General features: G+C 44.7%; 1 protein-coding gene and 1 pseudogene across 1 annotated transcript; both read left to right on the top strand.

Moving 5' to 3' along the window:
* The first annotated feature begins 39123 nt into the window (after window positions 1-39123).
* LOC132401368 (uncharacterized) lies at window positions 39124-41960 on the top strand (annotated as a pseudogene).
* A 3928-nt stretch (window positions 41961-45888) lies between these two features.
* Window positions 45889-51135, top strand: LOC132401367 (uncharacterized). The gene is made up of 2 exons (XM_059983496.1): window positions 45889-45916; window positions 50423-51135. The coding sequence occupies exons 1-2, from the start codon at window positions 45889-45891 to the stop codon at window positions 51133-51135; spliced, it is 741 nt and encodes a 246-aa protein (XP_059839479.1).
* The last annotated feature ends 20954 nt before the right edge of the window (window positions 51136-72089 follow it).

Here is a 72089-nt window from a genome sequence, read left to right as displayed (position 1 = left end):
GCCGATCTCAGCCACCTTTAAACGAAAACGTTCCACGACAGAACAGGAGATAGTTACAGAGCAGGAGGCATTCGTAATGCACTCAGATGGTCCAGGGCTAATTCCCCTGAACGAGTGATTTTAAAGCTTAACGGGATGCCCATTTCCTTTGAACTTGATACTGGATGTGTTTCTACTCTATTCAATCCAAAACCATGGGTAGACGTTCGTCCCTGACTCTTTATAAATCACATGAAAGGTGACTCTTTGAAGACACCTACGCCATCCCATTACAGAGTGAAGAATTAGAAGAGGGAGCAGTTGGTTGTGGCAGGAATCTTCTTCAGCATGAATATCAATCGCGCCAGCTGTGAGTGCAAATTGCTAAGGGAGAAGTGAACTTGCGTGGGAGCGATTGGCTACAACAAGGTGCCCGTCCTAGGTGTGCATCAGATGAGAAGCGACATGTCGGTCGAGAGCTCAAACGGTATGAACTTCTTTTCAGCTATCGCGATGAAGGTAAGCTCAGGGGTATTAAACTTACGTCTTCCAGAATCAGGCATAGCCAAATCATAGTTCTTCAAGAAACGTTTCCTGCCATGCAAGCTTCGTTTCAAGCTTAAGGCGAGGCTTATGCGATTAGAAGAAAATGGGATAATTGAACGTGCAAGATTTTCACACTGGACAATCCCTATTGTGCCAGCGGTCAAGTGTGATGTGAGTGTAAGAATATGTAGAGATTTCAAGGTCACAGTATGCCTTCCAACCAAGACATACCCGATTCCAAAGACAGGCGACACCTACGCAACACTAGGAGGCGGAAGATTATTCAGGAAACATGACCTTGCACATGCACACCAACAGCTCGAGCTGACAGAGTAGTCTAAGAGCCTCAGTACTATTGCGAACTATAAAGGCTTGTTCGAGTATGCGAAGCTCCCGTTCGGCATAAATTCATCTCCACCAATATTCCAACGGACCATCGAATCCTGCATTGAAGACCTGTCGAATATAATAACTTACTTAGATGATATTCTGATTACTGAGTCGACCCTAGAAAAGTATCTGAATAATCTTTACCAAACCTGCTCCCGACTGATGTAAATTGATCTGCGACTAAATCGCAAGGAATGCATCCTTCTGGCAGATTATGTGGAATACCTGGGTTTTCGCTTGGATTCCAAAGGCATGCATTCAACCCAAGAAGACTTTCGCTCCATCCTTGAAGTCTTGAAGCACTGAATCCGGACCAACACTCGATTCTGCGGCATCCGGAGCCTCGAGCAGAAAGGACCAGAACACCGGTGGAATATTATCAAACTGGTTTCGCCTAAAAACTTACGGGTGGAAAGATGTCCTATCCACATGTGACTGTTTTATCGGTATGTTATGTATCATCACGTGATCGGTGGATTCCGCAGGCTTGTCCATCTATCGATTAATGTTTGAACTACCGACTCTTTGCATGTGGACGTGTTCATTGTTTCCGGGTGATTGCGAGTCAAGAAGACCTGTTAGGCTGCACTGTATATGAATAACTATCTGTTCCAATCTCCGAGTTATGCTGTAATTGTAGACTAAAGTCACCCCTAGATTGAAGGAGACTAGTAACTTTGTGACTGTCCAGCGATGGAAGATAAATCTACCGGCACTGTAGAGTACACCTGTGGCCGTTCCCCAAAATAATAAGTAAACAATTTTAGATACTGTTGAGGCGGACGACCTACCAGATGTGAGCCAGAGTGACCGGGTCTCTGCTGCTGAGTGCGGTGATGTTGCTCAGAAGAGCAGAGCCGTGAGGAGGACTGCAGTGTTAAAAGGAGATTCCACAGTCAGAGGAACAAAGACGAGATTCGGTGGGTGTGATAGAGACACACGGGTAGTATATTTCCTTCCAGGTACCAAGACCAAGATTGTCTCGAATCTCGTTCAAGGCATTGTAAGTGGCGTGACGGAGCTGGCAGAAGTCTTGGTGTATATTGGAACCAATGACATAGGTACGGTGAGGAGGTGCTGAAGAGAGATTTCAGGCAGCTCGCTAGAAAGGCGATAAACAGGACCTCCACGGTAGCAATCTCTGAATTAATGAATGTGCAAATGGTTTCACCCGACTGAAAAAATGCAAATGTCTCTCCACCATTCAAGATGGGAGAGAGGCAGAAGAAAGGACATTCAAGGCCAGTTAGTCTGATCACAGTGGTTGGAGAGATGCAGGTATCGATTGTTAAGGACGTGGTTTCGGGGTATCTCGAGACACATTTTAAAATAGGGTGTAGTCAGCATCGTTTCCTCAAGTGAATATGCTGCCTGACAAATCTGTCGGGATTCTTTAAAGAAATAACAAACAGTATAGACAAAAGAAAATCGATTGATGCGTGCCTGTATTTTCAGAAGGCCTTTGACAAGGCAGATTAACAAATAAAAGTCCATGTTATGTGTTTGTGACACTACCACTGTTGTTGAAGCAGTAAAAAAATTACAACAACAATCTCTTGATATTCACAAGATGGTGTTTTTTACCCTCAAACAGGTTCAAATATTATGGTTGGAAAGACTACTGGTGTGGCCGAAATTCTTGGATAATAAATAGAGCATCTGACTAAGCAGCATCGCATTCTACACAGAGAAGATGGGATGAGAGGATGCATTGGGGAAAGAAATGAATTATACAATACACAGAAACACTACAGTGAGCAGCTTACACAATATTCAGCAGGTCGTCTGTTAAAGAAGGAAAGATTAGAACATGCCAATGTCACAGAATGTGATGTTGTGTCACTTAGTCCACTAAACGAAGTAAGATGGCTGTCCAGACATTATCATGTCACTGCTTTTATGAGTAATTCTGAAGATTTGATCGAGTATTGCAAAGAGCAAGTTAATGAATATAATCATCCAGTCAGCAACTGGATTTTGGCCAGTCCACGACATCGAGTATCATTAGTGATGTTTATAATACCTGGCATCTCTTTGCAAATTCCTTCAGTAAAGCTGTTTGAATACAATTGAAGGACTGCAAAATGCAGAGCAAAAAATGAACACGTTATGGTAGGTCACAGTGCCTTGGCGATACCGTTTATTGAAGTGACAAAGTGAAGAATTTGCCTGCATCTATGAACTCTGAAGTGGATACTGCGCCTATTTGATTCATTCAACGTGTCAATTAGATAACAAATATCCTGACAACAAGAGAATCCGAAGCTTTTCACCATGTTGCTATTGCAAACGGAACCACACTTACATTTGGAAAGGAGTATGATGTGTGACTGATACAAAATTACTCAGCCACTCTAAAGAACTACGACGATATTAATACGCAGTAGCCTCTCCGGACTCTGGATTGGGGATTGCCAAACGTTATGCGGATTTTCTGGTGTAGTCTGTTTTGTCATATGCTTTTGTGATATTATTCTGGAGGAACGTTGTCTCATTTTTTAACTGCATTGCATTTGTGGTTTCTAAATGACAATAAACTGAGTCTGAATCTGAATCTGAAAACATGGCCTCAAAAGCATAGCAGAAATATTATGATTTGAAATCTGTCATTTTTCAGAAAGTTAAGCCTGATTCAATTAAGACGTTCAGTGACATGTCGAATTACGTTCATAGAAACGAAGAATTTGAGGAAATGTCAATTCTTGTTGACGTCGCTGCAATATATCAAGCTTTTAACGCTGATTGCAAACGTGGATTCAATCTTATGACTGCAGTCAAATGTAATTCCAGAAAAAGACTACGTAGTACATTTGGATGATCTAATGAGGATTAAGGCATATCTTAATAGAAAAGGAAAGGCATATCTTTCATTTGATTGTTCAATTCATCTAGCAGTAATTCCCAACGGGGGCCGTTACGTGTCCTTGGGGTGCTTTGGGGTAAATAGAAGTTGTCGAGGGCATTCAGGTTTCTTGGGGGTGGGATGGGGGTGGTGGGTTTGGCGGTAGGTGCCACCCTACATGAGGCACAAGACCTGACCAACCATTTGTACAGCAGGCACTTCAAAAACAGAGGACGAAGCACTGGAACAAAGGAAGAACTTTACCTCTGCAGTCGGAATGCACTCTCCGTCACAACATTTCTAAAACTGGGCAATCTCATTCGACCTAACCAACCGAATAGACATTATTGGGGATGCATAAATTAGTAGCCAGGGTGCCGAACAGTTCCCTTTGAGTCGGGGTGTGAAACGAGGTCAGTTAAGTACACCGTCTCAACTTTTCTCTGCAGATCCACGGAAAACGCGCGTGCAACGATACAGCACTGGCCGGAAATATACGGTAAAATTGAGCCAATCAGTGAACCTGCAGCCTCCGTGCATTTCCCTTAAGGTGTTGAAATCGAACATGACTTCCTTGTTGATTATGAAAAGCTAACCGGGATAGTATAAAGATAGATTGCCGAACACCCGCTCTACCTCGATTAACATTTATATTCCAGTGACTCCTTGTCAATGGAATTTTCGCTGCTCTGATCGTCTTAATCTTCGTCTCGCCGTTCCTTTGCGTGCCACTCCCATCCTTCCATCCTTGTCAACTCGCTGCCGTCGTCAACATCCGATAGGCATTCCAGTTTGTGTTTTTTTTTAACTTTTAATCTAACCGCGTTAACGATGGATAAATACGCCCTTAATGAGTCTGAAGGCGGTGAAGCCTGGAAATCTAATCCTACTAAGAAACAGAAACTGCAGAAACTGCGTCAATACAATGTTACCTAACTGGAGTATGCTTTTATTCCGTTCCCGTTTGACCACCAACACGCTATATATCTTATTTGTAATGCTGTGCTGTCTAATGAAATCATGAAACCATCAAGATTGAAGGAACACTTCCGGAAAAGACACCCTGAAAAGGCTACTTACGGTATTATTTAGTCCTAGAAGAGGAAAGAAGCTTTTGAAAAGCATTGGACACGTCGAGTCATTTGCCAAGAAGCCTAAAAGTGACCTTGAAGCCTAAAAGAAGCCTAAAAGTGACTCACTGCTTCTTATGACACTACCGAAATGACAGGTAAATGTGGGGAATCCCATACAATTGGTGAAAGTTTAATAATGCCTGAAGTATCAGAAGTGATCACCACTGTTCTTAAAATGGATGCCAGTATTTTCAAATCAGAATCTCTGAGTAACTCTGCAGTTCCTCGTATTGACGAAATGAATGAAGACATTGAGTGTCAGCTAGGCACAAAGGTACAAAAATATAATTTGGGATACAAATGGATGAGTCAACTATGCGAGACAACACTGCATGACTAATGGTACCTGTACGGTTTATCAGAACGGAAAAGTTTATGAAGCGATACTCTTTTTGTATAAAGTTAAAAACAAGTATCAACGGAGAGTCAATCCACGACGATGAGGATTGAGGATTCTGATTAGGAGCATGATTTCTTGTACACCAGATGGGGAAGTATATATGACAGTTCGCCATGCTGGTTTTGTAGCATTTATGAGAAAAGTAATTCTGAGTTCGTTTGCAATTCATTGTGTAATTTATTGTCAACACCTCGCAACCAATAATCTCAGCTAACGACTTTTTTCAAGCATAACTCTTGCAATATCTGCTATCAACAAAATTAAAGCTAATCCATTAAACAGCAGAATATTTCACCAATTATGCCAAGATAATTAATAGGAATTTGTATTCTTGCTTCTTTACATTGATTTGCGTTAGCTGTCAAAAGGCGGCCGCTTAAAACGTTTCTTTGATCTTTTTGACACTTTTTGATTGTTTGTTGCTCGAAGTCGACAAGAGCTTGGGAAACAAGATTGAACTTGTAGCTGGAGTTGTAGCATAGTTAGCCAATCTGAATGACAAAATGAACATTCTAAATATGAAAGAGCAGGGTGGGAATTTCCATTTAATCCAGGCAAAAAAGTGCAATGTCCACTTTTATCGGAAAATTGGAAATATATATGCAAAGGTTTGGCAGAGGGATGCTCTCACAGTTTCCCTGCACAGACAGTGAATTGCAGGAGTTCTGGTTACACCTACAGTAATCGAAGTATTTTCATTTATCATTCTGAAGTTCGATCATTTTCTCTCGCAAGCTCTCTTCCTGTTCTTCCTCCTTGTAAAGAAGTTGGTTAGTTACCCAGTGCGGAGTTTCATTCAGATCCTTGAACAAATATCCGGCAAAACAACATATCACATAATAATTAACAAAGCAGTAATTATTAAACAGCAATAAAGCAGCAAAGGGATGTGAGAGAACTGATTCCTCTCGCTCAATATACTGCACAGAACAATCGACCTGATGATGTTCAAAAAAAGTTGCTTTAAAAAACCCATGAGTCATAGATTCATGTAGCACGAAATACAGCCCTTCGGCTCATCTGGTCTGTACCGACAAGAGTCCTATCTAAGACGGTCCTAATTGTCCGCATTTGTCTCAAGTACCTCTGAGCATTTCCTATCCATGCCGAAGTTTCTTCTAAATGCTGTTAATCTATCTGCCCCAAACATTTCTCTGGGTGATCGTTCCATATACTAACCACCATCTGCGTGAGAAGATTCCCCTCTGACTCCTATTAAATCTCTCTCCTCTATTTCTTTCTTCCCCAACGGAGGGAAAGGACTGTTCAGATTCACATTGTTAAAGCCACTCCTATTGTTAATTACCTCTATAAACCACAGTACCCATTGTCGTACGCTACAACTTATAACCTTGTAGCCTGCATAACCTATCTCCATAGCGCAGCATCCCGGCATTGTCTTCGTATGAAAATCAAATGTTCGCGTGGTAGTATTCCCAAAGAGTGGCATGTTTTAAGCTCCATGAATTGGAATTACTCTGTGCTCGTCTTCTTTTTAAGAAAACTCGCAACTTCATCTCAATTGGAGACAATTATGAGAATTTCATGTCGCAAGATAAGACATGAAGACGATAAGACATGGGAGTTGAATTAAGCTATTCGGCCTATCGTGTCTGATCGGCCATTCCATTATGGCTGATTTATTATTCCTCTCAACCCCATTCTCCTGCATCTTCCATTTAACATTTGAGACCCTTACCAATACTGAAACTAACTACTTCCGATTTAAACATGCCTAAAGACTGGTCCTCTACAGCCATCTGAGCGAATGAATTCCACGGGTTCTTTGCACTCTGGCTAAAGAAATTCCTCCGTATCCCTGTTCTAAATCTGGGACAAAATCCGCGAATGCAGGGCATGCTCAGCAAGTCACATAGCATCTGTAGTTGTCAGGGGAAAATAGAGCCTAACATTTCAACTGAATGGTTTTTAATAAGTAGAATTCTTTGTTTGCATTTCTTGGTGTTCTGCGTAAAGACCTGTATTACTTCCATAGGCTCTTTCTTATGGAGAAACAAAATGAAAGGAAGATGTAGTGCACCAGTAGTAGGCAGCCGTCGATCCCAGTGGATCATGGGGTTGCGCCTCTGGTGGACTGTTTCCTCTCCAGGGTGCAAGCCTGGGCAGGGAGATTTGTAGAACGGACTGTTGCCCACGCCGCAGGTTCCCCTCTCCACGTCACTGACGTATCCAAGGGGAGGACAAGTGCCAATACAGCTTGGCACCAGCGTCGTCAGAGAGGTTGCTAGAGTGAAGATATAAACAGCATCAAACGGCTTCAGGGACCCCGGCTCCGGGTTTCTTCCTCGGGGTTTACTCCCGAAGCCTTTCCCATGAGTGGGTATGGCCACAAGGCAGCGGAGGTTTAAAATCAGAGACTTCCTTCTCCTAGGCGGTCTGCCGTCCAAGTCTGACGTCCTGCCCGAAGCAACTGGTTTTTAGGCATCAGTGGTCCGCCTTTTCCCCTTCTCTTGTCAGTAAAAGCAGTTCCACTAGGCCTGGTAGCTAAGCCACACGTGAAGGCCAAGAGGTGGACTTGGTTTTCAGGGGCTGTTAGATTTGCACGCCATTTGGAGCACTTTATAGGTAGTGGGAGCTTAGGCCCACTGCTACCCTCGGCTATGACAACTTTAGGAAACAAGTGCACTAATGCAGTATTAAACTACGATGTCACTATGGACTGAGACTGAAAACATTTATAAGGTAATGGTCAATGAAAAAAATATCAAGATTATGTGCAATGTTATTGCAACGTAAAATATTGTTGAACACGTTTATGTACTTATCCAGCTTGAAAGTATATTTTCTTTTGTTGAATCAGATTTATTATGAGGATGGCACGTTGAAAATTAATTAAAATAGTAACTAGGATTCCGTTTGCTAAAATTTAACAAATGTTTTTGCATGTTCTCTGAATAGTGGCTTTTAACCCGCAGATCGCCAATCAATCACTGCCAAGTTAACTCTAACGAGATGGCTTCTGTGAGTTCCCCCGCTCCTCAGAGTGGCAGCAACTAGGGTCAATGAATTCAAAAACAGGAACCGAAATAAGAAGCATTCCCAGATGTCAGTAATTTCTCATTTCGGTATAATTTATGAGTTTTCTTTAACAGTTTTACCCAGTCAAATTCAATGGCCATTCTATCCTTGTCAATACATACACAGGAGAGACGCAGACGTTCGCGCTTGAACATAGCGGGAACCATACACGCACACATGGCCACACTCAAATAAACGCACGGGTTACTTCAGTTATACATTTGTCCGATTTTCTAATGACAGGTGGAAATTTCTCAGTCAGTAATCCCTTCTCTCCAGAATGCCTAAATAATCTCACTACTGCACTAGTTAATCAAGTTTGGAAAATCCCGATTATTCCAGAGCCATCTACCAGAAAAGAGGAACAATTGGCGCAATAATCCAAATGGCAGATGATTACTCTGGGTCTTTTAGTAAATCACGTCGGACCTCCAATTCATACCGGAATTCGCAATCTTCTCGTGAAAACACACACTTCTGATTCGACAGATTCTTCTCAAAAAAAGATATAAATTGGAATATAAACATTAACAGATTCGAAGTATAACTCCTATCAAAGGTATAAATTATACATCCTTGAGGTTTGACTGTTTACCGGCAGCCACAGAGCAAGAAACTCGAAAGAAACCAATTAAGAAAAATAAAGACCAACAGACAATGCGGAGAGAAAAAGAAAAAAAAACACAAATCATGGAAAAAAATAGAAGCGCGTATCAACTTTCTGAATCAAATTGAGTGCTTAGATCCGCATCCCCGGAGCAGCCGGTGGAAATAAGATATGGTGATAAGAACTACAGAGCAGTGAAGTAGATCCTTGAGTTAGGCTATAGCAAGATGCTGTAATCGTTGCCTGAAGCGTGGTTGACTGAGTCTCGTGTTTCACCACAACGGAGCATTGTCCGCTATGGTCCCTGTCTAAGGCTGACAGAGACAGGTTACTGCTCGTACTGGAAGTGTTGTCCGGCTCCTGCTGTACCAAGCTCGTCTCAACACCATCCCTTCTCGTACTGCCGTTCACCTTCCATACGACGTTGACAGTTTCCGAATGAAACTTGTTCACCAAACATACCAGGCGATGTTCTTTTACACGATTTCTTCCTCTGAAGGCAGGAACATGGTTACCGCCGGGGGTCGAGAAACTGAAAATAGAAAAAAAAGCATAGGTACGGATGAGTTCATTTTTAGTGACTTTGTTGTTAGGAGGTGACAATTGTGGCAGTCGGCACTTGGTGCCCTCACTCCTGCTCCGTCAATCATAAGGTCATATAATCATGTGACATTGGTGCGAAAGCCATTCGGGCCGGTTTCGCTATTCCATCATGGCTGAGTTATTATGCCACAGAACCCCATTCTTTGACTTCGCCCGTAACCTTTGTGGCCCTGTGACCTTCGACTGATCAAGAGTTTATCAACCTCTGCTTTTAATTTATCAAATGACTTGGTCTCCGCAGCCGTCTTCACACAGATTTACCACGTTCTGCAGAAAGATATTCTTCCTCCCGTCTGTTCTAAAGGGACGCCCTTGTATTCCGAGACTGTATCCTCTGGTCCAAGATTCTCCCACTATTGAAAACGTTCTCTTTACGTCTCCTGCGTCTAGGTCTTTCAATATTCGGCAGCTTCCAATGAGATACCCCTTACAACCACTCATTCATTTCAACTACAACAAGCAGGGGCCCAAACTCACAAACGCTCTTCATACGTTAACCCTTTCATTTCCGAGATCGTTCTCGAAAACCTCCTCTGGACCCTCTCCAATGTCAGCATGCCCTTTCTTAAGTACTGCTCACAATAACTCACATCTGGACTGATCTATGCATATTAGAGCGTGGTCGTTACGCCCTTGTTGCTATATTGCAGTCCTCTCGAAACAAATGCTGTCGTTGCATTGCCCCCTTACTACTGACTCAACCGGCAAGTTACCTTTCGTGAATTCTGCAATAGGACTCCCGAATGCCTTTGCGTCTCTCAATTCTGAATTTGGACCCCAGTTAGAAAGTAGACTACACCTTCATTCCCTTTAACAGACTACATAACCTCAGACTTTCTTAGACTCTGTTCCAGCTGCCGTTTTTCCTCATCTGTCCTTGTGGTCCCTCAAACTCCCTACTTCACTCGACACTGCCTGCTTCTCCAGCTATCTTAGCATCATCCGCAAATTTGGCAAGGAATTCTGTCCTCCGCATCAGTTACGTATAATGTGAGAATTGCTGGAGCACACATGGACCCCTGCTGATTATCACTATTATCAGGCAGCCAACCAGAAAAGCCAAAGTTTTATTCCTACTATTTGCCTTCTGCGAGTTATCCAACCGTCTGTGTATGTTTCTGTCTTTTCTATCATACCATGGACTCTTATCCTGTTTAGCAGCCTTATGTGCGAAAAGTTTCAAAGAGCTTTTGAAATTCCAAGTAAACAACTTTCATTGCAACACACACAAAATGCCGGAGGAACTCAGCAGGCCAGGCAGCATCTAAGAAAAAGAGTACACTCGACGTTTCGGGCCGAAACCCATCGGCAGGACACCATCCATTAAATCGCCGTTCCCTCTCCTGCCCTTGCTTCCTCAAATAATTCTAACAGATTTGTCAGGCGAGATTTTCCCTGAAGGGAACAATGTTGGCCGGCGTATTTTGTCGTGGACTTCAAAAGGCCCAGACACCCCATTTTTAATAATAGACACTCACATCTAGCAAACCACTGAATTCTTGGCAACTGGCCAATAATTGCCCGTATTCTGCCTTCCTCACTGATGATAGAGTGGGGTGACATTTGCAAATTTCATTTCCTGATGTCCCAAAAAGAACCACAGTGGCCTCACAGGATGTAGATGTCGGCAATGCTAAACCTATTGAACAACATCCATATCGCAAGACTGATGAAAAATGTAAACTTGCCGAAAGGAAATTGAGTATATGTTGGAAATGGTGTTATTAAGCATCCTACTTCCGATTGTTTTCCTTGTGTTATGGTTTCTAAACCAGACGTTAGTATCCGATTTTGCACTGATTACAGAAAGGTGAATGCTATAATAAAAAAAGATGCGTATCCCATCCTCAGAGTGGATGACTGTGTGGATAAGGGCTAAGTTTCATACAAAGATTGATCTGTTAAAAGGTGTGTTCCATTGACGGATAGAGGTAGAGAAATTCCTGCATTTGTAAAGTCTTCTGGATTGTATGAATACAATGTTCTGCCATTTAGAATGAAAAATGCTCCAGGAACATTCCAGAGAATGATTAATTCTGTAATTCAAGGGTCAAAGCACACAGATGCCTATATTGATGATTTGGTCAAAGAAAATGACACATGGGAAGCCCATATATCTGTGGAAAAGTTGTTCGACAGGGTCAGTGGAAAAGCTGTTTGACAGGCTCTCAAAGACCAATCTTACAGTTAATTTAGCTAAGAGTGAATTTGGCCATGCCACTATAACGTATTTTGGTTATGTTGTAGGTCAGGGCGGGTTTGCTCCTGTTCAGGCAAAAGTTCAGGCAATTTCTGAGGTTCCCATTCCATCCGGCAAAAAAGCTCTCAGAAGATTCCTGGGAATGTTCGGATATTATTGCAAGTTCCGTAAGAACTTTGCTGATGTTGGTCTCCCACTGGCTAAACTCATGAGGAATGGTGAAAAGATTGTTTGGACAGAGCCGTGTTAGGAAGCATTTGCTAAATTAAAAGCCATCTTATATCACCAACCTGTGCTCAGGTCACCTGACTTTGCATAGTTGTGGATGTTAGTGATGAAGCTGCAGGAGCAGTGCTACTACAAAGGGACGATGGTGATGGTGTTGACCATCCAGTGGCTTACTTTTCAAAGAAATTCAATGAGCATCAAAGAAATTATTCCGCTATAGAAAAGGAATTATTATCACATATTTTGGCTTTGCAGCATTTTGATGTGTATGTTTGCTCAGCTCAGAAACCACTTGTGGTTTATACAGATCATAATCCACTGGTGTTCTTGAGTAAAGTGAAAAACAAAAATAGAAGGTTGTTAAATTGGAGTCTGATTTTGCAGGAGTATGATCTTGTGATAACTCGCATTAAAGGCGAGGATACTATAATTGCCGATTGTCTTTCCAGCTGTTAAGGCCGTAATGTATTTTTAATAGTGGAGTGGAATTTGTCATTTTTATAAGCTTCTGCAATATGTTATTTTATTCTATAGTATGCTCTATGGTGACATGTATGGTTTGCAGTTAAAACTTTGCTCTTCCAGATCAAAATTTTCCTTTTTGTGGGGAGGTGTTACATGCCCACCGGTTTCGTTTACTGTGAGTGTCGCTTTAATGCGTCGGGACTATGATATCAGTATAAAAAGCTGCGACAGACCGCTGAGATATTCGGTATTAAGGACAGAGAGAGAGAGAAGAAGGACTTTGAATTGCAAATTGCCAGTAGGAGTTTGCTGTAAAATGTTGAAAGTCTGATACTTTCCCATGCCCAAAAGATTGGGTTGTTTAATAGATTGGATATGTGGCTATCACATCGTATGATCCATACGTGGATTTCTGTTGGAATATCCCGTGGGACCACTGTTGTTAACGCCTACCTGGAGTCGGGTGTGTTATGTGGTAATCACTTGGAAGAAAGGATATTTTGTGACTGTCACCTGGTGATATTTCGATGTGGCTATCGGACCGACTTGACGGATAAGATCTTCGGCGACTGTGATGTTGTTTGCCTAGCGTGGAATCTGTGGAATTCTTTGGGCCTCCTCTCTACATTTTAACGTGGATTTACAAATCTATCCCATCATTTATTCCATGGATTACTGGACTTTTCTACTTTGCCATCTGAATCTTATGACTTAAATAATTGTTCCTAAGTTTGACTGCTTGGGAGCCACACACACACATTTGTATGCATAACGCTGTTAACTTCTGCTTATTTCTTTAAAGTCTATATTTTGAGTAAATACTAATAAAGTTACTGCGTTTAACATCAAAACCTGACTCAGTTTGTGATCTATTGCTGCTACGTAACATAGGGATGACTTGCAGCCGACTGAAAAGCTTGAGCATGTAGATTTTAGGGAAGAGGATGTGCTGGAGCTTTTGGAAAGCATAAAGTTGGACAAGTCACTGGGGCCGGACGGGATGTACCCCAGCTACTCTGGGAGGCAAAGGAGGAGATTGCTGAGCCTCTGGTCATGATCTTGGCATCATCAATGAGGACGGGAGAGGTTCCAGAGGATTGGAGGGTTGCCGATGTTGTTCTCTTATTCAAGAAAGGCAGTTCTGAGAGCCCAGGATATTATAGACTGGTGAGTCTTACTTCAGAGGTTGGTAAATTCATGGAGAATATCCTGAGGGGCAGGATTTATGAATATTTGGAAAGGCATAGTATGATTAGGAATAGTCAGCAGGGCTCTGTCAAAGGCAGGTCGTGCCTTACGAGCCTGATTGAATTTTTTGAGGATGTGCCAGTGTGGGTAAGAACAGATTTCAGGATCATTGGGACCTCTTCTGTACAAGAGAAACGGGTTACACCTGAAGGGGACTACCATCATTGCAGGGAGGATTGTTAGCGCTATTGATGAGGGTTTAAACTAGATTTTTATGGGGGGTGGGAACCAGAGTGCCAGAGCAGAGTGGAGCGGGGGTGAAAATAAATTATGTTAACAATTCATGCAAAGTCACAAATAGAAGGTTTGTGTGTGGTGGTAATAATCTCCGTAAGTGTGTCTATTTCAATGCAAGGAGTATTCTGGTGAAGGCAGACGAGCTGAGGGCATGGATCGTCGCGTGGAATTACGACATTATAGCCATTAGTGAAACTAGGCTACCGGAGGGGCAGGACTAGCAGCTTAATGTTCCAGGGTTCCGAAGTTTCAGACGTGATAGAGGCAGAGAAATGAAGGGTGGGGAGGGGTGGCATTGCTACCGAGGGAAAATATGACGGCAGTGCTCAGGCAGGACAGATTAGAGGGCTTGTCTACCGAGGCCATATGGATGGAGCTGAGAAATAGGAAGAGTATGATCACATTAATGAGGTTGTGTTATAGACCGCCTAATAGTCAGTGAGAATTGGAGGAGCAAATCTGCAGAGAGATAGTAGACAACTACAGGAAACATGAAGTTGTGAGAATAGGGGATTTTAATTTTCCACTTATTGATTGGGACTCCCATACTGTTAAAGGTCTAGACGGGTTAGAATTTGTAAAATGTGTTCAGGGAAGTTTACAAAATCAACATATAGAGGTAACAACCAGAGAGGATGCAATATTAACTCTCCTATTAGGAAACGAGTTAGGACAAGTGACAGAGGTGTGTGTACGGAAACACTTTGATTCTAGTGCTTATAACGCCATTAGTTTCAACTTGATCATGGATAAAGATAGATCTGGTCCTCGGGTTGAGGATCTAAACGGGAAAAAGGTCAGATTTGAAGAAATGAGAAAGGATCTAAAAAGCATGGACTGGGACAGGTTGTTCTCTAGCAAGGATGTGATTGGTAAGTGGGAGGCCTGGAGAAAATTTTAGAGTGCAGAGTTTGTATGTTCCTGTTAGGATTAAATGCAAAGTGAATAAGAATAAGGAAGCTTGGTTCTCGAGGGATATTGGAACTCTGATAAAGAAGAAGAGAGAGCTGTATGAAATGTAAACGAAACAGGGAGCAAATGAAGTGCTTGAGGAGTATAAAAATGCAAAAAAACTTAAGAAAGAAATCAGGAGGGCGAAACGAAGACATGAGGTTGCTTTGGTAGTCAAGGTGAAGGATAATCCGAAGAGTTTGAACAGGTATATTAAGAGCAAAAGGGTAGTAAGGGATAAAATTGGTCCTCTTGAAGATCAGAGTGGTCGGCTATGTATTGAACCAAAAGAAATGGGGAGATCTTAAATGGTTTTTTTTTTTGCGTCTGTATTTACTAAGGAAACTGCCATGGAGTCTATGGAAATAAGGCAAACAAGTAGTGAGGTCATGGAACCAATATAGATTGAAGAGGAGGAGGTGCTTGCTATCTGGAGGCAAATCAGAGTAGATAAATCCCAAGGACCTTTCTGGGTATTCCCTCGGACCTTGAATGAGACTAGTGTTGAAATTTCAGGGGCCCTGGCAGATATATTTAAAATGTCGGTATCTACGGGTGAGGTGCTGGAGGATTGGAGGATAGCTCCTGTTGTTCACTTGATTAAAAAAGGTTCTAAAAGTATTCCGGGAAATTATAGGCCGGTAGGTTTGACGTCGGTCGCAGGTAAATTATTGGAAGGAGTATTAAGAGACAGGATCTATAAGTATTTGGATAGACAGGGACTTATTAGGGAGAGTCAACATGGCTTTGTGCGTAGTAGGTCATGTTTAACAAATCTGTTAGAGTTTTTCGAGGAGGTTACCAGGAAAGTGGATGAATGGAAGGCAGTGGATGTTGTCGACATTGACTTCTGTAAGGCCTTTGACAAGGTCCCGCATGAAAGGTTAGTTAGGAAGATTCAGTCGCTAGGTATACATGGTCAGATAGTAAATTGGATTTGACATTGGCTCAGTGCGAGAAGTCAGAGAGTGATAGTGGAGGATTGCTTCTCTGAGTGGATGCCTGTGCCTAGTGTTGTGCCACAGGGATCAGTTTTGGGTCTATTGTTATTTGTCATCTATATCAATGATCTGGAAGATACTGTGCTAAATTGGATCAGCAAATTTTTGGAAGTATAGTGGAAAGTGGGTAAGGTTTTCAATACTTGCAGAGGGATTTGGACCAGCTGGAAAAAAATGGGCTGAAAAATGGCAGATGGAGTTTATTACAGACAAATGTGAGGTATTGCACTTTGGAAGGGCAAACCAAGGTTGAGCATACAAGCTAAATGGTAGGGCTGTTAAGGTCCCTTCTGGCGATCGCTCACCTGGTTATTTTCCTCAGGAATTGGGCCTCAATCACCTCGTTTAGTTCCAATCATGCTCAGGTTCCACTAACCACAAGCACCTGCATTCCATCAGCAAATGCAGTGTAAGAACCCTGTGACCCCAAGAAGGCGCTGCCAAGTTAGAACCATAGAACATTAAAGCACAGAAACAGGCCTTTTGGCCCTTCTTGGCTGTGCTGAACCATTTTTCTGCCTAGTCCCACTCATCTGCACCTGGGCTATATCCCTCCAAACCCCTCTCATCCATATACTCATCCAAGTTTTTCTTAAATGTTTGGTCGACACGTGTATGAGTAACCTCGTTCCACGGTTCTCAGGACTATCAGTTCTACGTCTAGTATTGTTCCTCAATTATCTACTAAGATCAAGACTCCGGTTAAAAACTCCCTTGGAACCAATTCCACGCACGCTCCGACCGTAACGGCTCCCGACTCGGCCTCCGCGCCCGTGTTCAGCACTTGGGTTCTTTCCAACGCCACGTCCTAGCAATGGAACGAACTGGCCACGATGAACACAGTGGACACGGATTCCATACAACAGGCCTTGGCCAGCCTGGGCTTCCCATTCGGCGCCCACGACCAACTACTTTGGGAGATCACGGAAAACCTTCGGATACTAATCACGAATGTGCTGAAGGTAGGTGAACAAGTGGACCGTGTCACCGCTTCTGTTTCTCCGTCCCCTTCAAGAACCCCGGCTGCCCAAACTGCAACGCTCGGGATGGCTTCGCCCTCGAAATCAGCAACACCATCCCCTCGAGAGCCGTATGTACCCGAACCTGAACCCTACGCCGGGGACTTAGGTAGGTGCCGGGCCTTCTTGTTACAATGCTTCCTAGTCTTTGAGCTGCAGCCACGTACCTACACTTCCGATAAATCAAAGAACGCGTACATTATGGCGCTGCTGCGAGGGAATGCCTTAGCCTGGGCAACCGCGATATGGGATAACCGACCAGAGGTTTGTTTCTTCTACTCCTCCCTTAACGCTAAAATGAGGAAAGTCTTCGAACAATCTATTCGCGGTAAGGACGCCGCGTAACGGTTGCTTACTCTTCGTCAGGCTTCGCAAAAGTGTGGCCAGGTATACAGTTGAGTTCCGGACCTTGGCCGCAGACTTCGGGTGGAATAACGAGGCCCTCGGAACAACAGGGCCTCTCGGACCAGATAAAGGATGAGTTGGCCACGAGGGACGACACAGATCTCACTAGCTATTCGATTAGATTAACGACTTCGAGGACGTCTGAGAGAGAAGCCCGGTTACCCCGTTCCTCGGGCCATTCCACGGTTCACCTACCTTCTTCAACCAGCCCTAACCTCTCTCCCCTTCCGTTCCTCGCAGAGCTCCCGCTCCACTATTCTGATGGGTCCGACGACAATCACTTCAACCCCCCCCCCAGACTCGGTTGCAGATCCCGGCGACCGTAAATTACCAACGGCAGTCTGTGTCCCTATACGCTTTAGTGGATTCCGGTGCCGACGGCAATCTGCTGGACGACGACATAGCCTCCCTGGATGGAATAACTCGCGAGCCGCTAACTACATCCCTGGAGGCCCGGGCTCTGGACGGAAAACTGCTGTCTCGTGTGACCCACTGTATGCGTCCCCTGACCTTGATCCTATCACTCATTCACCTCAAGCCCCGGTGGTTCTGGGTTACCCATGGCTGACCCGACACAATCCCTACATCGACTGGTCTACCGGGAGGATAGCCAAATGGAGCCAGTCATGTCACGCCAGCTGTCTGCGATCAGCCCCATCTCCCAGGGAAGCTACCGCGACCCCGCCTGTCCCGGAACCTCTCGATTTGTCCCAAATCCCCACTGAATACCTGACCTGGGATCAGTATTCAGTAAACAACGTGGGATCAGTATTCAGTAAACAACGGGCCCTTTCCCTGCCTCAGCACCGCCCATATGATTGTGCCATCGACCTTCTCCCCGGGGCCTTGCTACCCACCAGTCGCCTTTTTAACCGATCCCCACCGGAGAGAGAGGCCATGCAGAAGTACATCAACGATTCCCTCACGGCGGGCATTACCAGACATTCATCTTTCCCGGTAGGCGCCAGTTTCTTTTTTGTAGTAAAGAAGGACGGAACGCTTCGCCCTTGTATCGACTACCAAGGCCTAAATAATATAACAGTTAAGAGCAAGTACCCGCTACCCCTCATTAGTTCGGTATTTGAACCACTGCATGGAGCCACCACCTTCGCAAAGCTGGACCTTCGCAACGCCTACTATTTAGTCAGGATGAGGGAGTGGGACGAATGGAAGGCGGCCTTTAATACACCTCTGGGCCACTTTGAGTATTTGGTCATGCCGTTTGGCCTCACCAATGCTCCCGCCGTTTTCCAAACCCTGATCAATGACGTACTAAGGGACTTTATCAATCGGTTCGTATTTGTTTACCTTGACGATAACCTGATATTTTCTAGCAGCTCCCAAGAACACATACACCATGTCCGTCAAGTCCTCCAGAGACTGTGGGGAAAACTAGTTATTTGCAAAGGCGGAAAAATTCAAGTTCCACGTCCCTTCGGTCAGCTTCCTAGGCGATATCATTGAAAGCGGGCAGGTAAAAGCAGACACCGAGAAGGTCCGGGCAGTGGAGGAATGGACTAGACCCACGACACGCAAACAACTTCAACAATTCCTGGGGTTTGCAAACTTCTACCGCAGATTCATCAGAGACTACAGTCGACTGGCGGCCCCCCTTACCCGGCTTACCTCGCCTACACACCGTTTTGCTTGGACTCCGAAGCGGACTCAGCATTCACCGACCTAAAGAGGCGTTTCACCCCCACCCCCATCCTGGTCCATCCGGACCCATCCCGTCAATTCATCGTTGAGGCGGACGCCTCTGACTACGGGGTAGGAGCAGTCCGATCCCAACGGGCAAGTTTGGACGAAAAGCTTCACCCCTGCGCCTTCTACTCTCTCCGACTGTGGGGGATCGGGAACTGCTGGCGGTCAGATCAGCACTGGAAAAATGGGGACACTGGTTGGAAGGAGCAGAACACCCGTTTGTGGTGTGGACCTAGTAAGAACCTGGGGTATATTCAGACCGCCAAACGATTGAATTCCTGCCGGGCCCGTTGGGCATTGTTTACCCTCACGTACCTTCCAGGATCCAAGAACGGGAAGCCGGACGTGCTATCCCGCCAGCATGACTCCAAGGATTCCACCTCCAGTCCCGAGACTATCCTCCCTCCAGCCTGCGTGGTGGCCACCCTCACTTGGGAGATCGAGAGAAACGAAGTCCAGCCGGACGACCCGGATCCTGGCAATGGACCCGGCAATCCCCTGTACCTGCCCGTCTCCGTCAGGTGTCAGGTTCTCCAACTGGGGCACGCATCCCGGTTCACGGGCCACTCCGGGAGTGATCGGACCCTGGTTCTCCTGAGGAAGCACTATTGGTGGCTGTCCATGGAGGGGGACACCCGCTCTTATGTCTCGGCTTGTTCCATCTGTGTTCCATCTCTCATCGACCACCTGCGCGTCTACTTCGTCCTCTACCTGTCCCTTGTCATCCCTGGTAGCTCATCGCCCTAGACTTCGTCACCGGTCTACCCCCTTCCTGCAGAAACACCTCTGTCCTCACCGTGGTAGACCGATTCTCCAAGGCGGTGCAGTTTGTTGCCCTCCCTGAACTCCCTTCCTCTTAAGAAACTGCAGATCTTCTCGTCCGCCACGTCTTCCGCCTCGTCTTCCTCCTCCACGGAATCCCCGCGGGCATCGTCTCTGACAGAGGTCCCCAGTTCGTCTCGCAGATATGGAAGGCCTTCTGTCAAGTCTTAGGTGCATCGGTCAGCCTGTCATCCGACTTCCACCCCCAGACGAACGGGCAGACGAAACGAGTCAACCAAGACCTGAAGGCGAAGCTACGTTGTGTAAGGGCAAACAACTCATCGACCTGGAGCGATCACTTCCCGTGGGTTGAGTACGCCCAAAACTCTTTGGTAAGCTCTGCCATTGGGAGGTCTCCGTTCGTGTGCTCCCTTGGGTATCAACCCCCGCTCTTCCCCGCGCAAGAAGCGGAGATTGCGGTACCGTCAGTTCGGGACCCTATTGATCGGTGACTTAAGATTTGGGAGGAAACACGCACGGCCCTACTCAGATCAACAAATCCAAGTAAGAAGACAGCCGACCGTCAACGGACTCCAGCGCCGCAGTACCAACCTGGGCAGACGGTGTGGCTTTCCTCCAAGGACATCCCGCTCAAAAACGAACATAGGAAACTCGCCCCTCGCTTCCTAGGACCATTCAAGGTCGAAAGGGTTATCAATCCCACTGTGGTCTGCCTAAAGCTGCTAGGGTCCACGCGCATCCACCCAACTTTTCATGTGTCTCAGTTAAAGCCAGTTTCGTCAGCTCTTTGTCTCCCCCAGAGGAGACCCCCCCCCCACCTGCCTGTATCATGGACAACCATCTGGCATACACCGTCCGACGACAGCTAGTTGTGGACCGCCAGGGCAGGGGTCTCCAATACCTAGTGGACTGCGAAGGGAACGGTCCAGAAGAGCATTCCTGGGACCCCGCTCCTTCATTCTAGACCCTTCCCTCATCCGGGATTTTCATCGGGACCATCCAGACATGCCTGGAGGATCGCCTGGAGCCTCCCGTTGAGGGAGGAGTACTGTCGTGTTCCCTTCTGGCGATCTCCCACCTGGTTATTTTCCTCCGGAATTGGCTCAACCACTTCGTTTAGTTCCAAACATTCTCAGGTTCCACTAACCACAAACACGTGCTTTCCATCAGCAAATGCTGTATAAGAAGCCCATGACCACAACAAAGAGCCGCCAGTTCGTTTGGTCGACTCGTGTATGGGTAACCTTGTTCCATGGTTCTCAGGACTATCAGTTCTAAATCGAGCATCTTTCCTGAATTCTCTACTAAGACCAAGACTCCGGGTAAAGACACCAATTCCACGCTCGCTACGACCGTAACGCCTCCCGACTCGGCCTCGGCGCCCGTTTTAAGCACTTGGGTTCGTTCCACCGCCACGTTCTTGCAACAAGGGCACTGAGGAGTGTAGTAGAACAGAGGGATCTGGGAATACAGATACAAAATTCCCTGAAATTGGCGTCACAGGTGGATAGGGTCGTAGCGAGAGCTTTTGGTACATTGGCATTTACAAATCAAAGTACTGAGTATAAGAATCGGAATGTTGTGGTGAGGTTGTATAAGGCATTGGTGAGGCCGAATTTGGAGTATTGTGAGCAGTTTTGGTCACCAAATTAAAGGAAGGATATTAATAAGATTGAATGAGTGCAGAGAAGGTTTACAATGATGTTGCCGGGACTTGAGAAACTGAGTTACAGAGAAAGGTTGAATAGGTTATGACTTTATTCCCTGGAGCGTAGAAGAATGAGGGGGAGATTTGATAGAGGTATATAAAATTATGATGATTATAGATAGAGTGAATGCAAGCAGGCTTTTTCCACTGAGCCTCGGGGAGGAAAAAAATACAGAGGACATGGTTTAAGTGTGAAAGGGAAAAAGTTTAAATGGGACATTGGGGGGGGGGGCTTCTTCACACAGAGAGTGGTGGGAGTGTGGAATAAGCTGCCAGATGAAGTGGTAAACGTGGGCTCACTTTTAACATTTAAGAAAAACTCGGACAGGTACATGGATGAGAGGTGTATGGAGGGATATGGTCCAGTTGCAGGTCAGTGGGACTAGGCAGAAAAATGGTTCAGCACAGCCAAGAAGCGCCAAAAGGCCTCTTTCTGTGCTGTAATGTTCTATGGTTCTATGGTTATATGTGACTAAACATAGTGATGGAATTAGAGCCGTAGACGTAGTCTTTATGCATTTCAGCAAGGCATTTGATAAGGTACCCCATGCAAGGCTTATTGTGAAATTAAGGGGGCATGGGATCCAAAAAGAAATTGATTTGCGGATCCTGAACTGGCTTGCCCACAGAAAGCAAAGTATGGTTGTAGCCGGGATTTAGTCTCCATGGAGGCTGGTGGCCAGTGGAGTGCCTCAGGGATCTGTTCTGGGATCCCTACTCTTCGGGATTTTTATAAATGACCTGGATGAGGAAGAGGAGGGATGGGTTAGCAAATTTGCTGATGATACAAAGGTTGGAGGTGTTTTTGATAGTGTGGAGGGCTGTCAGAGGTTACAGCGGGACATTGATAGGATACAAAACTGGGCTAAGAAGTGGCAGATGTAGTTCAACCCAGATAAGTGGGAGGTGGTTCATTTTGGTAGGCCAAAGATGATGGAAGAATATAACATTAATGGCAAGACTCTTGGCAGCGTCGAGGATCAGAGGGTTCTTGGGGCCCGAGTCACTTAAGACACTCAAAGCTGCCACAAAGGTTGACTCCGTGGTTAAGAAGGCATACGGTGCATTAGCCTTCATCAATCGTGGGATTGAGTTTGAGAAGCGAGGGGTAATGTTGCAGCTATATAGGACTCTGATCAGACTCCACTTGGAGTACTGTGCTCAATTCTGGTCCCCTCACTACAGGAAGGACGTGGAAACCATAGAAAGTGTACAGAGGAGAATTACAAGGATGTTGCCTGGATTGGGGAGCATGACATATGAGAATAGTTTGAGGGAACTCGGCCTTTTCTCCTTGGAGCGACGGAGGTCGAGAGGTAACCTGATAGAGGTGCACAAGATAATGAGAGACATTGATCATATAGATAATCGGAGGCTTTTCCCCAGGGCTGAAATAGCTAACACGAGAGGGCATAGTTTTAAGGTGCTTGGAAGTAGGACCAAAGGAGATGTCAGGGGTAAGTTTTTTTACACAGAGAGTGGTGAGTACGTGGAATGGGCTGCAGATGGCGGTGGTAGAGGCGGAAACGATAGGGTCTTTTAAGAGCCTCCTGAATGGATACATGGAGCATAGAAAAATAGAGGGCTATGAGTTAGCCTCGGTAATTCTAAGGTAAAAACATGTTCGGCACAGCTTTGTGGGCCGAAGAGCCTTTATTGTGCTGTAGGTTTTCTGTGATACGTTAAACCACTACTTCAATATGCAGACAAGGTAACTGCGTCAAATGTGACACAGTCTTAAAAAACGAAGCCATACTTTTTGCAGCCATAAACTTATTTTATGGAAAATAGAATTATTTTAACTTTTCCTTTTTTTCTTCTTTTCTCGCTCTTTTTTCTCTCTCTGTCCCTCAAACAATCACTCCTTGCCTGCTCTCCATTTCCCTCTGGTGCTCCCCTTCCCCTTTCTTTCTCCCTAGGCCTCCCGTCCCATGAGCTTTTCCCTTCTCCAGCTCTGTATCCTTTTTGCCAATCAACTTTCCAGCTTTTAGCTTCATCCCACCCCCTCCTGTCTTGTCCTATCATTTCGGATATCCCCCTCCCACTTTCAAATCTCTAACTACTTCTTCTTTCAGTTAGTCCTGACGAAGGGTCTCGGCCCGAAACGTCAACTGTACTTCTCCCTATAGATACTGCTGTGTTCCACCGGCTTTTTGTGTGTGTGTCGCTTGAATTTCCAGCATCTGCAGATTTCCCCGTGTTTGCGTTTTACAAACACTCCATGAAGCTAATGAATCGGGGAATAATAAAATTAGTAATGAATGATTCGGTAGCCAGTGATCTGAGAAAGTGCTGGAAGAGACAAATTCATAACAGCAGAATTAAATTGAATTGAAGCATAGCTCTGGGTTAAATAATTGGCTGAAATATCCTTCATTTACACTTCACACTTCTTAGCCACTTTGCAAGCAAGCCTCGTAGGTAGCAGGAACGTTCTGCACTCCGTGGCGAGAACTTTCGCAGTCGGAGGACGGTGTAAAACAGAGTTGAGGTTTTGTGACCTTTATGTGTGTCTTGCTCTGACGAACAACAAAGCAACACCTTTCGTGAGAACTACAATAAGTAGAAGCATTGCAACAGGACTGTTGCAATTTCACCAGCTTTACTAGACTTCCTTTATTCACACCTTTGAAAGGATACACAGCACCAGTTTCCGTAAATCAAGCAACAACTATTCTGCCGATACGTTGCAGACAATTTTGAGACACATTCCTTGCATTAATCTCCCATCATTTTAACCACATTCTCTATCCGCATAGCATTTGCCCGATTTTTAAACTGTGCTCTCTTTTTCTTTCTCTTACCAACGATCAGATTTAATTGCTGCCCTGATGCGTAAGTTGGACTAGCAGCTCTGCCACCAGCCGGTCGGAAGACAGTCGGGGCAGTGGGATTGCTGGTTAGTTACAGACTCTTTGACCGTCCGGCCTTAGCAGCGAAAATCAATTCCTATTTGTTCCACCGGGAGTTTAAATCGCCGCTTATTTGTTTGCTGCTATTTCTGACATCCACAGTTTTATTTATCCGATAACATCACCGAGGCTGAACTAAAACACAAACTTGCGAAATACGATGTTTCGGGACATGAATTGGGAACGAAATGGGAGAAATTGGTGAATAGGGGGAGGTGGGAAGATTAGGAGCTGAGCGACGAAGTGAGCGGTGGTTGGGATACTTAACGACGACAGGCTCGTTGAGAAGGGGAGATTGCGGACAGGTTGGAAAGTTGGGTGAATGGTTGGGGATTCAGGAGAAGGATGGCGACATCTGGAAATAGACGGGAAGATTTGAGGATGGGTCGATAAAGTTAGAATATGGATTTGGAGGAATGATTGGTAGATTTGGAGACGGAAAATGACACTCTGGACAATGGCTCTGGTGCCGGTTAATGGGGGCATTAGTGAGATCAGCGGATGCTCTTAATGAGCGGGAAAGGTGAGAGAAGATATTGCAGGACTCCTAAAAGATACGATAGGAAACGGAGCACAAATAAAACATCCTGAAAAAAACAAGAAAGGGTAAAGTTCCCGTGATTTTCTTCTGCGTTCTTTTTGCATTCGTAGCCAAATAATTCCCTGAATAAAGAAAATATTAACGTTGTGCAGCCAGTGAAATGAGGAGTTAACTTGCCCCAGAACAGGAAAATAGTTTGCAAAAGAAAAAGCAGTATTTGTCTAATTATAGTACTTCGTTAAGAGTGAAGTTGGACCGGCCGGATATAAACTTCCGCTAAAATACACTTCAATACAGTTTCAATTTCACCAGATACTGCAAATCTCGCACAGACAGCAAGGATCTGAGGTAGATTTAAATTGGTGGGATAACTAAGACTGCTGATTGGGGAGAACAGTTGCATCGAGGAGAGGATAATTTTGAGTAGTGTCTGAACAACGCCGACGATATCCCAGGAGCTAAGTGCTTTATGAGCAAAGTTTTAATCCCTGCCGGACAGACATAGAATGTGGGAAGAGTACTGTGGAAGGGAAACAAGCGAGTAGCTCAACAGATAATGTTTCTGTCTCATCGACTGCCGATTTACAGTAATCCTATAATAATCCCATTTTTATTGTTCTTCTCACATTCACGTTATCTCTCCGCCACCCATCCCCAATTCATCTACGCTTTGAGGAAAATCATAGTGGTAATGGGCTTCACAGGCCGCACGTCTTTGGGATGCAGGAAGAAAAGCAGAGAACCCACGGGGGGAGCTTGCAAACTCCGCAGAGTCAAACTCAGAGGTCAAAGTTCAACTCAGTTCTCTGGCATTTGGAGGAAGAGCCTCTACTCGGTGCGTCAAAATAAAAAATAATAATTAGGTTGGGGTGCTTAACATCCAAGTATTACTATGACTGTGTGTCCCAGAAGGTAATTGGAGGAGTTAGGCCACAGACTGCGGGGGCATTTTAATGTCTGTAATGTATATGGGTAATGTATCCGATCACTGCTGTCTGCACGCAAATACATTGCGAATCTGATTCTGTATTTTAATGATTGGTCTCCAATGTTGCCCTTTCCCGGCGCGCCAGTGTGAAAGCGCCGTGTTTATGTGGAAATGCTGGTCGAGTACCAGTATCTGGCAAGGAAGGAGTTAGAAAGCAGTGATGAGATGTAAATAATTTAAACATTTCGGCAGGGGCTGGAACTACAACAGTTTCGAGGCGAAGGAGGCATCTCTGCAGGCTGGCTTCATCTGAACCAGTAAGTGCCGGGAGATTTCTGTCTCCTAGTTTTGGTTTCGGGGTGTTGCGGTGTGTGGGTGTAGGTTTATCAGCATCTGGTGACTGCGGAGAGCCTGGTAGTGGAAGTCTGCCATTTTGCTTCCCGTTTTTAAACTTAGATGGTGGGGTTAGAACAAATTTCCGGACTGGAGCACAGAAGTAGTCTCTCATAGCTCTGACGAAGGATCGCAGACCCGAAACCGACCGTTTCTCTTGCTATCGAGTTGCCGGACCTATTGGATCCATTCCCCAACCCCCACTGAGCATTCCGTGTTTTTTTAAAACTCAGATCTTCGGCATCGGGAGTTTATCTTGTGATTCCAACTCTCTGTCGGCAACGGAACTCTGGATTCAGGAATTTATATTCTCATTAATCAGTGAGTGTTTATTTCAAATTTCAAAGTAAACTTATTATTAATGTACATATATGTCACAATATACAACCATCAGATTCATTTCCTAAATAATACTAAGTAAATCTATAGAGTAATAACCATAATGAATTAACGAGAGATCCCCTCCCCTCCACAGGGCAACGGCAGAACGGCCTGACTTACCCCACGGCGAGGACAGGACAAGACAAAACAGATCCCCCCCCCCACAGGGCAACGGCAGAACGGCCGGACACCCCCACGGGGGCGAGGACAGGAAGAGGCAAACACCAAGGAACGACAGACAGTTCCACCTCTGCATCGGGGTAGCTCCGAGTAGCCATTACGGCCGGCAGCCTTGGCTGGCTACGGAAGCAACCGGATCCCTGCCTAGCTCGGAGTGACTGACGGCCACCCAGCTGGCCCAGGAAACAGCTGAATCCATACCGCAATGACCGCTCCGACTACGACCAGCAAGGCTCCCAGAACCCATGGTTCTCATACCATACCAAGGATAGCAAGAGTCCGTTCTGGCCTTCCACCAGCCATCTGTGTCATGAGTATCTTGCACACACACACACACACAAAATACCAGGGCCACTTATATTCCCAGTTCCAATATGAGCCTCAGGTGTTTCTAGTTAAGTCCAACCACAGCAAGGGACCACTGGAAAACCCGGAGACCGGACACCGCGGACTGGACCGCGGACTTCGAACTGAACCACCCCACAAGGGAGATAACAGCCAAGCTCTGCTGGTAACACAATCCAGCTAACACACTACACGACTTCAGCGATTTCTGATTTCTTTGCAGATTCCCAGAATCTATTTGCTTTGCTAGTCGAAGTCTTGTCGGAAGTGGTGATGGCGAGTTGCAGTTGCTGGAAGGACGGTGTCAAAACGTCAGCCTAAATCTTATCTTTACGCAGCACTGGAGTAAGCTACAGACATTTCATCCTCATCTCCACTCTGTGCCTTGGGGGCTCCTTCACAGATTTTCAAAGCTGCATATTCTGCCTGTAGGTATAGGAAATAGAGACAGTTTCATTGCCTTTTATCACACACACACACACACACACACACACACACACACACACACACACACACACACACACACACACCATGCCCTACCATTTACCATGTATGTCCTATTTTGATTCACGGGGACAACATCAGTGAACATATTAGGGGAACGGCCATGGAATCTAGCAACGCTGTTATAAACATGGAAGTGATATTGGTCATTAATACAAATAAATTTAAGGGATAACGATATTACTCTTTATTTCCCCAAACTATGCGTGGGGCATTGTTGAGAACATATTACTGGTGATATTCAGTCTCATATGTTACATTTCAAGCATAATCAACAGCTAATTCTTAAAGTCCTGAAGGACATTGCGCAATGTAAAGTAAGCAAATATGAACTGAGTAACCCGAAGCAGAAAACAAAGAAACAAGGAAACTAAAATTAAGATAACAAAACATCCGATCAGTTTAGGACTAGAGGACTTCTTCAGTGTTATTACGAACGTTAGCGACTATTGTATATTTGAGTAAAGCCAAAACGTAGAGTGTGATACAATAAGGAAAAGGTTGATTATTGGAGTGAAGGTATTAAGTACCGACATGAGGATAAATGCAGGAATTGTTTTAATATTCTATCTCGAATCAATAAAAGAAAAGGTGCGACTGATTTATTATACTGATATTTTCTCAGAGTTGATTTTAAAATCACTGCAGTGTTACGCCTTTCCAGACAGTTAATTGCCGTATTTAAACATACTCCAGGACGGATTAAGATGCGCCAAATAGGCTCCTTTGTCCTGTACATTTCTTGGATCCACGATCATTATTTGAAACCGACCCCCAATCGTGTCCATTTTAACGGAGCATTTTGTTAAAAATCTACTACTATAGAAAGTCTATATTGGTTATTTGCAGCGAAAATTGCGCGTGCTTCTAATATTGGTGGCAAAAGCACAATACTCACGTTCCGCATTCCAACGCCTTGCGGTTAAGAGAAATGTAACCAGTAGGAGCATGCCCATCGGCAAATAAATCCATCGACGGTAGTTCGTCTGGATCTCGGATCCTTATCGAGAATTAAGATAATAATGGCTATTATTGCTATAACCATTATAGCAAACTATATTTACTTCAACAAATATAACTAAAACTTAAAAAAAACAACCAAAATTATCATTGCTATTATCGCAGCGAGCTGGCCCACAATGCGTTGAGATCTCTTCACAATACTGTGTAAACTACATCAAATGAATTTATTAGAAGTTTGGTCCTTATTGAGGTGAATTTCTCTTATTAGCGAAGTGCGTTTTATTAAAATACAACAGATGACATCAAGTTTTAAAAGGTTCAGGAGGGAGTTTCCTGAATTCTGAGAAATGATCAATTCGTAACCGCACGTTAGTGTTTCAGGCTCTGTGTGCATTGGCGTCAACACACAGAATCGGCATTTTTACCTGGCACCTGTTATAGAATTAGATAAATAAAATATTAGAGCAGAGATATATTAGAGTAGAGACAGTAACATTCGTTGCTTGACCTGCTGACTGTATTAATTTATTTCGTGTTTTATCTCAGATTTCCTGCGTTTATTTCTTTAAATCACAATATGTCCAGATCTTCCAGTTTATGCTATTGCCTGCTTTTGCAGCTCCGTGGCTATCCTTGAATAAATTGTGCAACGACTTTCAGAAAATTTAAATGTAAAAGTCGACAGTTCGAGTAACAGTAGGACGATTCAAAGCGATTGTGTTTATTTATGGAGAGGATATCCAGTTATCTGATCTGCAATGGTCTTCATTTCCAGGCATAAGAGTACCGCTGACATTCGGTATCCTGAAACCGATCAAAAAAAGATACAAGCTCTGATTGAACTGCAAAAAGAGGAGGAATGGACATGGGGCTAGCAACCCCATTCCATAAAGAAATTGGAGCTAGAAGAAGCCGAAATAAGCTCCGAAGAATTCATCCCTGGGAGAGGAAAGTTCTTCGTTTAGAAGACGTAAGATGGTCTGCACCTGGGGATAACTTCAAAAAGACTCCGGCGAGCTTCTGTCGGCGGTTTATGCCACATAGGGGGTGATGAGCTTAAAAAGAATAAGAAACACTGATTGAATATACCTATGAGAAGAATAAATTACATGTAGGAGAGGTTATTTGCCTATTTTGCATATTGATTTGTCAGCCTTTATGTATAGTTTTTCATAAATTCTAATATATGTCTTTATTTTCCTGGAATTTCCGACAAGAAAGTGAATCTCAAGGCAGCTATAGTGATATATACATACTTTGATAATTAATTTACTTTGACTAACGCTCCCTCTATTTTTGCTTACAGCTGCGCCGATCAGCCATTGCTCTGAGCAGGAAATTTTTAACGCGGCCTGAAATCTGCCTGACACCTGTGAATACTTAAAATGAACATCGAAAAAATCTCATACCATTGATTTTATTTAATAATTGAATTGGTATCATGAAATACGTTACAACAAAGAAAAAACCTTCATGTTTCCTAAGCATTTTTCCGGCTGTCTTTACTCCAGCAGCGCAGCGACGAAAACGCCGTGCGCGGGGGCATTGCTTGTACTGTGCGGCCACGCAGCCGCGCAGTTCAGATGGAACAAAGAGTGGCCTCGACTGGTAAACGTACCGACTAGGTGGCAATGTTTCGGTCAAATAGGTGCGTCCAATTTGACCCAGATCTTCCACACGCATTAATGTTAATTACTAAAATACAGTAGAGCTGAAGCCAGATATTTTAAAGTTATCTACATTGATTCCATAAAACTGTTTGAAAGTGGAACACACCTATACTATGTTCCGTTCGCTTCCGTCTCCCCAGGTGCCTGTTTTGCTTGTGACGGATGACAACGCATTTGGAAATGCTGACCAGTCTTACTATTGCAGAAGGGCCGTGTCTCTCGGCTACTTTGAGAATCTGGCTGTATGGCCGAGCAAGCTGCTGCCTTCACCTCCCTGCATCCTAGCACACCTCAACACCCTTTATTGACAGTCGGGAAAGATCGGGGCGAGTCATTCAGCCGACATCCCTTCACACAAGTCCTCCTGCCCAAATCCCGACCTGGTACTGTTGATCAGCGGCAGCTCCAGCTTTTTTTTTTAAATTTTGAGATCATGAACTCAGTCTACTGTTCAATTGAATCTTTGCGTCGCTGATAAACATGTAATCGTGAATGTAAGTTCAATTTCAATAAATCCGAATACAGTATATTTCCATGTATTTAAACTTAATCATAAATCCTACCTATCACGATCAACCGGCTTCCGTTGCCCACGAAACCTCCAGTGGATGGCGGATTTAGAGTCATCAGTTCACAGTAATATGTGCCGCTGTCTTCTTGCTGAAGATTATTTATTGAAAACTCGCTTCTGATTATGCTTTGCTCTTTGGTAATTTCCACCTCGATAAAAAGGTTTCTTTTGTATGTGTTGTTCATGTAAGCTATGAATGTTTGATTCGTTGACTTTTCTGATCGATGAAGCCAGTTGATTGCAAAGTCGGGAATGTTATCCGCAGAAAAGTTGCAGATCAGATTCGCCCTCCCCCCTTCGGGTACTGTGAGATAACTGGGTGTTTGGTGAACACGAATCCCTTCTGTGACACTTTGTGACCAGCCTGTGCAGAAAGTAGATACATATACTGATATAAATATAACAAGATTCATGCTTACGAGACTGTACCGGAGGCTGTTAGTGTCGGAATAGCCGAGGTGTGATTGAGTTACCAGAGTTTGAAGCACCGATTACTGTTATGCTTCTAATGTGTTGGGGCGGATGCGGTTTCCGCAGATTCCGGCGCACTGCAGAGATCACCGCTGCTAAATAAGTCCATATATGAGGTTCAAAGAGCTGTTGACCTGCTTTTTGAAAGTAGCTTTCACCCATCGAAATAGCAACGTGGGGCGCAAGTTTGCCCGCACCGGGCACTCCAGGGCGGTAGAGCAAGTCGTTCACTCGTTCCGCGCTGCGATTCATACTTATTTGTTTATCAGGGCATTGGAAAAGTTGATATTCTTCAAACACGCCTTCTCTGTATATAAGCGGAGAAAATCAAGTAAGTGACAACCACTACCAATGACATTGAAACCCACATGAGTGCATCGGCTGAAAACGATTGTGAACAACTTTTGCTCAAAAATACTGACAGGAGCCGAGCCCCGAGTTTGAACGTCACAACATTATTACAGAATTAAGTTGGTCCTTTTGCAGTGAAATCCAACATACGCCGATTGTTCAGCATCTACTTTGTCGCCTCCATCCCATCACACAGTGGCGCCTGCCCTCGTGGTTTTTCCGACTCATCGACACCCCCCACCTTTCCCCGCGGCCCTTTCCAACTCTCCTTGCACCGTTTAAATCTATCTGACTCTTCCCCACAGCCCGAAATGTAGTTGCTTTCTTCCTGTAAATCAGGGGTTCCCAACCATTTTTTATACCGTGGACCCTTTCTATTTACCGAGAAATCCGTGGACACCGGATTGAGAAATCTTGCTGTAAGTTATTCGTATACTTTATGCCAGCACTAATCCCTGCGACATCTCATTGGTCATAGGTTGACAACCTGAAATTATCCTTCGTTCGGTAATTACTGTTTCCTGCACATTATTCAATACTGTATCACGCCAATATATTGCCTCTGCTATCAGGTACAGTTACCGTTTTGAGGAGTATTAGAAGTCCAAATACTGTCACTGATCCCTTTCTATGTTGAAGCCTACCGCCTCAATGATATAACGACTTTAATAATTAATTCTGTCCTTTATTCCCTACCACGTGTGTCAGGCTAATTCGCCTTCTCCATGAAGTTTACTTTAATTGAGACAAGAAGTATGAAACAAATCACATAGGCGGAACACTCAATTGAAGATAGCAACGCTTGCTTTATTCACCACAGAAGTTCAGCAGTTTATACTCTTCAATGCCTTATTTAAATCCTCAGATTTATTGAAATGAATACTCAATAAAGCACAAGTTCTGTTGACGAGAATGTATAAGAGAGTAATAATATTTCAAAGCGACTGATATCTGGAAACGTTTCATGTTTAAAGTTCTCATGTATGGATCATCGGCAGCAGTTGCGGCCTATTTGTGCTGTGGGGATGACCGGGGTGTTCAGTAAACAGGACGTGAACCTTTGACAAGTTGTTCATAAAACGGACATAAAACGAGAGGTAAATATTATGGATATATTTGTGGATACGATACATTTTTGTCACATATCTTAATATCGAGCCGTTGGTGGTGTAGTTGCATCAGCGCTGGATTTCGGAGAGGTCCCGAGTTCGAATCCAGCTGGATCCCGTTAAGAGCTGTTGTTCTCTTTAGAAAAAAAAACCTTTAAAAGAATATTGCCATAACTTGCCTGGTAAACGATTTCCAGCGCTGGAAGGAAACCGCCCGCTAACTAGAAAATTCCATATGCAACATACCTTTATCTAACTATCCCATCTTTTCCACCCACTTTATTCAACAAAGGAATAGTTTAAGAATATAGAGGAAAAGTAATTAAATGCATTTTATAATTTTTTGTTTTATCGGGCTTAGTAAAGTGTACGAGTAGAAGGCACAGTTTCAAGAAGTAATAGGAATGATTTGAAGGGGACCCAAGGGGCAGATAATTCATACAAAGTATAGGGGTAAAAGAAAGTTGTCAGAAGGAGTGGCAATGGTGGGTAAAATGACAAAGTTTAAAACACATTTGGACATGTCATATAGGAAGGGTTTAATGGCCGAAGGCAGACAAGTGAGGCAACTTGGTCGGCAGCGATGCGTTGGGCCGAAGGGCCTGCATTCATTCAGTATACCTTTACGACGTTATAATATACTTAACAACAAACTTTACACTTTCGTTATTGTTTGCAGTGGTTTGCACGTTTTCTATTCTTCCCAATCTTTGTCATCTTCTTCTTCAGCATTCCCTCAGGATCGTTGGTGACTGACATTCTAGTTTTGTGGGTTCTATCATGGCGACTGGGGCTAATGTGAATCTGAAGGCTTCCATAGAGGGACAGGAGGTTGAATAGTTTCTTATTCCTTCCGCACCTCCTGCAGTGTTTCTGTATATTCCTGCTTCATTGTCTGGAGGTTCTCAATACCATCCAAATGCCTCTTCTTCACTTTGAATTGTCCCCAGGATATGGATCCGCAGGAATTACTGGAAATGCTGGATTGATTCAGAAAGTGTTTTTGGCTGCCGTCAAGAAGCTTTGAACACATTACTTAATAATTTTACCTATTCCTCCGATAACTTTTTTCTGTGACAGAGCTCAGAATAGAATGAATTTCAAAGTCTGTGGAGAGAGTCAACCGGGCAGGCAGCATCTGTGGAGGTGGGTGAGTTGGTCCATTTTTTACTTGGAGACCATATATCAGCTTCCACTGATGCTGCTAACATGCTGCATTTCTCCTACAGTTACTTTTTGTGCTCCAGACTCCATGCAGTTTTCATATGTTTTCTTAGAAAATAACATCAGTTTAAGGACTCCGATATAGGGCACATACAGTGCTGTTGAGATATTTTCAGTGTTTTGAGATCCCTGCTGTAGCTAGTCCATATTGCAGAAGAATCCTAGAGAGCAAGTACCTTTGTAGTCCTGTAGAACATGACTTTAGCATTAGGTCTGCTGTCAATTGTAAAGGAACACGCCACATGCAGCAGGAACTCAGCAGGTTAGGCAGCATCTAAGATTGTGAATTATTTCCAAATATCCTTTCTCTCAATAAACGAAAGGCTGTGTTCAGAGAATAAAGGCAGCAGTGAATTTATGTTTGCCTTCAAATTTAAGAAGCTTTCTTCCTTCTATAGTAGCCCATTCAATCATGTTACTGTGGAATCACCACCCGAAGGATCTTGGACCGAAATGTCAACTGTTCATTTCCCTCTATAGATGCTGTCTGATTTGTTGAATTCCTTCAGCACTCTGTGTATTCAATTCTGTTCAACTCAGTTGAAGTTTAATTGTCATTTGACCATACACGTATACTCATGGATACAACAAAACAAGACAGCGTTACTCTGGGGTCAAGGGGAAAAACCCAGTACCAACAGCCACACACAGCACAAAGCACACATAACATTTATAAGATGGGAAGATACAGACACTCAGTAAGTGAGTCCAGACTCAGGCCATCCAATGCAACCGAAATCTGCAGAGGGCAACGACATAGCTTCTCTTTTGCTCAGCGAACACTGGTGAGGCAGTGGGAGCACCATCTCCAGCCTGGACGTCACACCACACCGCCTCTGGTGGAGTGCCCCATCTCCGATGCCTGTCCCTGGCAGCTGGAAACAGGCAACAGGATGGCTTGAGGCCTAGTCCTGGCACATGGAAGGCAGCTGCACCTCACCTCCCGTGGTGTAGCACGCTGGCACCAATGCCTCTCTCCTGGCAACTGTAAACATGTGACACCGCAGCTTGAGACCTTGCCCCCATTATGACCAGGGAAACTTAGCTCACCTGCCGACAGTCCTTGCTCTCTAATAAATCAGAGAGTCAAACATGCAGTATTCCACAATAACAATGTCCAAAAGTGTCTTGCCATCACCAGGAAAAGTGACCAAGGCAGTCACTCAGTATTGGACCATAAGTGTCTTTAAATTCAGGCAGTAGCACGATGCACCACTCCTTCACTTTCTCTGCCAATGACCAACTTGCTAATGGGGCAGGCCTGCAGTACCTTAAATTTCTTAATATTCAGCAGCATCTTGCGCTCATTAAAATATACATGACAGTAGCACCTTTGTTGACTCTGTAGAAGCCGCTGCGACCAAACAAGCTGCTATCTTGCCAGAAGTAGTATTTGCTCAAGATTTTGGAATCTGTGGAATCTCTTTTGCCTTAATACATTCTATTTGTCTCTTTGTGATGTTCATCTACACTGCTGCAATTCTTTCCTACAAAACAGCATATATATGTAGCAAATGATTCAACCTAGAGTATTGTGTGCAGTTTTGGTCCCCTAATCTAATGAAAGATATTCTTGCCAAAGAAGGAGTACAACGAAGGTTCACCAGATTGATTCCTGGGATGACAGGACTTTCATATGAAGAAAAACTGGATCGACTAGGAATTCGCTGGAATTTAGAAGACTGAAGGAGGATCTTATTGAAACGTATAAAATTCTAAAGGGATTGGACAGGTTAGATGCAGGAAGATTGTTTCCGATGTTGGAGAAGTCCAGAACGAGGGGTCACAGTTTAAGGATAAAGGGGAAGCCTTTTAGGACCGAGATGAGGAGAAACTTCTTCACACAGAGAGTGGTGAATCTGTGGAATTCTCTGCCACAGGAAACAGTTGAGGCCGGTTCATTGGGTATATTTACGAGGAATTTAGATATGCCCCTTGTGGCTAAAGGGTTTAGGGGGTATGGAGTGAAAGCGGATACAGGGTTCTGAGTTGGATGATCAGCCATGATCATACTGAATGGCGGTGCAGACTTGAAGAGCCGAATGGCCTACTCCTGCACCTATTTTCTATGTTTCTATGCTTCTATGGAACAGGGCAGGAAGATCAATGAGCTAAATGAATCATCATTTTTTCTGGTGGAAATTTGCATTGAATTATCAGCAATTTCTCTCTCCACAGATGCTACCTCATCATTCCATTACTTGCTTGTAGCATTCATGATTACCAGTACCATCAATAACTTGGTTAAAAAAAATTGTGGCCCAGTGTAAACTGGAGTCCTGAGGCTGCATCAATATAGGTGCATTTAGAGAATGTTGGATAGTGTATATGTGATTGTTTTTGCACATTTAGGTTACAATAATATTGTTTTTATAACATATATTACAATGTCACCTGAGAAAACAACAACAGAAACAATGATAAGAGTAGGCCATTCAACTCCTCGTGCTTTCTCTGTAATTCTATAAGTTGATGGCTCCTTCTTTACCACAGTGCATTATGCTATGTAGACTGCATATCCCTTGACTCACCTGATATACATTTATCAGCTCATCGTCAGATTGAATACACCCAATAACGGCCCCTGCACAGCCCCTTAGAGCAGGGACTTCCAAAGATATTTCATGTGTTCTTGTGTTCTCATCACAACCATATTAATTTTCCATCATCCTGCATAATTATTTTAAATGATAATATTGGATAATTAAAGTGGCTTGGCTGACCATATTTTTAAATGATAAGATTTACTACTTATGTATACATGAGAAGTACAACCTTGTGTGTGTGTGTGTGTGTGTGTGTGTGTGTCCTTTGAAACGTCTCTCAAAAGTCTTCAATATATTTGCCTCTACCACTGCCCCAGGCATTGCATTCCAGAAACTCACCATTCTCTATATAAGAAAACTTGACCCTCACACCTCCTTTGAACTTACACCCTCTCACTTTAAATGCATGATGTCTGGTATTAGACATTTCAACGCTGGGAAAAAGATAGCGTCTGTCTACTCTATCTATGCCTCTTATAATCTTATAACCCTCTATCAGATCTCCACGCAGACTCCGCCACTCTAGGGAAAACAACCCAAGTTTTCCCAAACTCTCAATAACGTACATGCCCTCTAATCCAGGCAGTACCCTGCTAAATTCCTTCTATACCCTCTCCAAAGCCTCTACATCCTTCAAATATTTGTACAAGCAGAGCTGTCTGCAATACCCCAGATGTGGAGCTTTATAAAGTTTTTCTTTTTTTCTTTTTCAATATTTTTATTAATTTCTACATGGAAGAATGCAGAGTTCAAAAATACATATTATCAAACAAAAGAAATATATAATACCAAATACATTATATTTGAATCACATTTAAGAACCCTATATTCATGTAGATTAGATTAAATTGTATGTTGAGATATGAATTTTATATATATACACACTATCAAAGCCGAAGCTGTTCAGTAAAGAAAAAATAGGAAAAAACAAAACCTTATCTGATATTGAAATATGCTATTAACCAGCATCTGTACTTTAACGGGAAATCAAAGGTTTTGAAAATAACTCAAAAACGGTCCCCACAAATTTTGAAAATCTTGGTCAGATTCAGAAATTGAACAACGAATCTTTTCTAAATTTAAGCATGCCGTAACATCCCATAACCACTCAGCTTGATTAGGTTGAGCAGCATCCTTCCATTTAAGCAAGAGCACCCTCCTAGCCATAAGAGATATAAAAGCCAGAATATGCAAGTCAGATGTCTTCAAGATGATATCTTTTCCTCAAAGAATGCCAAGTAAGGCGGTCAAAGGATTCGACATAAAATTTACTTCAAAAAGTACAGTAAAAGTTTGGAATACTTCCTTCCAATATTTTTCATGACTTGGACATGTCCAAAACATATGAATGAATGAAGCTTCACCATTGTTACACCTATCACAGTAGGGAGATACATCCATTTAAAAACGAGATAGCTTATCCTTGGTCATATAAGCCCTATGGACCACTTTAAATTGTAAGAGGGAATGACGGGCACATAACGATGAAGTATTAACCAGTTTCAAAATTTCATTATATTTATTTAGTTGACAGTTGTTCGAACGAAGAAAGACTTCCTCCACAAACAAATCCTGGAAACATTTAATACCTAATCTATCCCATTGTTTAAAAACTTAATCAGTCATAGAGGGCTTAAAAATAATTAAGAAAAATGGAACTAGAAAGGGAAAATCTCAATAAAGCAAAGTGTTTTCTAAATTGTATCCAGATTAGGTATGTTTAACTATCACATTTTCAGTTATTTTACTTAAAGATAAAGGAAATGAAGTTCCCAAAAAAGAGATGATAAAAAAAATATTAACAGTTAGCTTCGATAGAAACCCACCCTGGACAGTCCTCCTGATTAATACAATATAACCTAAACGTAAGATTCCATATATTAACTGCCCAATAATAAAACTTACAATTTGGTAAAGCTAAACCTCCATTCTTTTTAACTTTCTGGAGATGAACTTTATTCAGTCGAGGACGTTTATTTCTCCAATGGTTAAGAGGATAAAATAGAGTCAAGAGAATCAAAAAAGGATTTAGGAATAAAGACAGGTAAGGTCTGGAATAGGAATATAATTTTAGGTATTTAATTTTTATAAATTTAGGTATATAATTCATTTTAATAGAATTAATTCAGCCAATCAATGATAATGAAAGAGGTGATAAATTTGTTAATGTTCTTTTTATATAATTTAATAAAGTAAGAAAACTTACTTTAAATAGGTATTTATAATTCTTAATGATTGTTACTCCCAAACAAGTAAATTGGTTTCTTACAATTGTAAAAGGAAGATTAAAAGGCAATGGACAAATGACTATGAGCAAGCAGTGTGCATGTGGCAAAATCTGCAAGAACGATCGTGGCTTGAAGATCCACCAAGCGAGGATGCTGGGAGCAGGAGCAGTACAACGCGCAGGTGCCCAACCCGGTGAGACGAAGGAGGTGCCAGGCCCGGAGTCACCCCATAGTGCCCGGTACGTCCGAGTGTTGCAAACTGATCCATCTGGCATCAATTCTAACAGGAGGCAGATCGAATAGTCTGCAGGTAACTTGATGTCACTATGGAAACAGTTTGACGAAGATGTCAACCAAATTCTGGAGGAAACAGCGAAGGGAGAAGTCGATAGGAAGCTGCAGGCCATAACAACATTCATTGTCAGCTTTGCAGCTGAACGGTTCGGAGAAGAGAAGAATGGGTCCAGAACACCTTACTCAAAGAACCAAAGAGCGTTGAGGATCCACAACATTAGACAGGAGTCGAAAGCACTGAAGTCCCAGTACAAGGGGACAGGAGAAGTGGAGCGCATCGGCTTGGCCCACCTGATGTGCATACTGCGAGAGAAGATCAGGGTTCTCCGCCGGGCAGAGTGGCATCAGAGACGGCATCGTGAAAGGGCCCAGAAACATGCCGCTTTTATCACCAACCCTTTCAAGTTCACTAAGGAGTTGCTGGGGCAGTAGCGCAGTGGGAAATTGGCCTGTTCACAGGAAGACATAGCCCAACATCTGCAGAAGGTATACAGTGATCCTGAAAGAGAGCAAGAGTTGGGAGAGTGCAACATCCTGACAGACGCCCGAACCAGATGAGCAGTTCGACATGTCAGGGCTGCAGCTAACGGAAGTCAGAGAGGTCGTCTGAAAAGCAAGGGCAAGTTCGGCTCCAGGACCAAGCAGCACCTTGTACAAAGCGTACAAGAACTGCCCTAGGCTCCTATTGCGTCTGTGGAAGATTCTGTGAAGATCCCAGAACAGTGGAGAGTCGCTGGAGGGGTATGGATCCCGAAGAAGGAACATGCCACCCAGATAGACCAATTCTGCATCATCTCCCTATGTGCATTTCCGGGATGCCGGGCTGTCTGGAGCACTCCTGTGTGGTGACACAGCTCATCACAGAGGCCAGAGAGAACAAGAGCAACCTGTCAGTGCTGTGACTCGACCTGGCAAATGCATATGGCTCCATTCCACACAAGCTGGTGCAGCTCACACTGACCAAGTATCATGTCCCCAGCAGAATCAGAGACCTTATCACCGATTATTACAGCAACTTCAGGGTGAGGGTATCTTCAGAATGAATTACATCAATCTGGCACAAGGTGGAGATTGGCATCATGACAGGGTGCACAATCTCAGTGACACTGTTCTCCCTAGCCATGAACATGCTCACTAAGTCTGCTGAAACAGAGTGCAGAAGGCCCAGAATGAATTCCGCTCAATGGCAACCACCCATCAGGGCATTCATGGATGACCTCACAGTCACCACAGAATCTGTCCCAGGCTGCCGGTGGATTCTGCAGGGCCTTGACAAGCTGGTGGAGTGGGCCTGGATGCATTTCAAACCAGCCAAATCAATATCAATGATGCTGAGGAAAGGCAAGGTGGAAAACAAGTTCTGGTTCAGCATTGCAGGTACAGCCATCCCAACCATCACAGAAAAGCCAGTCAAGAGCTTAGGTAGGGTTTTTGACAGCTCTCTAAGGGACACAACATCCATTCAGGCGACTTGCATCAAGCTGGCTGAAATCTGTGGACAAGTCTGGCCTACCTGGGACGTTCAAAGCCTGGGTGCATCAGCATGGCATTCTTCCCAGAATCCTGTGGCCCCTCTTCGTCTATGCAGCTCTGATCTCGACAATCGAAACCTTAGAGAGGAGGGTCAGTAAGCCCCTCAGAAGATGGCTGGGGCTGCCAAAGACCCTGAGCAGCATCGCACTCTGGAGGAATTCAACGTTACAAGAGCCAGAGAAGTGGTACAGTACAGGGACTCAAGTGATCCGAAGGTGGCTAGAGCAGGGATCCAAGTGAGGACTGGCAGGAAGTGGAGGGCAGAGGAAGCTGTTCAGGATGCAGAATAAAGGCTGCGTCACAGGAGGCAGGTCGGAGTGTTCACACGAGGCAGAGCTGGGCTAGGATCCTTTCGAACTCCTCAGATGGACACCACCAAAGGGAAGGAGAGGCGCCACCTAGCTCAGGAGGGGGTCAGGAGTCGTGGAGGAGACGAGAACCTGCAAGGCAGTGGGAATGAAGCAACAGCGAGCTTGGACAAGATGGGAGAATGCGGTGGAAAGCAAAGTGACCTGGGCTGAGCTTTGGAAAGCCAAGCCACACCGCATCCAATTTCTCATCCAGGCAGTGTACAATGTGCTTCCAAGCCCATCAAACCTGCACACTTGGGGCAAAGCAGAGTCATCAACGTGCCCACTGTGTTCCAAGCAAGGAACCCTGGAACACATCCTCAGCAGCTGCACAAGGGCACTTGGTGAGGGACGGTAACAATGGAGGCATGACCAGGTCCTGAAGACCATCGCTGAAGCCATCAGTGCAGGAGTGGAGTGAGCGAAGTGGTCCCGACCCTCCAAGCAGACCATTGCCTTTGTAAGAGCTGGGGAGCAACCAATACCCACCAAAAGAACATCTGCAGGTGTCCTGACCTCATCAAGAGACTGGCAGTGGTTGGTGGACCTTGAAAGGCAGCTGAGGTTCCCCGACCTTATCGCAGCCACCACCCTGCAACCAGACATTGTCTGAGTCTACGAAGCAGTGGTGATGCTGGAGCTGACAGTCCCATGGGAAGATCACTTGGAAGAGGCCTTTGAAAGGAAGTTACCTAAGTACGCAGGACTGGTCAGCAACTGCCAGCAGACTGGATGGAGAGCAAGGTGTCTCCCAGTGGAAGTTGGTTGCAGGGGATTCGCAGCCCGTTCCTTAGCCAGACCCTACAGCAATTTGGGCATTGAGGGAGAGAGGAAGAGGAGAGCCAACCGCAGCAGAGAGGGCCTCAAGGTAGCTGTGGCTCAAGAGAGGGGAGCCATGGAGTCATGTGTAGCGAGCCATCTGGACACAAGCTGGGGTCTGAACAGCTCCGGCTGGGTCACCCGGAGAAGGTTGCATGATGTTGAAAGACCCGAAACTCCCAATGATTCCAGAAACATCATTGATGATGTGTCCAGAAGTACCAGTAGATGTATGCACACAACAGTGTTAGTTGATACCAAATTATTCAAAGGAAAATGTTCACTTTTATGTAGGTTCCGTTTATATCCAAAAAAAAAACTGGCTAACGCAAGACAGAAGAGAAAGTGCCGAATGTAACGAAGTCTCAATGGTGGAAATAAAAAGCAATATCATCAGTATAAAGTGAAACTTTGTGGGTAGCAACCTTCCACAAAATACCAGTGATATCACTAGATACCCGAAAGGGTTCAAAGAACAGGTCAAAGAGCAAAGGGTTCAAAGGACAACCTTGTCTGGTTCCACGTTGAAGTTTAGATGGTTTAGAATTCTGAGAATTAGTAAGAACCCGAGCAGAAGGAGATAAATAAAGTAATTTAATCCATTGAGGGAAAATTGGGTCCAAAATTATTTTTTTTTCTAAACTTTTAAATAAATAATGCCATTCCACCTGATCAAAAGCCTTCTCAGCTTCTAAGGATATCACATATTCTGATATCTCCTTAGAAGGAGAATAGATAACATTTTAATAAATGGTGAATATTAAAATGGGAATATTGATTTTTAATAAACTCAGTCTGATCGTCAGAAATGATAAATTGTGAGATATTTTCAATCCTATGAGCCAGAACTTTAGATAGGATTTTAGTATCAACATTAAGTAAGGAGATTGGTCTGTATGAAGGACATTCAGTTGGGTTCTTATTCTTTTTAAGGATAAGCAAAATAGAAGCTTCATAAAAAGATTGTGGCAACCTACCCAACTTAAAATAAACCGAAAAGACTGAACATAAATGAGTTATCAGCAGTGAAGAAAAACCCTTAAAAATTTCTCCAGGAAATCCATCAGGACCTGGATCCTTCCCTGAGTGCAGTGAACGTACAGCTTCGGCAATTTCTTCATGAGAAATCGGTTGATCAAACTGTTTTCGGTTATCCACAGAAAGTGTAGGAATATTTAATCGGTCTAAAAAATTATTCATTACAGTATTATCTTTAGGAGGGTCAGAACTACAAAGTTTAGAATAAAAATTCTCTAAAGGTATCAGTTATTTCTAAAAGAACATTTGTCCTGACACCATTAGCTTTACAAATTTCTTTAGCTGTCGTTTAGCAATAGAAGTTTTAATTTGGTTACCCGATAATTTACTTGTTTTAACTCCATGAATGTAAAAATTACTTTTATCCTTTAGGAGTTGAGTTTCAATAGGATATGTTAATAAAAGATCATATTTAGTTTTAATTTCATCCCGTCTTTTATATAGAACAGGATCTGAAGCCAAGGCATATTCTTGGTCTAATTGTCTCAGCTGATTGGCTAAATTAGTTATCTCTTTATTAGCTTTTGTCTTAACACTTACAGCATAAGAAATTAATTGTCCTCTATTATATGCATTAAAGGCATCCCGTAAAACACGGCCAGAAGGCTCTTCCACCATATTCTCTTCAAGAAAGAGAATAATTTGTCTCTCCAAGAACTTTAAAAAATCCTTGTCAGATAACAAAGTTAGATTAAAACCCCAAGAAACTGTCTGTTTGAGGAAAATCAGGAAGATTTAAAGATAAAAGCACAATCTCTTTATATTTACAAGATCGAACTAGTGGAATCATTTGGCTATCAATAAAAATAGTCAATTCTAGAATACGTACGATGAACATGAGAGAAAAACAAATATTCTCTATCTGCCTGATGTAGAAAGCGCCATATATCAACAATACCACATTTCATTAGAAATGAATGAATAAACATTTATTAAATGTCGCTGGTAAAGTTATAATATAATTTCCTCACTTTTGAGCTTAGTGTCTCGACTAATAGAGGTAAGCAGGACATATGGTATCTTAACCATCCTTTCAATCTGTATAGCCATTTACAGGCAGCTATAAACTTGGACATCAAGATCCTTATGCTCATCAGCAATACTAAGGTAATGAGTTCACAGGGTTCCACAGGTACCTGGAGAGCATTGGGGTCTCCACGGTTTTAAGAGAACGTGCATTGGTTAATTGTTGTTTAATGTGAGTCATTAATCATTTAGCATTCCTTGGTTTTCCTCGAGTGACTTGCTCTTTGCAAAGCGGTCTCCTGGTACCTTCTGTTTCATATTGTTCATTTCATTTTGTTAGGTTCGGAGTTTACAGTATGTAAGTGTATACCTGATCAGTGCTAACCATGGGGTCGCAGTTTTGAGAATGTTATGCATCGCGGTGTCATTTGTCAGAGGCACTGATATTCTGTTGGAATTGTTACAAATAAACTTTGCTCACTGCCTCCACATCCGAGTCTCTCTTTCCTCCACAATGCCAGCGCACTTCGTGACAGAAGGATCCCACCAATTAATGGACCTACGGGATCTTGAACAGTAGCCTTTTGACATTGGTCGGCTTTGAGTCAGAATGTCATCTATCCTGAAGTCCAAGTTTCGAGTTTATGTTTCGAATGCCTCGAGGCTACGTTCTGGGGTACACAAGTGCACGCTCCGAGCTTTCCTTAAGTCTAAATTCAAAGTCATTTCCGCACTCAACGCTTGCCCCAGGTCTCAAGGCTTTCTCTGGGTCTAAGCGTACATGGTTCTCAAGGCCGTAATTGCGCCTGGCCAAAATTAAGAAACGGGAAAGAAAGGCACGAGGGTGCGGCCAACTATCCGCAGAAGATCGCTGAGAGAGACAACTCCGATGCCGACATCGGCTGCATCCACCTCGACAATGAAAGGTCTGGACGTTGCAGCATTGGAGCAGTGGTAAAGCGTCGCTTTAGTTCTGAGAATGCTTAGTCTACTTCGTTTGTCCAATGAAGTCCTGCAGAGCTGATCCAGGTGAGTGAATGTATGTGTGCTGCAACAGAGCTGAAATTTTGGATGAAACCATGATAAAAGCTCGCAAACCCCATGAAGCGTCTCACGTGTTTGACTGTAGATGGTCTGGACCACCCGAACACCACATTTTGAACACTAGACGTAGGAAGTATTTGCTCCAAAAATGGCGCCTGGCCTTTATGGAACTCACGCTTCTCTGGCTTAGAGTACACATTATTCTCGAGGAGCCGTTTGAGAACCCTCCGGACATGCTGGACGTGTTACTGGTGGGAACGGGAAAAGATTAGAGTGTCGTCCAAATTCACCAAAACGCACCGATTCAACATGTCCCTGAGCACGTCGTAGAGTAGGGATTGAGAAGCAGCGATGGCGCCGGCCAGTCCAAAGGGCATCACAATGTAATCATAGCCGTCAGTGGAGGTGCTGAAATCTGTCTTCCACTCAACTATTTCTTTGATACGAACAAGGTAACAAGCGTTGCGCATGTTTATCTTGGAAAATATGATCCTCCCGGCAAGCAGAGGCAAGCAGGTGAAGAGGGCAGCAGTTCTTCATAGTGATATTGTTTGGGGGGCATATCAACGCAGGGATGGAGTCTGCCATCTTTCATGCTCACAAAAAAAGAAGCCCACTTCTGCTGGCGAACTTGACTGACAGATAAACTCCAAGATCAATTCCATGGCCACCGTTTCTGGGCGAGAGAGAATGAGAAAAGAGCCAGCTCCGAGGAGGACTAATACCGAGTAAGATTTCAAAGTTGCAGTCAGGTGACCAGTGTGACGGCAGGGGGGTGGCCTTCTTTTTACTGAAAAACTCAACAAGATCAGCGTATTTGGCCGGAATGCCAGATTGATCCACATCAGTGTTTGACACAGAAGAGGATCCGCGGGCCGGAGCTTGACCTCGACCCATACAGGTAGAGAGTCATGCCAATCTCCACTCTTAGAGTGCTTTAAGGGACCAATCAATCCGAGGGTTATGTTGGAATCACCAAACGAGACCAAGCACCAGTAGCAATTCACGTAAAACTGAGCTGAGGGCGGAGCTTAGGATGATGGCGCCTGACGACGACTCCATTGCTTGTATCTTCGGAAACAACTCCATTTCTATCTTTAATATCTTTTTTTTCCTTTTAGGGGTTCTTTTGGAGTTACACGCTGACTTCGTTCTTGAGGGGAATGGATCCCGCTCTCAAAGCCTCACGTCTAGCCGCTTTTAGATCTGCCAAGGACGTGACCTAGAAGACTAGTGCACTTCCAGGGTGCAGGATTTTCTGGGCTCTGGAGGTGGACAGATTCAAGGTTGGTGCCACCATCGGATGTATTGTGGGAGTACACGATGATCGAAAGCAGCGAGCTGGCTATTGGTTGGGTGCCCAGTGACCCGAGTGCTTTGGGCACAGAGCTCTGAAACAGCGACGTAACAGACTTTTAACACCATAAATCGGCGAGTTGTTTTGTTATGTCTCTCATCCCGCTGTGAAACGGGACATCTCTATTTCCCTTATTAGGAAGAAAGAGAGCCTGTAGTACGTCGAATTACTGGGTGAACGAGAAGTCTTTGGGGTACTGCAAGTCTGTGTATTGATGCTTTGCTGCACACTTGAGTGTTCAGTCGAAGGTGTAAATGCTTTTTTTTGTTGGTGGAGGAGAGGCGATCGTCGCTTTGCTGCTGCTTATGCGTAGGTGGGAGGAGGTGGGGAGTTTGGGGTAGTAATATTTAACTGGCATTCACACTTTGAGGCACTCCTCTGTTTTCATGGATGTTTGCGAAGGAAAACAATTTCAGGATGTATATGGTATACATTTCTTTGACATTAATTTGAACCTATTGAATCAATCATAAAGGTGGATCTGGCCGATGCCCAGATGTCGTCCATCCAGAGCCTTGATGTCGATCTTTTTGCATAATTTCGGAGTCAGAACTCTTCATCTTTGAGCCAAGAGAGAAGTCCACAAGGTTCCCAGCTATCACAGAATTGATAAATGCCGAGATTCATGGGTCTGGAACACCCACGACAAGAAAGCTGGGAGCTTCACACGTTTTGGGGAGTCTAATTGCATAGAGAACTGGCAATTGAATGATCCTGAGTTTCCTGTTGCTGGCCACTCAACTCCATCTGCGAATGGTTTTCTGCATCATTTATAATGAAGCCAGATGGAAGTTAGAGGAACAACACCATGTTTTGCCTCTGAACATGTTGCAACATTCCGGATTCTTAGGGAATTCTCTAACTTGCATAATTTGTTACTTCTTCCCATCGCAGAAATTGCCACATCTTTCATGTAATTCATTTTCTAGTTTATTGAGCTCCTCTCCATTAGAACATTTTGACCTTTTGCAATGAATCTGACTTATTATTCATAACCATACCACTTGACAGTTTGCAGCCCTCCAGCATCCCCAACTTTTTATTTTTGGCTTCTCCTCCTTCATTCTCAGTCCTGATGAGGGGTCCCGCCCAAAACGTCGTCTATTCATTCCTCTCCATAAATGTTGCCTGACTTGTGGAAATCCTCCAGCATTTTGTGCTTGACTCTTCCTTGTCATCTTCCAAATGTACCCTCTCAAACCCTCTGTGATACATGCCTCAGCCTAACACTGCACCTTTTCTTTTGTATCCTATCATTCCAGAATAGTTTACCTTTCTTTCCTTAGTTCTCTCTCACCAAGTTCCGCCTACGTTCCCTGCAGTTAAATGAATTGTGATTCTCAAGACTCTCGGTCAGCAGTAGGGCACTATTTCTGACATTTCGCCTTTAGTGGTCTTTAATCCCTTTGTTCATTTTTACTCTCCCTTTCTTTGCAACATAAATTCAGTTGAAACGTCATTAACTTGAATAAGTAATGCTAGTGATTATTCAGGCTCTTGCATTCACATTTATAATATTCAGAAGTACAACAAACTTGAAAAGTTCAAAGGAATTTTATGTTGGTAGTGATTGTAGAAATTGTAGGTTTCTAATGATTTATCAGTCCCCGAGTCTCTCTAACCACCATATTTGTATTAGTAATGGTGATAGCATTCTACATCTGTTCAGAATCTCCTCTTTGGAAAGTGTTTTCTGCTGCTGAATTGCATCCATTGCTTAGTTCACACAATGCATGTGTGTGGTACCGGGCTGTGTATTGACGGGTTGCCAGCTGTCCTGTAGAGTGAATTGATAGCAATTTCAGGTGAATATATGTTTGCATCACAGGTTTTATATATCAGTTAAGAAGTAATCAAAATATTTCACAACAAATTCGCAGTCTACTTTCTCCAACTCCTCTTCGGGTCCTCTCCCTTACTCTCAGACTTCATGGTTCCTCCAATGTAATCCAATGGTCCCTCTGTAATCGCCAAAGCGTTTCAATATCCAGGCTGCCATGAAGGGAATAGATCAGCTCAACTGTTCTGCCAATGCAGGCATGCCTCTGATATGTGATCAGCAGAGGGGATAACTTCACACAAATAATGGTGCACATTTGAACTGAACTGCCGGGAAGATTGTTGAGAACGTTTCGAGGCCCTCGAGATCGGTGCATGGGTAGAAGAGCTTTAGAGGTTTATGGGACAGAAGGGCAACACAGCTGGCATAGTCGAGTTGGGTCAGAGTTTCTGCTTCCATGCTGCATGAATCCATGACTCTATGACCTTAGGAAGTAGTGCTGAATGAGACTGAAAGAACAAATCAATCACTGTTCATCGCGCAGTATTTTCAATTTATGCTGTCATCACGAATGTTGAATCACTCTTAAGAGGCACTGCGACTAACAATGACACAAAATAAACAGTAGTAGATTGAAGCTGATCTATCTGATGGAGGCGTAAGTAGAGAAGATTAAATGATAGCACAGGGAGTGAAAATCACATAAAAACTGTGCAATGTAAGATGCACAAAGTTGGGAAATATTTATGGAAATAGAAAAAAATTGTATTGGCCGATGGCATCATTTCAAATTCGTTGGCACAAACTGGAAAATATGGTTATCTGAAATTGTGGACTTAATTGTTGAGCCTTGGATGCTGCATCATGCTTAGTTGGAAGGTGAGATGCTGCTGCTCAAGTTCAGCTTGGTCCTCATTCAAATAGAATAACATGTCAAAGCACTGAAGTGAGTGTTGGATTGACAATTAACGGCACAACAAATTGAAAGTGCAAAGTAACCATTGAGGACTAAATGGATGTGTCCTATAACGGAGACCTTGACCTTATTTTTGGTTCTTCCAATATAGAGGAGACCACATCATGAACACCAAATGCAACATAAAAGTGAATCGATGTTCTAGCGGCAGGGAGTGTTGGGATCAAAGGTTCCAGTGTATTCTAGTTAACAGAAGGGGAGGTTGTTCTTATTGTTAAAGGCCAATAATCTTATCCTTAAAATATTGTTGTAGGAGATACTCAATGGAAATCCAGAATCGAATTATTGTCGGGTACATCATCAGCAACACTTCCTTCACCCATGCATGCAAACTGATAGACATCTGTGTGCACGGGAAAGCGAGACCAGGCTCGGCTGTTTCCTTTCCTTAGAGCCACATTTACATGGGTAGATTATAAAGGGGATAATCAATATTAATTCTCCGTTAAGCGGTTTAATTACATTCGAAAGCTACAGGCAGGTCAAGAAGAACAAGAGTTGTGATAGGTAAATTATCCCTGTCACTAAACAAGAATTTGACTTGGATACAATGTTTTCCAGAAGTGCCCCTGGTGGAATTCTGATTTACGTGGGTTGAAGCAAAGGATAAGATGGCAAAACGTTTGGAAACTACAACACATCCAAAAAAGGGGGAAAGGGAAGGGGTAGCTTCCAAGGACAGAATGCCCAGAAGGCTGATGCCATTGAGACAGATACGACTACAAATTGCCATGTTACCCTTAGCACAGATCCCGGAGGCGATTGTTTTGTACTGCTGGTAAGACGTATGCATTCGCGCTCCAGTATGTCATGGTTCCAGTTGGCCGTTCCCCTTTAACACTTCTTTCTCCCTGATCATGCCCCAATTTCAGTCAATTGCTGCTAGTTACGCAATAATTGTACACCTGACTTACATCGGAGACTGAGAAATAAATGCGAGGACGACTCTATCACAGGTTGCCAGATCGTTGGTCAATTCTCGTGTGATACTTCGTTCCCTGCTCCGATTAAAACCGTTAGTTCTAAGTTCCGCTCTAGTTTCTAGAGAGTCCCTGTGAATCCCATCTCCTTGTCAAGATCCCTCTGGTTTCCTGCTCTACGTTCAGGTCTACGCCAGCCTCCCCAACTGAATCGACATGCCAGTGTCCTGCACTTGGGTTCTCCTCCGTCGCCCCCGTGTAACAGAACGAACTGGCCAGAATGAACCCAGCGGACACGGACCGGTGCCACAGGCCCTCGTTAGCCAGGGCTCCCCACTGGGCATACATGATCAACTACTCAGAGAAGTCATAAAAGATCTTCGTGCCCTATCCGAGGATGTAAAGAAGGTCAGTAAGCAGGTTGACCGGGTATCCGCTACCCTTACTCCGTCCCTTCCAAGAACCCAGTCTGACCGAACCGCACAGCCTGGGATGGGTACGCCCCTTTGCTCGGCAACACAATCACCAATGCCTCCGCAGTTTTTCAAGCCTTGATTAACGATGTGCTAAGAGACTTCATTAACGGCTTTGTGTTTGTCTACCTGGATGACATCCTGATCTTTTCCAGCAGTCCCCAGCAACACGTGCACCTTGTCCGTCAAGTCCTGCAGAGGCTGGGGGAGAACAAAATATTCGTAAAGGCAGAGAAATGCGAATTCCACGTCCCCTCAGCCAGCTTCCTAGGTTATATCATCGAGGGGGGACAGGTGAGAGCTGATCCCGAGAAGATCCGGGCTGTGGCGGAGTGGCCCAAACCCACGGACCGCACGCAACTCCAACGGTTCCTGGGGTTTGCGAACTTCTATCGCCGGTTTATCAGAAACTACAGTCAGGTGGAGGCACCCCTTACCCGACTTACCTCACCTGCCACCCCTTTCCTCTGGAACTCAGAGGCGGAATCAGCATTCGCCGAACTGAAGAGGCGTTTCACGCCTGCCCCCGTTCTGATTCAACCGGACCCCTCCTGTCAGTTCATTGTGGAGGTTGACGCCTCTGACTCCGGGGTGGGAGCGGCACTGTCCCAACGTTCGGGCCCGGATCAGAAACTACATCCCTGTGCCTTCTTCTCTCGCCGACTGTCTCCCGCTGAACCGGGAGCTGCTAGCGGTCAAACTGGCGTTGGAAGAGTGGAGGCATTGGTTGGAGGGGGCGGAACAACCATTTATCGTCTGGACAGACCAGAAGAACCTTGAATATATCCAGACCGCCAAACGCCTGAATTTCCTCCAGGCATTATTTTTAGGCCGGTTCAGGTTCTCCCTCACTTATCGTCCGGGGTCCATGAACCGGAAGCCTGATGCCATCTCCCGCCAACACGTTTCCGAGGAGGATCTTCCCAACCCCGAGACCATTCTTCCAACATCTTGTGTAGTAGCTGCCCTCACCTGGGAGATCGAGTCCAAAGTCAAAGGCCCAAAGGATGCAACCCAACCCAGGCACCGGACTTCCCAATCGCCTCTTTGTACCCGAAACTGTTCGATCACAGGTCCTACAGTGGGGGCACACTTCTCGCTTCGCCTGCCATCCCGGAGACGATCAGACCCTGACCCTCCTGAAGAGACATTTCTGGTGGCCCTCCATGGACGCTGACACCCGTTCCTATGTTTCCGCATGTTCCGTCTGCGCCCGTGGAAAAGCCTCCCATCGGCCACCTGCGGGATTACTCCGTCCCCTACCTGTACCTGGCCGTCCCTGGTCCCACGTCGCTTTAGCTTCGTCACCGGTCTACCCCATTCCCGCGGAAACACAACTGTCTTCACCCGGGTAGACCGATTCTCCAAGGCGTTGCATTTTGTGGCCCTCCCTAAACTCCCATCCCCTCAAGAAACCGCAGATCTTATAGTCCGCCACGTCCTCCGCCTCCACGGAATCCCCGCGGACATCCTCTCCGATCGGGATCCCCAGTTCGTCTCGCAGGTATGGAGAGCTTTCTGTCGAGCCCTAGGAGCAACGGCCAGCCTGTATTCCGGCCTCCACCCCCAGACGAACGGGCAGACGGAACGGGTCAACCAAGACCTGAAGGCGACGTTACGCTGCGTAACGGCAAACCACCCGTCAACCTGGAGCGACCATCTCCCGTGTGTTGAGTACGCCCACAACTCCCTGGTGAGCTCTGCCATTGGGAGGTCCCCGTTCGAGTGCTCCCTTGGGTACCAACCCCAGCTGTTCCCCGCACAGGAAGAGGAGATTGCGGTACCGTCGGTGCGGGACCATGTTGATCGGCGCCTGAAGGTTTGGGAGGAGAGCCCTACTCAGATAGACAAAACGAAATAAGAAACACCGGACTCCAGCACCAGAGTACCAACCGGGGCAGATGGTGTGGCTTTCCGCCAAGGACATCCCGCTCAAATGCGAACCTTGGAAAGTCGCCCCCCCCCCCCGCTTCCTGGGACCATTCAAGGTCGAAAGGATTATCAACGCCACAGCGGTCTGCCTCACGCTGCCCGAGTCTATGCGTATTCACCAAACCTTTCATGTGTCCCAGCTAAAACCAGTCTCCCTTTGTGTCCCCCAGCTGAGACTCCTCCCCCTGCCCGGCTCATCGACAACCATCCGGCATACACTGTCCGACGACTGCTAGATGTGCGCCGTCGGGCCAAGGGCCTCCAATACCTGGTGGCCTGGGAGGGGTACGGTCTTGAAGAACGTTCCTGGGTATCCCGCTCCTTTATCCTAGACCCTTCCCTCATCCATCGGGACCATCCAGACAGGCCCGGAGGAACGCCGGGAGGCTCCCATGGATGGCGGGGGTGGTACTGTCATGGTTCCGGTTGCCCGTTCCCCTTTAATACTTCCTGATCATGCCCCAATTGCTGCTAGTTACTCAATAATCGTAAACCTGGCTTTCATCGGAGACTAGGAAATAAATACGAGGACGACTCTATCAAAGGTTGCCAGTTCGTTGGTCAATTCTCGTGTGATACTTCGTTCCCTGTTCCGACAACGTGCCAGTGACCTGAACTTGGGTTCTCCTCCGTCGACCCCGTGTAGCAGAGTAAGGTTGCAGTTGGCAAGTCAGGCGCGGAATGTGGGCGGGTGCTCGGCACAGTATGCTTGCGTTTGACTGGTCTTCATCTCCACTTCGCTAGCTGCTGTCGGGAGAAAGTGCGGGAGTCTTGCGTTGCACGGTGCAAGGATTGAACAGCGAGTCTCCTGGCTGTGGACTCGTTTTGCGAGACTTTGAGAGTAATTTTGCATGTGTTTCTGGATTCTCCTAAATCTTTGGTTAGCAGTTTTTGAGCAGTTTGATCGGGGTACTTCGCTGAACACTGGGGCATTGCAGTGAGGATGGGCCCTGCGGCTTGCAGTCATCTAGTTTGGGCGGTGCTGAACTGAACTCTACTGAATGCTCCTGGTTTGATGCTTGATATTCTAGGTGTTGGTCAATTTGTTTTTCTTTCCTCCACACATTGGTTGTTTGCATTTAATTAGAATGGATTCCATGGTGTTTATTTGTTCCGTGGCACCTGCGGAAGCATGAATCTCAGACTGCATTCTGCATACATATTTAGCTAATAAATATACTTTGAACCTTTGAGGAGGAACTGTTCTTCAATTCGGAAATGTTTAGTCGTTTATTGCTGTTTATCGTTTAGATACGTTAAGCGGCACATGGTTCTGTGTGACAGTCGTTAGCACTCGTTAGAATGTGCGTAACATGATGACGTCGACTCAGGCCTAAGAGGCCAGCGTCGGGCATTTTCATGCCTTACAAGGCGCAGAATGCAAGATTGTGCGGCGCGTCACTCCTCACACAGGACATTTTGCAGTATTTTTCATTATTTTACGAGGTCGAGTTGCGAGCTCAACACTCAACCCGACACGGATGGTAAACGGTCCGACTGGATTCGAATTCGTGAACCTTCGTTCAGGAGTCCGGCGCTGATGTCACTGCGCCACCAGCCGACCAAACGTAACAATAAGAGGCAACAAGTTAGGAATGATCTAGGATCATTGACTGCATTTAAAAATTGTACGTTAACTAGTGGGGTATTTAACCATCCCTAAAATAGTTTATGTCGACAGGATTTTCAAAATTGTCTTTTCCCTGTCGAGGGCATTTGTATGTCTGCATTGCGGTATTAGAGTCATAGATTCAAAAAGTTATACAGTGCAGAAACAGGCCATTTGCCACAACTCATACCTTTTAAAGCTAATTCAATTAGCTTGCGTTTGACACATCTCCTTCCAAATATTTCCTAGCTGTGTAGTCGTCTAAATGTTGTTAAACGTTCTTTATGCGCCTGCCTCTGGAGCTTCCTTTGGCAGGCCATTCCAAAACCTCAAGGTTTTGCAGATGTTGTGGTCATATCAGACATATGAAAAAGCTGGATGAACACAGCAGGTCGGGCAGCAATTGTTGAAAGAAGCAGTCAACGTTTTGGGCCAAGACCCTTCGTCAGGACTAAAGAAGGAGGGAGGGAGGGTGGAAAATCAATCAGAGGAAAGATCAAGGGGTGGGGGATGGGAAGCAGGGAAGAGATGGGCAGGAGAAGTGAAGAAGGAATCTAAGGGGAAAACACTATGGGTGCTATGGGAAGAAGGCAGAGTCATGAGACGTGATAGGCAGCTAGAAGAGGAGACAGAGTGAAGGTGGGATGGTGGAAAGGAGAGGGAGGGAATTACCGGAGACTACCCAGACGGTATATGAGATGTTGTTCCTCCAACCGAAGTTTGGCCTCATCATGGCGGTAAAGGAGGCCAGGTATGGACATATCCGATTGGGAATGTGAAGGAGAGTTGAAGTGAGTGGCAACCGGGAGATCCTGTCTGTTGTGGCAGGCAGAGTGTAGGTGCTTGACGAAGCGGTCCCCAATCTGTGTTGCGTCTCGCCAATGTAGAGGAGGCCGCACCGGGAACACCGGATGCAATAGATGACCCCAACAGACTCACAAGTGAAGTGCTGTCTCACCTGGAAGGACTGTTTGAGGCCCTGAATGGTGGTAAGAGATGAGGTGTAGGGACAGGTGTAGCACTTACACTTACAGCGATAAGTACCAGGTGGGAGATCTGTGGGAGGGGGACTTGTGGACCAGGCAGTCGCGGAGGGAATTATCCCTGTGAAAAGCAGAGAGGGGTAGAGCGGAAAAGATACCCTTAGTGGTGGGGTCCTGTTGAAGGTGGCAGCAGTTGCTGAGGATAATATACGGGATCCGGAGGCTGGTGGAGTGATAGGTGAGGACAAGGGGGACACGGTCCCTGTTGTGGTGGCGGGAGGATAGGGTGAGGGCTGAAGTGTGGGAAATGGAGGAGATGTGGATGAGGGCATTATTGAAGACTGCAGAAGGGAAACATCGATTCTTAAAGAAAGAGGACATTTGAGATGTCCTGGAACGGAAAGAATCATCCTTGGAGCAGATCCAGCAGAGATGAAGGAACTGGGAATAGGGAATAGAATTTTTGCATTTGGCAGGGTGGGAAGAGGCATAATCAAGGTAGTTATGGGAGTCAGTGGGTTATAATCAAGGTAGTTCTTCTATAAACCCACAGCATATTAACCTTCACAACTTCTGCCACCTTTCAGGGCCCCAAACAGTCCTTCCAGGTGAGGCAATACTTCACTTGTGAGTCTGTTGGGGTAATCTATTGCATCTGGTGCTCCCGGTGCGGCCTCCTCTACATCAGTGAGACCCAATACAGATTGCGGGACCGCTTCATTGAGCACCTATGCTCCGTCTGCCACAAAAGACAGGATCTCCCGGTTGCCACTCACTTCAACTCTCCTTCACATTCCCATTCGGATATGTCCTTACATGGCCTCCTCTACTACCATGATGAGGCCAAACTTTGGATGGATGAACAACATCTCAAATACCGTCTGGGTAGTCTCCAGCCCCTTGGTATGAACATCGAATTCTCCAACGTCCAGTAATTTCCTCCCTCTCCCTTCCCCTATCCCACCTTCACTCTGCCTCCTCTTTTAGCTGCCTATCACGTCTCATGACTCTGCCTTCTTCTACTACCCATAGTGCTTTCCCCTTAGATTCCTTCTTCACCTCTCCTGCCTATCCCCTCCCTGCTTCCCCTCCCTCACCCCTTGATCTTTCCTCTGATGGGTTTTCCACCCTCCCCCCATCTTTATAGGGCGCCTGCCACCTCTTTCTTTAGTCCAGACGAATGGTCTCGACCCGAAACGTTGACTGCTTCTTTTAACGGATGCTGCCCGACCTGCTGTGTTCACCCAGCTTTTTTTTACATCCCAAAACCTCACCACCTACTATGTGAATAACTTGCCACTCTTTGTCCTCTGATCTACGACTACTCCATCAGTTTTAGACTCTCCTACCTCGAGGAAATGACTGCGACCCTTCACTTTAACTAAACCACTATGATTATACAGTGTATACCTCTGTAAAGTAATACATCTACCTCCTGCTCCAGGGAAAACAGCCGTGGCCTATCCGGTTTCTCCTATCCCAAGCATGAAGTCCCTGTAACATCGTTGCGAATCTTTTGTGGGCATGGAACCGATCTCTGGATCTTCGAATAGTTCTCCGAAACATGTTGCAGTCATTGGAATTCTGGAAGGCCATGGGAGGCCCGGGAAATCTTGAAGACCTTGAACATAAATGACAGATGCTCTGAATGTTGACTTGGAACATGTAGTTTAGAAACATGGAAGGTGGCCTTGGGAAACTCGACATGTGGCCTTGGAACGAACACCGAGAAGAGAAGGCACCCTTGCCATCGGCCGACCAGTGTCCAAGCTGCTGTCTGATTGGTCCATTTATGGCGGGGTCCTATTGTCACAGTATCACGGTCAGATGACTGAACCCAGGTGTGGAGACTCCCATATAGAGACAGAAAAAAGAGCTTATTCATGCTAATTCAATCAGAAATCGGTGGTTTGACCAAGGATCACTACAAGACGAATCATTCTCAACACACAAGGACCCACAGTAAGAGCTAATTGTGAGTCCGCCTTAAATAATCACAGTACGTGAAAAACCCATGTCTGTCAAAATAAATGTGATAAATTTCATGACTCCAGACAAGGCAACAATTAATGAAAACAGGTGCACAGACCGGCAGGGCTTATGACAGAGATAATCTATATCTACCCTTCTGCGCTCACCGACATTCATGGTTACTTCATCAATAAAACTCAATTCATTTCGTGAAACATGATTTCCCATGAACAAAGCCATGCTGCCTTTCCAAAAGCACGTACATATAACTTATCTCTTAGAATTTCCTCCTGTAACTTCACTATCACTGGTGCAAGTTTACTGTGCTATGAAATTGGTGTAATCTACAGTTTTGTTCTGTAGCCTTTGTTAAATAAAGGTACAAAATTAGCCACCCTCCAGTCTTCCAGTGCTTCACCGTCACTAACGACGATGAACATACCTCAGCCATGGTTCTCTCGATTTCTTCTCTAGCTTCCACAATATTTTTGGATATACAGGTGCCTGATCAGCACGCCAAAGGTTTAATTATTTCATTCATTTTAAGACCCCAGTACCTCTTCTACTGTGATGCGGACTTTCCACAAGACTTCCCCGCTAACTATTTTAATTTGTGAAACCTTCTCGTCTTTCTCCACTGTAACTAAAAATAGAAGGATGTTCTTCAACGTTTCACAATAGTGTTTTTTTTGTCATCTTAATAATCAGGTGAATATAGTGTATATGCAAGTGCTTTTAGCTAGGTTTAATGAAGAACATAGATTTTGCGTTTCTTTGAAAAATCACAGGGGTCTTGCAAATACTAACAATAAAATAGTCCCAAACTCCTGGGCCCAGGGGCGTAAGAGACCTCCGTCCATTCCCAAGACTCTCGCTGGAGATCTGTGGCTCAGTGACTGAAAAGAAGTTGCCAATCTACCAACTTTCTTTCAGGGAGCAATAAACTGCCGGAATATGGGTTGGATGATATGGCGCGTTAAAATACTTCTGTACTTCAATACGGCAGAGAAGGTATCGGCGTCAAATTTAACCAGGCATAAGATAAAGCCAAGTTATAAGCTGTGCAATTATGTAACTCTTTCTCGCAGCTGAAAGTTTATTTTGTGGGAGAAGTGTGAGAAAACATAGCCGTTGTATACCCCCACCCAAATCCTTTCCTACTATCTTAACAACCCAAGTCAGCTTCCAGCGTTATATTTAATGGCAGTGCCTACACACGCAGGCCAGTCTTACATTGGTATTCATGGCGGTTTAGGAATCTAGATGTGGCAGAAGATGTGTTAGGATTTTAGACTCCAGAATTACGGTCGTGCTTAATAAAATATAATGAAAGATGTGAAAATTACCAAACACTCAACTGAATTAATGATTCGGCTGCCACTGTTTTGGCAAAGGGCTCGAAGTAGCAAATGGATAACGGCAGAATTAAATAGATTTGAGGCAAAGCTGTGGTTAGCAGATTGGCAAATGCAGCACTATGATGACCTTCATTTACATTTGCAAATTTCACACATCTTAACCACTTTAAAAGCATGCTCGCAGGTAGCCAGAACATAATGCACTCCGGGGCGAGAACTTTCGCAGTCAGCGGATGGTGTAAAACATACTCGAGCTATTCTGACCTTTATGTCTTTATTGTGTCTTGCTATGACTAACGTCCGTTTGATGTTGGACCAACAAAGCAACACCTTACGTGAGAACTACAGTAAGTAGACGTATTATGGCAGAGCTGTTGAAATTTCACCAGCCTTACTAGACTTGTTATATTCAAACCTTTGAGAAGATAGCATCAGATTTCGTAAATGAGGCAACAACTATTCTGCCGATACATTGCAAAGAGAATTTTGAAATACATTCCTTGCTTAATCTCTCATCATTTTAAGCACATTCTCTGCCTGCTTAGCATTTTGCCTGAACCCTAAATTGCACTCCATCTTTTCCAGTCTTGCCCTTACGAGCGATCAGATTTAATTGCTAACCTGATGCGTACATTGGACTAGGAGCTCTGCACATCAGCCGACCGGAAGACAGTCGGGTCAGTAGGATCGCTGGCTAATCGCTGACTCTCTGACCGTCCGGCGGTAGTAGCAAACATCAATTCCTATTTGTGCCACTGGGAGATTATATGTTTGGTGTTATTTCTAACATCCAGTTTTATTTACCTGATAAATTCGCCGATGCAGAGCTAAAACTTGAAACTCAAACTTCCGAGATACGATGTTTCTAAAAGCTAATTGGGAAATAAAGTGGGAGAAGCTGTTAAATGGGAGGAAGTGGGAAGATTAGGGGCTAGACGAGGAACTGTGGGGTGCTTGGGGCACCTAAGGGCGACAGCGGACAATCTGTCGCTGAGTAGGAGAGGTTTGGGGTCAGGTTGGAAAGTTGGAGGATGGCTGGGGATTCAGGGGAAGGATGACAACAGCTGGCAATGGAAGGGAAGATTTGGAAACGGGTCGGTAAAGTTGGATATGGATTTGGAGGAAGGATTGGTAGATCTGAAGACGGGAGATGACACTTTGGGGAATGGTTCTAGTGACCGTAAATAAGGACGTTAATGACATGAGAGGATGCTCGGAATGAGAGTGAAAAGTGAGAGAAGATAATCTAGAGATCCTAAAACATACGATAGGAAAGGAGCACAAATGCCACATCTTGAAATATAAAGAGGAAAAGTAAATTTCCCATGATTTTCTTAAGCGTGCCTCTTGCATTCATAGCCGAATAATGCCCGGAATAATGAAAGGATAAACATCCTGCTGTCGAGTTAATTTTACCCAGAAGAGTAAAATAGTTCGCAAAAGAAAACGCGGTTTGTTTAATTATAGTTTTCGTTAAGAGTGAAGCTAGACAGGCGGAAAATAAATTTCTGCTGAGGTTCATTTCAAATAGCTTCAATTCGTGCCTTTTCAGTAGATACTGCAAATCTGGGACAGACACTAATGATCTCAGATAGAATTCAACTGGTGGATAATTAAGGAAGAATCGAATGGAAGAATAACTTTGAGTTGTATCTACACAACGCCAGCGATATCCCAGCAGCTAAAGGCTTTATAAGCAGAAAAAATGTTTTATTCCCTGCAGAACAGACGTAGAACGCAGGAAGAGTATTATGGAAGGGTAAGAGTTTAGTGGCGCAAACACGAGGAAATCTGCAGATACTGGAAATTCAAGCATGCCTGACCTGCTGCGTTCCACCAGCATTTTGTGTGTGTTACGTGAGTAGTTTAACGGGAAATGTTCCTGTCTCAGCAGCTACCTATTTCCACTAATCCTGTAAGAATCCCATTTTTATTGTCCTCGCATTCCTGTTACCTTTCCACCTTCCCGTCTCCCCCCGCCATTACTTTGGGGAAAAGTAAAAGTCGTGGATATAAAGATCACAAGCCGCACGTCTTTGGTATGTGGGAAGAAAGTGGAGGACCCACAGGAACCTCTCGCAAACTCCTCAGAATCGGCATCAGCTGGCAGGATTGAACCCATTTCTCGGGGGTTTGAAGGAAATGTCGCTAATCCTTGCGCCTTGTTTATAAAGAAAATAAATAATTAGCTTAGCCCAGGTAACATACAAGACTTGCTATGACCGTTTAGCGATAAGCTAATTATCACAGGTATTTTTCTGTCTGCAATATCCGGTGACCGCTGTCTGCACGGGATTATCGAGACTGAATCTGTATCTGAACTTTAATGATTGCTCTCGAATATGTACTTTGGATTAAATACGCCCGGTCGATCAAGAATATAAATAAATTCCTGAGTCCAGAGTCCCACTGCCGACAGGGAGTGAAAATCAACCGAAAATCCAGACGCTGAAATGTGAGATTGAAAATGGTCAGGGGTCGGGACGGGCGGCAATAAGTCTGACTATGAGAAACAGTCAGAACTGTGAGTGAGTCCTTAGTTCTGATTCCGCTGACCAAGTTTACAAACGGGGAATCAACATTGGCAGCGTTCCACTGCCATGCTCTGCGCAATCACCAGACACGCGTAAACCTACACTTATAAACTTATCATCAACGTTAGCTTTATTTCCTCACACCGAAAGTATGATACAGAAATGATCCCGGCATTTCCAGCTTGCAGCGTCGCCTGAAACTGTTGCTGTTCTCACCCCTGTCGATATTTTACACTTACTCACGTCTCTGCCGTTACTTCCTGACTCCTTCCTTTCCAGATACTGATACTCGATCTACACTCTCACAGAGTTAAGGAAAAAACTTCTTCTCCCAGAGAGTTGTGGAGGTGTGGAATGCACTGCCTCTGAAGGTAGTGGAGGCCAATTCTCTGGATGCTTTCAAGAAAGAGCTAGATAGGTATCTTATGGATAGGGGAATCAAGAGATATGGGGACAAGGCAGGGACTGGGTATTGATAGTGAATGATCAGCCATGATCTCAGAATGGCGGTGCAGACTCGAGGGGCCGAATGGTCTACTTCTGCACCTATTGTCTACTGTCTATTGTCATATTGTTTACTAATAAGGTTTTACCACTTAATAATTCTCTGTACTGCCTGTGGAGCTTTGAAAGTTGACATCCAGTGTAGCCACTATATTCTCCATTTTTAACTAAATCTAATTTCCTTCACCTCCTTGTTCACTCTAAACATAGAACAGTACAGAACAGGAACAGGGTCTTCAGCCCAAAATATTGTGCCAAATGAATTATATTAAATGGCCAACTAAACAAGCCCCTTCTGCCTAGGCAATGTCCACAACTTACCATTCCCTTCACAGTCATGTACCCATCTAAAAGGCTCTTAAAAGTCCCAAATGTATTTGTCTGTACCACCACCCCAGGCAGCGCATTTCCAAAACTCACCACTCTCTGTGTAAATTATTTGTTCCTCATTAGTCTTTTGATCTTACCCTCTCTCACCTTAAATGCATGCTGTCTAGTGTTAGGCTTTTCAACCCTGGAATAAGAAACTGCCTGTTTACTCTACCTATGCCCCTTATAATTTCATAAACCTCATCTGCACCTTCTTCAAGCAATGACATTCTTCCTTTAATGGGGCAACAGAAGTGTTTGCAATATTCACGATGTGGTCTAACCAGCGTTAATAAAACTACAAAATAACTTCCTGACTTTTGAACTAAATACCTCTAATAATAAAGGCATTCATGCCAAATACCTTCTTAACTACACAATCAAACTGTATAGCTACTTTCAGGCAATTATGAACTTGGACATCAAGATCCCTCTGATGATCAACACTCTTCAGCGTAATGAATACTTTGGGCCTGTGCAGAGAGTCAGACAGTGTTGGACTCTGAGATTTCTAGAGCACCTAAATTGGTTAATTCAGTCTTTTCCAACATTTTTGTAGCTCAGCGCCCTTCTAAGGCTCTTTCATACTTGCCAACACCCCCCTAAAGCACCTTCATACTTGCTAATGCTCCTCTTAGACACAATATACTCTACGGCACCCCTATAGAGTAAAACCATGTCCACCATATGCTCACATGAGAAAAGTGTGAATGAGAGTTCCATACTTCCCATGCAGGGAAACTGTGCAGGAACATTCTTGTTCCAATGTTTTGCTTATATATTTCCAATTTGCCAATAAAAATGGACATTGCACTTTTTGCCTGGATTAATTTGAAATTCTCACCCTGCATTTCCATGTTTAGAATGTTCATTTTGTCATATAGATCAGCTAGGTATGCCACATCTCCATGTAAAAGTTCAATCGTGTTTCCCAAGCTTTTGTCAATTTTGAACAAAATCTCAACTGCAGTGTCGAAAAGATTAAAGTAATGTTTTGAGCAGCAGCCTTTTGACAGCCAATGCAAGTCAGTGTGAAGAAGCAAGCATTCAAACTCTTCATCATTATCTTGCTATACCTGGTAAAATATTCTGCTATTTAATGGCTGTGCATTAAATTTGTTGAGAGCAGATATTACAAAGTTGCACAGGATGAGGGAATCCCAGCACTGGCCTGGGCAAGGTACTCCTGGGCTGGACGAGGCACATCGATAAGCTGAGAACACAGAGCCCTGGTCGAGGGAGAACAGGAACGCAGAACACAGAGTCGAGGGAGAGACAGGAACATGGAACACCGAGCCGTGATCCCTCCTTGGGTACAGGATGTAGGGCCGGGACCCATTACACAGAATACAGAACGCTGAACACAACGAGACGGTTCTCAATACTAGGTAGTGGAAAAACGGCCAGACCTACCTAGCGAATGCATGGACCTGGAGAGGCAGTTCCCAATGCTAGGAAGCGGCAAAGCAGCCAGATCTATCTAGCGAAAGTGCGGACCTGGAGAAACAGTTCCAAATTGGGTGAGGCTCCAAGCAAAGGCAAGTTGAGGCAAGGCTCCAGGCAGAGGCAAGGCAAGGCCCCAGATGAGGCAAGGCCCCAGGCAGAGGCAAGGTGAGGCAAGACAAGGCCCCAGGCGAAGCAAGGATCCAGGCAGAGGCAAGGTGAGGCAAGGCAAGGCCCCAGTCAAGGCAAGCCTCCAGGCAGAGGCAAGGCAAGGCAACGCAAGATCCCAGGTGAGGCAAGGCTCCAGGCAGAGGCAAGGCAAGCCTCCAGGCAGAGGCAAGGCAAGGCAACGCAAGATCCCAGGTGAGGCAAGGCAAGGCCCCAGTCAAGGCAAGCCTCCAGGCAGAGGCAAGGCAAGGCAACGCAAGATCCCAGTGAGGCAAGGCTCCAGGCAGAAGCAAGGCAAGGCCCCAGGCAGAGGCAAGGTGAGGCAAGACAAGGCCCCAGGCGAGGCAAGGATCCAGGCAGATGCAAGGCGAGGCAAGGCAAGGCCCCAGTCAAGGCAAGGATCCAGGCAGAGGCAAGGCAAGGCCCCAGACGAAGCAAGGCGCCAGGCAAAGGCAAGGCAAGGCCCCAGATGAGGCAAGGCACCAAGCAAGGCAAAGGCAAGTCAAGGCTCCAGGCAGAAGCAAGGCTCCAGGCAGAGGCAAGGCGAGGCAGGGCAAGGCCCCAGGCAAGGCAAGGCTCCAGGCAGAGGCAAGGAGAGGCAAGGCAAGGCCCCAGGCGAGGCAAGGATCCAGGCAGAGGCAAGGTGAGGCAGGGCTCAGCTCCAGGCAGAGGCAAGGTGAGGCAGGGCTCAGCTCCAGGCAGAGGCAAGGCGAGGTAAGGCAAGGACCCAGGCGAGGCAAGGATCCAGGCAGAGACAAGTTGAAGCAGGGCTCCCGGCAGAGGCAAGGCGAGGCAGGGCTCAGCTCCAGGCAGAGGCAAGGCGGGGTGAGGCAAGGCTCCAGCAGAGGCAAGGCAAGGCCCCAGGCGAGGCAAGGAACCAGGCAAAGGCAAGGAAAGACTCCAGACAGAGGCAAGGCGAGGCAGGGGAAGGCCCCAGGCGAGGCAAGGATCCAGGCAGAGGAAGGGTGCAGGGCTCCAGGCAGAGGCAAGGCGAGGGAAGGCAAGACCCCAGGTGAGGCAAGGCCCAGGCAAGGCAAGGCTCCAGGCAGAGGCATGATGAGGCAGGGCTCCAGGCAGAGGCAAGGCGAGGCAAGGGAAGGCCCCAGGTGAGGCAAGGCTCCAGGCAGAGGCGAGGCAAGGCAAGACAAGGCTCCAGGCAGAGGCAAAGCAAGGCTCCAGGCAGAGGCAAGGTGAGGCAGGGCTCCAGGCAGATCCTGCCTGATCGCTCTGGTCCTCGAGTTCCCCTAGTTCCACGAAGCTTATACTCTATTTCAGTCTTTTCATCTCTTTGTTCTGTAGTATAAAAGCGTGTCTGTTGTGCGGACTTGTATGTGTTGTCACAAGTTGGGAAGGAAGTGCTACGTTGGCATATATTTGCATGTATGACCGAAAACAATACAGTATAGCATAGTTCGGAAAGTTTTAAACTTTTTCAGAACGAGGCGTAGTAGTTTGCTTTTCAGAAACATCCTGAGTTGATTCTTCTATCAAAATCCACAGAACGAGATGGTGGATTGGAGTTCTCGCTGCACTGGTCCTTTGTCTTCGCAGTAAGTACTGTGTAACATTAGCGTTCTACATTGTTTCCAAATCATACCTTTGCACTTATCTGAGTTCTGTGAATAGGAACAGCAATTAGTTACGCGTTTGCTACCTTGACTCAGGAAACTCTGTCTCCGCCCCTCGATTACAAGGTAATTCTGTCGGTGCTTTCAACTATCGCGAATGTACAATCTGAAAACGCTTCTGATTACCATTGTTATGCGTCACACACTTTGGTTAAGGAACGCAGCTGAATCTGACTGGTAAGTAGATATTCGCAATCTAAATTAATCGTTTCAGTGACGCGTTTACAAATCCTTGCATTGCAGCTTTCTTAGCAATTCTTCACAGCGGATAGCACAGAACAGATCTTCCCACTTTGCTCTACTTAAAAACAAATTATTCACAGCCAATAGCACAAAACAGGTCACATGCAAAATGCTGGAGGACTCAGCTGGCCAGGCAGCATCTATGCAGAAGAATAACTGTTGAGATTTCGGGTCGCGACCCCTCGTGAGGACCTCATTGTGAGTCCTAATGGCGGATCTCGTCCTGAAATGTTGACTCTTTCCACTTTTCCACAGATGCTGCATGGACTGCTGAGCTCTTCCAGAATTTTGTGCGTGTTGCTTGGATTTCCAGCATATGCAGCTTGTCTCATGTTTGTGACAGAATAGGTCTGACCACGTTGCTCTACATAACCTCTAATTCTTCATAGCGGGTAACACAGAACAGGTCTACCCATTTCGCTCTATTTAACATTGCTCGGCGAATCAGTTATATCAAAAGGGAATAAATTGCATTTATTTTTGCTTCTAACAACGGTAAAACACGTGGTTGCGAAAAAAATCCGCTTGTGATTGTTATTGAGGGATAGTGCGGCGAGCAGCCTTGCATGATATTCAACAAAATGTTATGGAGATCCCTGCCTGCACAGTATGTTTTGCTCCTCGCGTCTGGGTGTGACTAACTGAGTGTCATTGGAATAACCTACCAGCCACCATTTCATCTCCCCTTCTTGAAAAGAAAAACTAAGAATATACCTCTTGACCACAGAACTGCATTGAAATAGTCGTCACTGAATTTAGGGGATTCAGTTCACTTTACCCACAGCACATAATTTAAATCCTTTACATAAATATAAAAAAGAATTGCCAACATTATAATAGTCTTTCCCTTTGTTTTAATGGTGTCATCGTCAATCTTTAAGTTTTCCTTTTCCATACCAATTCCATATTCTTTAAGAGCATTAGAAACCTTTAAGAAAAACCCCTAAATCTTATGGAGATCAGGGTAGACTACCAGAACTGTTGGGCAAAGTGTGAGGATTATTTGACTTTTTAGTCATTTGCCTTAAGTTCTCAGGCTATGGCGTTTATCTATCCCATGGGACAGATAAACAGCACAATCTGGTATAGAAGTGTTGGAATGGATGGAGTTTCTTGAACAGGTGTGTCCTCCTCAGGTGAGTGGTCCTTGTCGTCCTCCAACTTTCATGGACTTTGAAAGTGCAAGAGTGCACCCCTGCTCATCCTTATTTTGCCCTGTGATGTTCTGATCACAAATGATCGTGGTCCATGCTGCTGGACTATTGTTCCTTTGGTGAGTTGGTCTGAAACCCAGACAGCTTCACTACTCCTGAGCGGCGACAAAGATTTTGCTCTGTGTCTGAGATCATGCCTGCTCTTCCTTTTCTCACGCTGTGTTGTCTCAAAGCTTCTCACTTAGTCTAAGTCCGTTAAATGAGTTTGGAGAACGGAAGGAAGAATGGACAGCTTTGTTCTTAGTGTCCAGCCCATTGACAAGTCTGATGGACTGTAGCCTTTTGCAAGAGATCTCGAGTGATAAGCAAGCAGTGCCTTTTCCCTCTAGTAGGGGATTCTTAACAGTTTCCATTGGTCCTTCCATGACTCCATTTGCCTGTGAGCACCAGAGACTACTTTTCTGGTGTTCCTGTGCAGTCTCCCAGGTCCATAGCCCACAGGTTATTGTAATGTATCCACTTTTAGGTGCAGCTTGAGGGTGTTGCCCAGCAATCCTGGTAATTTCTTAACCCAGCTAGATTGTGCATACAATTAACAACTAGCAAAGGTTCAGGTTGATAAGTCTCTGGATATTTTTCATAGATACATGCAAACAAGAATAGACAGTGTAAATCCTTTCTGATGGGGATATAATTTGTTCTACAGCACCAATGCATCAATGATCAACCACTTCTGGCACCTTGTTGTGTTCTATATTGAGGAATTGTGCAGAGAACACCCAGTCACCAGCCTTGCAGGATATTCAACTGAACTATATTGTTGACACTGCTTGTACAGAATGTGAATACACCCCATGCGGGAGTGGCTAGCTGAATGGCATAGAAATTAGCTATTAGCTACCACTACATTAGAAAGAGTAAACCACAGGCAACCTACTGGCAGTTTAGCATAGCAGACTTTATGTCTTTTTCACCCAAAATGTTTACATGTGGACAATGAAGCAGAAATTTTCCCTTCCATATTTTTAGGGATTAGGCCATAAGAACATAAGACCATAAGATATAGGAGCAGAATTAGGCTATTTGGCCCATCGAGTCTGCTTCACTATTTCATCATGGCTGATTCATTTTTCCGCTCAACTCCAATCTCCTGCTTTCTCCATGTATCTTTTCCTGCCCAGACCAATTAAGAATTAATAAACTTCTGCCTTAAATATATACATAAAGACCTGGCTTCCTTAATGGTGTGGGGCAACGAATTCCACAGATTCACTACCCTCTGGCTAAAGAAATTCCTCCTAATTTCCTTTCTAAAAGGATGCCCCTCTATTCTGAGGCTGCTTCATCTGGTCCTAGACTCTCACACCAGAGGAAACATCCTCTCCACATCAACTCTATCAAGGCCTTTCAGCATTCAATTGGTTTCAATTAGGCCACCCCTCATTCTTCTGGATTCTAGTGAATATAGGCCCAAAGCCACCAAATGCACTTCTTAAAACAAGCCATTCAGTACTGGCATCATTTTCGTAGACTTCTTTTGAACCCTCTCCAGTGTCAGCATATCTTCTCTAAGATAAGGGGTGCATTACTGCTTACAATACTCTAAGTGACGTCTCACCAGCATTTTATAAAGCTTGCTTAGTTTTATATTGTAGTCGTATTTGCCTTCCTCACTGCTGACTCAACCTGCAAAGTAAACTTAAGGAAATCCTGAACAAGGACTCCCAACTCCCTTTGCACCTCAGATTGTTGAATTTTCTCGCCATTTAGAAAATCGTCTACTTTTTTATTTCTCATACCAAAGTGCATGGCCACATGCTCCCCGAGACTGTATCTGCCACATCTCTTCCATTCTCCCAAACTGAATAAGTCCTTTCGCTGCCTCTCTACTTCCACAAAAATACATTTCCCTTCACCTATGTTCGCATCATCCACAAACTTTGCAACAAGGCCTTCAATTTCATCATACAAATTATTGGCATATAATGTAAAAAGAAGTGCTCTCAACCCAGATCTCTGTGGAACACCATGAGTCATGGCCAGCCAACCAGAAAAGGCTCTCTTTATTCCCACTCTTTGCCTCCTGCCAGTCAACCAATGCTCTGTCCCTACTAGTATCATTGTTGTAATACCATGGGCTCATAGTTTGCTCAGCAGTCTCATGTCACAGCTTGTCAAAAGCTTTCTGAAAATTGAAGTACACAACATGAACTGACCCTCCCTTCTCTATCCTGCTTATAATTCCTTCAAAGAAATCCAAGGTCTGTCAGACAAGATTTCTGAGATAATCATGCTGGCTTTGGCCTATTTTACCATGCCCCTCCAAGTACCACGGAACCACATCTTAACAATCAATTCCAACATCTCCCCAACCACTGAGGTCAGACTAAATGGCCCATAATTTTCTTTCTTCTGTCTCTTTCCTTTCTTGAAACATAGAAACATAGAAAACCTACAACACAATACAGGCGTTTCAGTTTATAAAGATGTGCTGAAAAGGTCCTTACCTTAGAAATTACCTAGGGTTACCCATAGCCCTCAATTTTTCTGAGCTCCATCTATCCATTCAGGAGTCTCTTATAAAAACCCTGTCATTTCCAGCTGCACTACAAATTAAAATCTCCCACCACAACAACCCTGTTATTATTACTCCTTTCCAGAATCTGTCTCCCTATCTGCCCCTCGATGTCCCTGTTAATATTGGATGATATATAAAAACACCCATCTGAGTTATTGACCCCTTCCTATTTCTAACTTATACCCACAGAGATTCTATAGACAACCCCTCCATAACTTCCTTTTCTGCAGCTGTGACACTATCTCTGATCAACAATGCCACACACCCATCTCTTTTGCCAGCCTCCCTGTTTGAAACATTTAAAGCCTAGCACTCTAAGTAACCATTCCTGACCCTGCACCATCTGAGTCTCTGTAATGGCCACAACATCATAACTCCAAGTGTTGATCCACACTCTAAGCTCATCCACTTTATTCATAATACTCCTCACATTAAAATAGACATATCTCAAGCCAGCAGTCTGAGTGTGTCCCTTCTTATCTATCACCTACCTATCCTCCCTATTGCACTGTCTCCAAGCTTTCTCTATTTGTGAGCCAACCTCCCTTTCCTCCATCACTTCTGTTCGGTTCCCACCCCCCAGCAACCTTAGTTCAAATTCTTCCCAATAGCGTTTGCAAGCTTTCCCGCCAGGATATTGGTCCCCCTCGGATTCAAATGCAACACGTCACACCTGCCCCAGAAGAGGTCCCAATGATCCAGAGATCATACTCCCTGCCCCCTGCTCCAATCCCTCAGCCATGCATTTATCCTCCACCTCATTCTATTCCTATACTCACTGCTACGTGGCAGAGGCCGTAATCCCAAGATTACTACCCTTGAGGTCCTGCTTCTCAACTTCCTTCCTAACTCTCTGTAGTCTGCTTTCAGGACCTCCTCCCTTTTCCTATCTATGTTGTAGCTCCTCTCTATCACCCCTCACTCTCCCTGACCAAACGAAGGTCATCAAGCTGCATTTCCATTCCCCTAATGCAATCCCTAAGGATCTGCAGCTTCTACGGAGTCAACAAAGGTGCTACCGTCATATTTAAACATATTTTAATAAGCACAAGATGCTGCTGAATATTAAGAAATTTGAGGTAATGCAGGCCTACCCCATTAGCAAGTTGCTCATTGGTGGAGAAAGTGAAGGATCAGTGCATCATGTTGCTGCCTGAATTTAGAGAGGCTTATGCTCCAATAGTGAGTGACTGGCTTGGACACTTTTCCTATTGATGGCAAGACACTTTTGGACATTGTTCATGTGGAATGCTGCATGTTTGATGCTCTGATTTTTTTGCAGAGCAGGGGCAATGGCAGGTGAGCTATGTCTTCTCGGTCATAATGGGGGCTAGGTAGCAAGCTGCGGTGTCACCTGTTTACAGTCGCCAGGAGAGGTGCATCTGACCCAGTGTGCTCCACCACGGGAGGTGAGGGGCAGCTGCCTTCCATGTGCCAGGATGAGGCCTCAAGCCATCCTGTTGCCTGTTTCCAGCTGCCAGGGAGAGGCATCGGAGGTGGGGCTCCCCACCAGAGCCAATGTGATGTGGCGTCCTGGCTGGAGATGGTGCTCATATTTCCCGCTCCCCAGTGTTTGCTGAGCGAAAGAGAAGCTATGTTATTGCCCTCTACAGATTTTGGCAGCATTGGATGGCCTGAGTCAGGACTCACTTACTGAGTGGCTGTATCTTTCCATCTTATATGTGCAATGTGTGCTTTGTGCTGTGTGTGGCTGTTGGTATGGTGTTTTTCACCTTGACCCCAGAGTAACACTGTCTCCTTTTGTTGCATTCATGTATGGTCGAATGACCATAAAACTTCATTTGAGTTGAACTGAGTTGAATACACAGAGTGCTGAAGGAATTCAACAGGTCAGACAGCATCTATGGAGGGAAATGAACAGTCGACACATCAGTCCAAGATCCTTTGAGTGTCCATGGCTACTGTAGAAGCAGGAAAGATTCTTAAATGTAAACGCAAATGTAAATTCACCACCACCTTTATTGTCCCAACACAGCCTTTGGCTGATGAAAGAAAAGGATATTTGAAAATAATTCACATCCATTGATGCTGCCTGACCTGCTGAGTCCCTGCTACATTTGGTGTGTTCCTTTCAATTAAGACAGCAGACCTAATGCTAAACCTATGGTGCACAGTAGTGGTCAGCAACCTTTTTAAGCCCAAGATCCCCTGCCTCATCTTTAGTGAAAAGTGAGATCCACCGTTTAGAGAAAAAACAGCTTAGATTGTACTTCCAACTTGAGGCCCTTTATTCGGGCTAATTGTATTTTAATTACATAAAATGCTTTTGTCAAACTTTCAAATTAATTCAACCAAGAAAACACTGTAATTAGCATATCAAACAGGCCAAAGGGGCATCGAATAACGCCTTGAATAAGCGGTGCTAAAGCGCTTTTGCTCGAATCAAGTTTATCAGTTTGACCACCAATGTCATTACATGAGAAAAGTCCACGACCATCCCAGCCAAGGCCTGCTGATGAATCACACAGTGATAGTCCAGGAAGTCGGGGAAATCAGGATCATTACGGCACTGTGCTATAAAAGCAAAGCGCAGACCGCGCATTGCCGGGGCCCCATCAGCAGTAATAATTGCCACCAGCTTATGAATGGGGATGTCATTTTCACGGACATTTTTTTAACTCGCTGTAAATATCCTCACCTCTCGTTTTCTCCTTTAAGTGCAACAGATTGAGGAAGTCCTCCTTTGTTGTAAAATCCTGGAAAGCCATTCTGACAAACACAACAAACTGAGTTGTTTGCATTACATCCAGGGATTCATTTAACTGTCGTGAAAAATATTCACAGAGTGACAAGTCCTTTAACACTTGTCGATTCACGTCCTCTGAGCAGCATGTTGCTGAGCATTCAACCCCGATTCCAGCTCCTCAACTTTCCTGGTATTGGTAAGTTTCAGAGATGCGCATGCTAATGACACCACTGTTTTCGTTTTCCATTTCTTTTACATTTGGGGAACGTTGGAATTTAAAGGGGAGGAAGCTTTGTAATGTGAGCATTATAAATATAAATTAATACCAATTAGGATTATGGTAATATAGCAATATTCCCGCTACGGAAAACTGTTTGTAAAGAGAGATTGTTTCCGGGGTTGCGGGGTTTTCCTTCCGGTCTTTTCTGCCTAGTGCGTATTGGTGAAATCGTATGTATGTGAATATCATTTTACCGTCCTAGATAAAGTTGTTCCTTTTGAGCATGAAGTTGTCGAGTGCTCCTTTTTGAAAGTAGAAGTTACTACATATTTG

The sequence above is a fragment of the Hypanus sabinus genome, chromosome 10 (assembly GCF_030144855.1).
Source record: "Hypanus sabinus isolate sHypSab1 chromosome 10, sHypSab1.hap1, whole genome shotgun sequence".
In the NCBI taxonomy this organism is placed as follows: domain Eukaryota; kingdom Metazoa; phylum Chordata; class Chondrichthyes; order Myliobatiformes; family Dasyatidae; genus Hypanus; species Hypanus sabinus.
Note: the sequence above shows the minus strand (reverse complement) of the source record. Positions and strands in the feature narration are given on the sequence as shown.

Coding starts and splice junctions, on each gene's coding strand:
- LOC132401367 (XM_059983496.1), top strand. CDS start 45,889: ATGGCGCCTGACGACGACTCCATTGCTT. Junction 45,917..50,422: donor TGACGACGACTCCATTGCTT/GTATCTTCGGAA, acceptor ATGCCTCCGCAG/TTTTTCAAGCCTTGATTAAC.